General features: G+C 40.5%; 2 protein-coding genes and 1 long non-coding RNA gene across 3 annotated transcripts; 2 read left to right on the forward strand and 1 right to left on the reverse strand.

Annotated features, from left to right (window-relative positions):
- Positions 1-1966: 1966 nt before the first annotated feature.
- On the forward strand, positions 1967-7888 carry LOC112845473 (uncharacterized). The gene is made up of 3 exons (XR_003218297.1): positions 1967-2581; positions 5800-5994; positions 6121-7888. It is a non-coding gene; the product is annotated as an uncharacterized LOC112845473 (long non-coding RNA).
- A 12647-nt stretch (positions 7889-20535) lies between these two features.
- Positions 20536-37703, forward strand: LOC109196984 (uncharacterized). Its single transcript, XM_019351771.2, has 5 exons — positions 20536-20692; positions 36255-36296; positions 36402-36665; positions 36742-36984; positions 37081-37703. Exons 1-5 carry the CDS (start codon positions 20638-20640, stop codon positions 37260-37262), a joined length of 786 nt encoding a protein of 261 aa, XP_019207316.1. The 5' UTR covers positions 20536-20637; the 3' UTR covers positions 37263-37703.
- A 5367-nt stretch (positions 37704-43070) lies between these two features.
- Positions 43071-51976, reverse strand: LOC100711897 (murinoglobulin-1). The gene is made up of 13 exons (XM_019357206.2): positions 51769-51976; positions 51443-51518; positions 50435-50591; positions 49778-49852; positions 45583-45745; positions 45321-45508; positions 44598-44810; positions 43978-44102; positions 43777-43867; positions 43621-43689; positions 43435-43540; positions 43250-43294; positions 43071-43137 (listed from the first exon to the last, which is right to left on the reverse strand). Exons 1-12 carry the CDS (start codon positions 51896-51898, stop codon positions 43257-43259), a joined length of 1431 nt encoding a protein of 476 aa, XP_019212751.1. The 5' UTR covers positions 51899-51976; the 3' UTR covers positions 43071-43137; positions 43250-43256.
- Between the last annotated feature and the right edge of the window lie 17158 nt (positions 51977-69134).

The raw sequence follows: 69134 nt of genomic DNA on the forward strand, positions 1-69134 counted from the left end.
GGCTGTGAACGCAGCACTGAGGCCCATCACTGATTTTACTGACATTTTATCCACAGAAAATGATGTGACTGTTTCTTCCATCGTGCCCATGCTTCACCATCTGAGAGATTCAGCTCTCAAAGTGGAGGCAGGTGATGCAAAAATGACAAGAGTCATAAAAGAAGAGATTTTGGTACAATTGGATATAAAATATGACAATAAAATAGCCTGCGCTTGCTGCAGACTGCAACTTTGCTTGACCCTCGCTACAAAGGAACCATGTGACAGCAGCCCGGCTTGACTTTATCCAAAGTAAACTGCAGGCTGAGATGGTGGATTTCTGGAAAGTGCACATTAAGGTGAAAAATGAAGGAGGAGGAGAAAGTGTAACACAGCCACCAAAGAGGAAGCCTCATTCTTTGGGCAGCCTTTTGGGGAGAGGGAGGCCTCCAACCTGCTGCACACTGGAGGAGAAGGTGCAGATAGAAATGGAGTTAGCTCAGCGAGGGGGTCAATGATGTCACACATGGCACGGAAATATCTGTATACCAGCCACAACCTTCAGAACGCGTCTTCAGTGTTGTTAACAATATTAGCAGCGGTGCGCTGCTAATATTGTTAACAACACTGCTAACTCCTGATCAAGTAAACATGCTCGTTTTCCTGTCAAAGAATTGATAAGTTTTGTTTTACTTTTGTTGGTTTCAGTATTAATACAGCTTACTTTGTGGATTATTCATTTATTTATTTCAGATGCACCAAATCGCACAAAAGATTTAACATTACACAGGAGGGTTTTTATGTTTGCTGAAAGAAACATTTAGATTGTTAACTTTTGTTTAAATGTGTATCTGTTGTTTGGTCGACTGTGTCAGACAGAGAAACGCTGGAACAGCCTGTAAACACGGTTGTAGTGGGAAAAGAAGCCAGTTTCTCTTTGTCTCCCTCCCACCATTGTGGTTTTTATTGAAATCAAATGTTTTTGTTTTTATTTTTCTGAACGAGCTGCTGCCTTTCTTTCTGTTCTGTGTTTGAGTAAATGAATCTTTGCATTTCGGCCGTTAAAACAGCGCTGTTATTGTTTTCTGTTGACTTCTTCTCTCAGCTTCAACCAGCATTATTAGGAAACTTACTCATGGGAAATCAATCAATCAATAAGTCGCTCTTGTAAAAACGATCAGTGAAAGGCTCCGCCCTCACTGCTGTCTGTACTACACACATGTTTAAGCACACACACATGATCGGTGTGTGCGATCGAACCAGCTGAAAGTGCAGGATCCGTGCAGGTCCCGGGGACGAGCTTCGTCACATGAACGAGCTTGAGTACAGAATAATGTGCCTAACGTGAACATGAGCGGCTATAAAAACAGTCTGGAGCCACATCCGTGTGTGTGTCCGTACGTGTGTGAGTTCAGAGCGGGTTCTTACCGTGTAAGAGCAGCACGATCATCAACATCTTGACCATAAAAAGTTACAGCTGATCCTCACCGAACCACCGACAGCTCTCAGACAGATCCGTCACTCTGCAGATGATGGCGCACAAAGAAAACTGAGGCCGTCTCTCAATACTCCGCTAGTCCGGACTTAGTAAGCTCACAGGCGAGACTTGCCGAGCAACGCAGCGATCGTTATACAGTTGAACAGCAGTGTACTTGATGACATCACAGCTCCATCCCCTCTTCATTTAACTGTCATTAATATTTCTAATGGAAATTACACATGGTATGAAAAAAATGGCACATGATGTTGGAGATTTCTTTAAGGAAAAAAAAGATAATTCAAAAATATCTTAACCACTTTGGGAAAATTCACTTTTACATGTGATCTGTTACATAATGTCTAATAAGCTTCATACAGTTAAGCACAGTCACTACATGACAGAAACACAAGCTTCATCTCTCTGTTAATAAACATAATACACATGTATGTGTGAATAGAAACAAACAGGTGAGATGTTAGAAAGCTTTTATTTTAGTAAACACTCAGACCTGCAACAGACAGCTGCTGGGGTTTGGGAGACAACTGAACTAATGTTTCAAATAGAATAGAATAGAATAGAATATGTTATAGCTTTAGAAGCTGAAAAGACAGAATCGAGTGGACGTACTTGTTTACCAGAGAAAGAAAGATAGAAAGATTTGGCTCATGCGAGGGTTTTATTTAATGGATTAAAATTATCTACAAACTTACGGAAGCTTGTGTTATAACTAATGGTGTCCAATCATCAGCCTCCCCACTGTGAAGAGGAACGAGGCAGGGCTGTCCTCTGTCCCCTCTCCTCTTTGCATTAGCACTTGGACCTCTAGCTGAGGCCATTCGCCAAGATGTGCATGATATAAGAGTGTGTCACGCTGACCTAGTAGGTGTGGCTGTTGCTCTTCTCTTCCTCCTCCTGCACTACCTGCTCTGCGCTGCTGCTGATTAGACCTGATGCGTGCTGCTCCGCCAGGTGAGCTGAATTAGTGCAATCAAGGGCGGGCGTGCCTAGTAAGCCTTAAAATGCATGCAGCAGTCATTTGACCGGAGAGCGACATACAGAGGACAGCAAACAAGGCAATCCACTTGCCACTGTGAGGAAGACTTTGGACTAGACGGGCTATCGGTGAGCTCTTGGTCTCATATTTGCTGCTTATACGTTTGGGACCTATGGAAGCTCAATTGTGGAAATGTATTTATTAGTGATGGGTAGACGAGGCCTCGTGAAGCGTTTCAGCACATTCCCCAAACTGTGTCGACACAGTGTTGCTGTTTCGCTCCATACTGACACCTGCTGGACCTTAGATATCATTGCAGGCAACTTACTTGAGACTCACAACAGACACTGATTCAATGACCTAGTCATACGTGTATACACTGTAAGGTATTGTACTTTCCATGGAATCATTTTATATCTTTTACATTTCAAATATTATAGACATATTTAAACTATATTGTGAATGACATTAAGTGAAAATTAAAATGAAAGTATTGTGAATGTAATATTACCCTTTTAAATGTAATTGACTCAGAGTTTATTATAAATTTCTATCCAGAAAAATAAGTTTATCCAATGTTTTTGCATTCAGTCTATTGCGTTTATTTGACACCATTTAACCAGCTTTAGAAAACACATGCTCACAGGGCACAGATGAAGCTGGGGTACACAAAAACTGTTAAGCCAGGTGGGAAAGGTTCTGATAAAATGTCTTCCTATTCCCCCAGTACGTTAAAGGATCCTCTGATCTTGGAATGTTTCTCTACGACACTCTCCACAATACTAAGGGGTTGACAGTCCTTTATAATAAAATTCAGGACTGCCTGGTCCACAACAGTCTTCCTAGATGCTTGATTTCAAAATAATAAAACACTTATTAATAAAAGAAAAAATGATGATAAAGCTGTTCAGTGTCAATATAGGCCTACCAGTGTTCATTCTCGGTGTGTTTGTCTCCTCATTTTCATGTTTGGCTCTGTAATGCCTCTGTAACACTGAGGAGGTGCTTTTGTTTGTGTAAGAAGCTCCGCAGAACAGATGAAACATTTAACCTGCATAAAATGAAATAAACAATTTACACTGCAAGTCACATTGCTGTTTTTCCTATTCTGATAGATTACACCGAAACAAAGACAAACTATTACCTTATTTGCAGTTAAAAGATCAAAATGATCCCACACAGCAGAAACATTTCTTTTTCTTTCGGGCTCAATTTTGTTATGGAGAGATGTGTATTTTTTTTTTTTTTACCTTTGTGAGAGTAATTTTGGCTTTTTTGGTGGCGACTCGTTCCATTGGCAGATGCGGATGCGGTACCTTTTAAACACAGTTTGGCGCGTTGGCAATGAGCGATACAGCAGCTGTATCGATCACGTGACTTTTTCTTAAAGCGACGCACGCACCGATACAGGCATCGCTCTGTGAGTTTGATACATGCGTCGGTGCGTCAGTGTTGCTGGACCCATCACTAGTATTTATGCTTTGGGAAATAGTTACTGCATTTAAGTTTAAAGCATTATATTGATATTAAAAGGAATGTTTAAGTTTGAATAAATTGTTTATGTAGATAGATAGTGTTTCCCACATTTATGTTAATTAATACTAAAAATAGCTACCCCAAATCTGTGGTTAAATCTTAAAACTAGTGTAAATATGTTTGGTTTGATTTAAGGTGAACAATTCTGTGTAAAAGAAAATCCTTGGTTAAAGTCTCTATTAAAATATTTGCAGACTTTAAAATGTATACTTTGAAAATGTAATTGTTTATAAAAAGTATAAAATGCAAGGTAGACGCATTTTGTGTATTTAAGTACCACAGTTTATTTTGTCTTCATTGTTTGAATTTACTTAGCTCTGTGATTAAAAACCAATGAATGTAAAACTAAAACTGGGTTAAATGATAGTTTAGCTAAAGCTAAATACTTTTGTTTATGTTAAATGGCTTCACTGAAGTGTATATATTTTTGTTATGTATTCTGTATAATGCATTTAATTTATCTGAATGATTAACGAAATGTTCTTTATTTTGTTGTGTTTAAAGGTTTTTCACCTATTTACCTACTACCTATCTATCTAGCAAAACAGCTACCTACCTGAATGAAGCTGAAACTTGTCAAAAATAAATGGAGTGAAATCCAAAGTCGGGTCTTTTCAAGTGTAGGCTCCTCACAGACACAGAACACTTGACAGAGTGGGTGGAACAAATCATAACATAGCTGAAGATATTTTGTTGTTCTTAGAAAGCAGAAGCACGAGTATCAGCTGTTATGTCCATTATATGTGAGCTCAGCTCATTCTCTGCTCACACAATTAATTTGGGCCAGTTAGAGGTTTTGCTGCTGGGTGACCAGGTCAGCTCTGCCAGATATTTGTAATCCCTTTCAGTGGTCCTTCATCAGCTTCACGTACTTTGGGCTAAAAATTCCACCAGATCTTAGTAACTTATGCATATTTGTGAACTGAGTTTTGTAACTTTGTAAACCAAAATATGTGAAATGTTATGTTTGTGCATCTACAGATGAGAATTTGTGTGTGTGTAAAAAAAAAAAAAAAAAAAAAAAAAAAAAAATGTACACAAGTCGTAAATATACACATTTTGTATGCTTGTAGATACTAAGCAGAAAACTACGTGTAAAACTCTGCATGTGAGACAAACTAATTTTGAGACAATTTTTCTTCCTTTCAGCTGATTGGTCAATGTCATGTTAATCACAAATGTAACAATCCAATGAGAGAACAGATTGGCTGCCGGACGGGTGCTCAGGGTGCAATTCTGTGTGTGTGTGTGTGTGTGATTGTCTTATAATCTGTATTTTGACCTGGTGTGATGGACACACGAGCAACTCAGGTGTGGAACCATCAACCTTGTTGTTAGCAGACATCCTGCTCAGCCTCCTGAGCATTAATGATAATGTACTTGAATGGGCACTGACAGCACCTGACTCATGTTCTGTTCCCCCTTTGGCTCCTAAAACGTCCTTGATGCCCTCTAAATGGACCTGGTTGTTCCTGTAAGTTGTAAAGTGGCACAGACTGCATCACAGTCACTGTGTGGCAGTTTGAACTAGCGTAGCTCCTCTAAAGGCTCTCAGCCACCACAGCTGGACTCCTGTCTCTCTCAGATGTTACACTGCCCACATTTCCTGCTTCCAAGACCTTCAAACAACACTGTGTTTATTTACTGCCACTGAGATCATAGATGTTTGTCATTTCCATACTTCATCAACAGGCTCCCAGCTGGAGGCATTGAGTGGAGTTCTTTTAGATGCGTGTCTACACCCTCTAGCTGTGGTCTACACCTCCCTGCAGTCCAACAACCTCATTTTCTTCTATTTTCTTCTATTCAGCAGCGTATTGGCTTCAGGAGCAGACTGTGAGCTGCTGTCCAGCGCGTCTTCACACCGCTATCCCCACATGGTCGACTCCATCACTGCCTGTCTGGATGCTTCCCTCTCACTGACTTTGTGTGATTGCTGCTAATATCAAACAACAGTCGGTCTTCTATAAATGATACCAATCATGGCCAAAGTGTCCCTGTACAGGTGAGAGCTGCATTAACAAGCTGTGACCTGAGTGTCCACCTCACTTTAACCTACTTCAAGTTCCTGTGTTTGTGAGGAAAGCTTCTACCTCCGTCTCCTCTCACTGAGCCCTCTCCTCCTGTGTAGGTCTGCAGTTCCTTCACACCTTCATCCAAACAGGATGGAGGCTCTTATCCCTCCTTTCTACCAATCACAGGTCAAGTCAGTCTCTTTCACTGGTTGGACTCCAGTTGGCTTTGTTTGATTTCAATACCTCATAGGTTTATATCCTCTGTGTAAGCACTGATACATGAGGAAAACCTAGCAGTCTGTCGCCCTCTGCTGTTCTCCCAGTGGTGTCATAGGCCACCATATTGCCTCAGCTGATGCAGTCCTGTGTAGCTGCAGTGAAGACCTCCATGCTGGTGGTCCAGGGGTCTCAAGACACAGTGGACGTGGCTCTACAGGTCCAAAAGGACTGCTGCAGGCTGCAGGACACACTGGGCGACCTTTTGGGTTGCTACATGCAACCAGGTGTAGATTTCAGTGGGAGGGGGGAACAGGGAGCAGTTCTAGCTTTGACCACACCCACTGTGGTGTCCATGTGACCCTGCTTCCCCTCCACAATGTGACATGTGTTCCCTGTCATATTATCAGGATTTGTTTGTAACTAATGATCCAGTTGATGAACTAATCAAACCTCGTTTCCAACGATCTGTGAAAGAGTTCAGCTGTGATGCAGCAGCTGAAGCCTTAATAGGAACTTTGTTCTTTCTTTCAGTCACATAAAGAAACAGTAACATGAAGACGTTTGTTATTCTATAACACTCATACATTCACACTGTAATGTTTATCCATATACAAAGGTAAACTTAAGAAGTATAGATTTATTTTTCAGTCAAATCCTTATTTAGCTGCTGTGCTTCCTCGGTGCTTCATGCACTCACAGTCCACTGTGGTGGACTCACTCGAGTCTAAATGCTTCATTGTTTCAATGGTAGATGGACAACACTAACGTGACACTGTCACAGTGGGTACCTCCCACTACAGCTGGTCGCTTGGTGAATCTGTTTGTAAGAAGCTGACCAACAGTGTTTGTTTCTTTTCAATAAATGTGTTTTTGGTTGTTTCAGATATGAAACAACTCTTTAAGTTACACATTTCCATCTAACCTATCAGTTCATTCCACTCTTAAGCTTTCAGATGATCCGTCTTCTCGTACTGTTGAGTGACATAAGGAGGAACTGCATCAAGTATGAAAGTGTCATCATGCTATAGCTATCGTTTAACCTGTGCTCTGACCTTAGCTGTGACCTTCCTACTAGCAGGACAGCTGTGAACATATTTTACATCCAAATATTTTACAGGTGCATTTTTCATTTCAAGCACTAAATTGAATAGAAGCTGGTAACTTTGCACTTGTGCTGTTGCTGCTGTATATTGTTCAAACCTCCCACATGAAACCAGCACCAGTCTGAATTTTCTGGCTGATGTCACAACATCCCAGCTTGACAGACAACAGCTGTTCTGTGAACCTGCTTTGGTTTCCATTATCATGTTTGGTCCATATAGACCTGTGAGTAAAAGCTAATGCTACTACTGTACTGATTGTTGAACAGGAAGGTAAATGTTGGCCCTGCAGGCCTCCAGTGGACAAAACAGGATCTGACGCACTCGCTCATGGCCTCGTTAAGGTTGCATCACTGGGTGCAGATAACATGTTCAACATCTACTTCTTTGCACCACCTTTCTTTCTAGATTTTCACAAACATTAGCCCCAGCTCTCCATGGTTAACCTTATTTGCTCTCAGTAACAACCTTTCCTCATCACAGACAACCAGCACACTTCTTAATGAGGAGCAGCTGTGCAGGACCTGGAACCAAAAGGCTACCTACTGATTTTAAAATACACAATAAATATTCCATAAATAATTCAACTATTCCATGCAAATGTTCTTTATGTGCAAATCTATGCTCAGGGTGCAATGCTCAATAAAGTGCCAGATAAGGTGCTTTTAATAAAGTGCAATATTATTAATATCACTGTGTGCAGATCTGCTAGCCCTGCAATAATAGAGCATCCTGAAGTTGAATATCCACTAGCCTGGGTTCAAGATTTGCTGCACTGGGAACCTGAAGCATATGATTGCAGAGAGACTGAGCACTGCTCGGCAGAGCGCTGATCTTTAGCCTGCTGTCGGTTCATCAGTCGGTGTAGCTGATTCAGGTTGATATTCAACTTTATAATCATCAAAGTAAGCTGGGAGATAGCTCCAATATAACTGAGTGAACAGCAGGCAAGTAGTACAGCAACTGGCATACTCGGTGAGGATATGGGGGGGTGTATGTGTGGTTCTAAATAACAGGAAACAGGAAGAATAACTATTATTACATGACAAATATGACAATCATTACTGTTCAACATCATACACCGTTAATCAATTACACCATAAATAATCAACTGAATGCTCTGGCTGAATGAAATCTCACAGTGCCATTTTAAACAGGCAGAAAGCAGGAATATCTGCATATCCCAAGCAACAGAAAAGGCCTAATATCTCAATATTAATGAAAGTCAACAATTAGGCGGTCATTAGAGCCCTCTAGTGGTCAAATAACCTAACTACTTTACCCAAGTCTGCCCCACGTCAAAGGCTGCGGTGGAAAGTCACATGCTTCTACCAATATCAGTCAAACCTCCCAACATACTCCATATCAGGTACATGTTCTATTATGTGATACTCTAACGCAGTGGTTCCCAAACTTTTTTTGCTGGGCCCCCCTTGTTTTACAAGAAAAATGTTCGCGCCCACCCCCCACCCCCGCGCGTGCACGCACACGCACAAACACATCCTCCAACCACACACACCCATATTTTGCTCCATTTCACACCTCAAACATTTATTAAACAATTAAGCAAATACAAATAATCTGCAATAAATTACAGGTAGTAAGAAAATAAACTACCAACTCTTTTACGCTCCGTCCGCACCTACACAGGTATTTTTGAACACGCAGCTGTTTCGGCCACATGTAAACGGCGTATTGAATCACCGAGAACGGAGATTTTTTAAAACTCCCTTTTTTTGCGTTTATGTGTGGACAAGGAATACAGAGTTTGTCACGCAATGTCAAAGGTATGTGCCGTTTTTCATATCACGCTGTGCGCCACATTATTGTTTACATGGGATAAATTGCAGAATGGCAGATAGAGACGAAATACTGTTAATCTGACTCTGCAGGTTTTACACGCTTATATATACAGGCAGTTACTGTCCCTGCATTTAGAAAGGCAGAGGCATCACGGTGTAATTATTTTACATGTAGTTGTTTTTTTCCTGTGTAATAATGTTCAACATTGCTATCAATACATTTTTCAAAAAATCCCTCTGCAAAATGGGTTCAAAAACATAAACAACTGTGGGATACTGTTTGTCCGTGATTTGGACAGCCCAGCGCTGCTCCAGACACAGGGAAACCAATTCTGCAGGGAGACCTACCTCAGCACTTGTGCAGGTGAAGCCGAAGGGAAGATATGCTTCACCATATTTTCTAGTCTTTGGCTTAGAATGAAGTTGGTTTGGAAACATATTCAGCTATGCTTCATCTCCTGCTTTGCGTTTGTGTGCCGCGCCCCCCCTGCAATAGCTCTGCGCCCCCCCTAGGGGGCGGGCCCCACTCTTTGGGAACGTCTGCTCTAACGTAAAACCCCTGAAGGATGTAAATAATATGTCCAAGTATAGATCTGTCTCCTCCCAGTTAGCCTGAGTGGAGATGTGCACTTTAGCAAAAATACCACAGCTTTCTAACAACTTCCCGAAGTTAACAGTAGACTTATATCCATCCTATTCCATAAATTTGGGAATTGAATCTTAGAGCTAGAGAGGTTCTGACCCATGTTTGCACCGGTGTGCACACAGCTGGCAATCCCTCGCACTCATACAAATTGGGCTAAGTGCTCATCGGACTCGTAGTACGGCTGGACAGTCATAAAAGCATGTGACATCATCACCAGCAAACAGTGAGAACAAGGTGAAAACTTATTGATGTTTAAGGAAATTATCACTATTTCTGTAGCAGGAGGGCTCTGTATGTGTTGTAGATGTTGCAGGTGTAGACTCCACTGTCAGGGTCAGACTGAGGTCTTTACACTGTACAGCATGCACCACATGTACAGTGCAGCGAGGAATGCCCAGACCTCTACATCAGAGAGACCAAGCAGCCACTTCACAAGCGCATGGCACAACATAGAGGAGCCACCTCCACAGGACAAGACTCAGCAGTCCATCTGCATCTAAAGGTCAAAGGTCACTCTTTCGAGGATGTCAATGTTCACATTTTGGACAGAGAGGACAGATGGTTTGAAAGAGGAATGAAAGAAGCCATTTACGTCCACTGTGAGCGACCATCTTTGAACAGAGGCGGTGGTTTACGACACCAACTGTCTGCCATCTATAATCCAGTTTTGAGATCCCTCCCCAGACTCCTTAACGCCCACTCACATCCTGGGCCATCTGACCTCAGGAAATCACATGATAGGGTGGGGCCAGGTTTCACAATGAGCTCACCCGAAACCCTGACTGATTGGGACCCACACCTGCTTTCACACCTTGGCTCATGTGATTAGAGGATCACCAGGGGGTCCTTTGTCCCCCTTTTGGGGGGAAACTCCCACTGGGTTTAAATCTGGGACTCTCCACCATTTGACCCTTAGAACTGAAGAAGCTTCTCGGATGAGAGGTGAAACGTCTTCTAGCAACTTAAAGAAGTCCAGACGCTTTTCTTTGCAAACTCCTTAAATTACGATGACCTGGATGACTGAGAACCTTCACAGACACTGAGGTCTTTAGTTGTCAGTGGATCTTCCGACCTCTGTAATCCTGGTCCTGTTTACCTGGCCGATTGTTTCCACTCTCATACACGTGGACCTTCATGTTATTGGAGTCTCTTCACTCCACTGTGACATTCTGAGGAAGGTCAGCTGTGGTCTTAAAGGGCAGCAGATCAGACCTCTGCCACTTTCATTCATTCGACGTTGTCGCTCTCGCCGTATTAGTTTAGCACTGTGGGTGTGTGTGGATGTGGGTTGGGTTTTTTTAATCATTTACCAGCTGGATTGAACAGCTATGATTTTGCTTGCTTTAAATTAGAATCGTTGAGCTTGCAGTTTTATTTCAGAATTATTCCTTGTCAAAATTGAAATCCGCGATTTCAGAAAAAGAAAAAGCATTGTGCTGATCGTTTTGAAAATAGAGTTTGATCGTTTAAATCTCAGTAATTAGAAAAGTTTAATTTTTTTTCAGTCCTAAACAATAAAAGGAAACTTAATAATAATTAGACCTGGGAGTAAGGGAGTCCTTATTCCTAGAAGAAAACAAAAACAGGTAAAACAAACATTAAGACTTATCTGGAAAAGGGATAGAAATTTTGACATAAATTAAACAATAACAATGAGAATTTTTTTAAAGATGGGATCATTGGAAAAGGAAGGCTATATATCATCTTGTCTTGGGGGGCCACTACCCAGCAGTCCAACCATATTCCAAATAGAAAAACAAGCTAGTGACGAATATGAGCATCCACACTCAGAATGGAAGAAGGAAGGAGGGAAATCAGGAGGCTCCAAAAGGAAGGAGATGGACAAAAACGAGAGAAAACCATAAATATGTGCTACTGGATGCTAAGAGGAAAAGGAAGATGAGTAAGTGTCCAAACTCCAGATTACAAGACCAAAAATTACAAACATCATCACTAAGAGGTGGACTACCACACCTGGAGCTTCTACTGTGTTTAAACTGAACTACCGACTGTTTGAGTTTGCCTGAATCTGACAGCACATTGGGGGACATCGGTCATCCAGGGAACTTGAATTCAATGATGGTGATGATGGACATCACACCTGAGGGAAGACTTGATGCAGAGAGAGAAAAACAACAAGGTGCTGGTGAACAGAGTGTGAAGGAGAAGGTATCGAGAGATTGGTCGAACATGACCACCAGGGAGGATCTAGCCAAGCAAACTCAAACGGCACAGATGTCAGGCAATGAAAGTTACAAGTAACTCGTTACTGCCCATCTCTGGTTATTACACATATTGCAAAATGTGCTTAGAAAAGTTGGCATTCTGTCTGTTAAGAGGTTACAAGCTTTATCTGGTGAGGTGAAAGGTGAGACAGAGCGCAGTCAGGCCGAGGCACGCTCACCTGCATACACAGACATTATATAGACTCATTTCTAGGTAAGAGTTAAGACATATTTTGCTTGTAACTGCATTTTGTGGCTGCATAAGCAACAGTATTTTTATAGAATGTGCTTCTGATGTTCCACAGATAAGCAAGAAGAAGAAGATCAACAGGAAGCACCTGGCGTGGAGACGAAGACGATATCTTTTTGAGTGTGTCAAAGGTTGTAAACAGAAGAGCTGTGGTTACGGTAACCTATGCATGTTATGTATCTGCTTAATGCAGGAAGGGGTGTGATACCCTGACATGTAAAACATTCTAAGTCTGCTTTCTTGTGGAGATTTATGCTGAGGATTGGGACGGTGCACTCTAAAAAATGTTTTGTTGGCTCAACTTTAAAAAATTGAGGTAACAATTTCCACTCAGCGTTTTAAGTTACAAATTTTGCATATTATTAAGTAAATCCAGCAAGTAATTTGTAGGTTTGGCTAACTCAACTGGTTCAACAAACCAACATGATTTACTTTGACTTCTAAAAGCATAATTAAGTTTAAGCAACCTAATATTAATTTAGAATTGCTGGTAATACTGAGTTGACAAATTACATTAGTTGAGTTAATCTAACTTACTTTTTTACATATATCCTACTCACAATTATCCATGCAAACATAGCCATTTAAATTATTCCAACTGATAAAACAGTTTATTGCATAACATTTTTGAAGTAATACACTTCTGTGTCATGCAACATAAATCAAACATTACAGCAGGCCTTTAATTATGAATGAGTGGGAAAAAACAAAAATGTATTTCAGTACAATTCCTCCACAAACAACCTCAGTAACAAAAGAAAATGTAGCATGTTTATTACCTGGACAAGGTGTGTTGAATCAGAAGCTAAAACATACCAATTCACTTCGTTCTTCTTACTCCACAATGGTTTCTACAACTTCTGATTAACTGAACACACCAGCCAATCAACAGTGTTTAGTTATTAATAGAAACAAGCAGAGCATTGGGGCCTGATGACCGATTTTGAGAACCACTATAAAGATTTGTAAAGGTATATTAAATATAGTGGCAAATATTGTGAATAGTGATGGGTCCTGCAAAACTGACGCACCGACACATGTATCAAGCTCACCTAGGGATGCCTGTATCGGTGCGTGCGTCACTTTAAGAAAAGGTCACGTGATCGATACAGCTGCTGTATCGCTCATTGCCAACGCGCCAAACTGTGTTTAAAAGGTACCGCATCCGCATCTGCAAACGGAATGAATCACCACCAACCCCCCCCCCCCCCACACACACACACACACAAATTACTCAGGCAAAGAAAAAAAAAAATACACATAAGAAAATGGAGCCCGAAAGAAAAAGAAACATTTCTGCTGTTTGGGATCATTTTGATCTTTTAACTGCAAATAAGGTAACTGTTTGTTTCAGTGTAATCTATCAGAATAGGAAAAACAGCAATGTGACTTGCAGTGTAAATTATTTATTTCATTTTATGCAGGACAAATGTTGCATCTGTTCTGCGGAGCTTTCTTACAAACAAAAGCACCTCCTCAGTGTTACAGAGGCATTACAGAGCCAAACATGAAAATGAGGAGGCAAACACACTGAGAATGAGCACAGGTCGGCCTATACTGACACTGACAGCTTTATCATCATTTTTTTTTTATTAGTATGTGTTTTATTTTTCAAATCAAGCATCTAGGAAGACTGTTCTGGACCAGGCAGTCCTGAATTTTATTATAAAGGGCTGCCAACCCCTTAGTATTGTGGAGAGTGTCAGAGAGAAAAATACCAAGATCAGAGAATCCTTTAATGTACTGGGGGAATAGCAAGACATCTTATCAGAACCTTTTCCACCTGACTTTACAGCTTTTGTGTACCCCAGCTTCATCTGTGCCTGTGAGTTTTCCAAAGCTGGGGAAAAGGTGTAAAAAAAAAAAAAAAAAAAAAAAAAAAAAAAGCAATAGACTGAATGCAAAAGGATTGGATAAACTTATTTTTCTGAATAGAAATTTATAATAAACTGAGTCAAATGGGTAATATTACATTCACAATACTTTCATTTTAATTTTTACTTAATGTCATTCACACTATATTTTAAAGATGTAAATGGCCTGTATTTGTATAGCACTTTACTAGTCCCTAAGGACCCCAAAGCACATCCAGTCATCCACCCATTCACACACTGGTGATGTCTACAATACTTGCAATATAAAAGATATAAAATGATTCCATAGAAAGTACAATACCGTACAGTGTATAAGTATGACTAGGTCATTGAATTGTTGTGAAATGTTGTGAGTCTCAAGGAAGTTGCCTGCAATGATATTTAAGGTCCAGCAGGTGTCAGTATGGAGCAAAACAGCAAAACTGTGTCGACACAGTGTCGATACAGTTTGGGGAATGTGCTGAAACGCTTCACGAGGCCTCATCTACCCATCACTAATTGTGAAGTAGTCAGACACAAAAGTCAAGGAAGGTGGTGGGGAAGCAGACTAGGCAGGCATTTCACATTTCCAAGGTGAGCAATTTATTTACAGTGAACTTAATATAATATAACTTTACAAAACTTCCCCCCAAATCAATTCCGTTAACAAAACTCAACATAACATGGCTCTGGTGACACAGCTCACCTCTCCTCCCTCTTACATCTGGTAGAGACTGGCTTTAAATAGGGCCATCAATTTCCCTCCAATTGCCCAGCCAGTACCACTCACTCAAATGAGGGATGTAAAACTCTACACAAATGATTTAAAAACACAAAACCTCTACACACTTCTAATATGCACATTTACACAACTAAATGGCAATATTAACAAAAGGAAAAACATTCAACAAATTTCTTTAAACCTTAACACAAACAAAATGAAGCATCTCTGTGGAAAAAGAAACCCCTCCACTTAGTTTGACCTGCTGATGTCATGTGTGACATCATCAGGATTTAAAAATGAGGAAATGCCAGGCGGGCGTTTCCCCACACCTGACCCTCATGAAAACTGAAAAGACAAACAAAGTAAGTATGAACAAATGACTTAATCTGTAACATAATAAAATATAAAGAAACATAACTAAGTATTTGTCTTAATTTGCAGAATGTTTGATTTGCCGGCAACAGAACGCTTACACAAACAAACCCGGGATAGTGAGTGAAGCAATGTTACTTGACAAATAGCAAATCATAGCAAATACATAGAAACAGAATAATGTGTACAATGTGCAAAATAAAGTAAACACATATGGGACAAATGGAGAGCTTTACAACTGCTCCACTTTGTCACAAATATATATATAAAGTCTTCCAAATAACAATAATTTTAAATCACACCCTTCTAAAATACCTCAATACCTGCAAACAAACGTTGCAACGTAAGGCAATTTGTTTTTGCAAATCTGCTTATTATTAAACATTAACTTTAACCTACCAACTTGGTAAATATTACAGAATCAAGAAAATTACAAAACATTTTAATATTTAACAACGCAACAATTCAAAGGTAAGGTGGTACGTATTATGAACTCTCAAAACTACACTTGTCTAAGACTGCATAAAAAACACAAGAAGCAGCACATCTGAATATTGCAGCCTAAATTACATTTGTTGTATGACAGAAGTTTGTACTTAAGAGACATTACCCGTGGGCTGGCTTTAAGCCCATCAAGTTCCAGAAACACCTTATGGAATACCTCTAAAGTGTTCTTTACTTGTTTGGGGTAGCTCAGATTGAGAGCGTATATAAGTCCCATCATTAAGGCACATGCTCTGGGCACATCAAGGTCTTCCAGGACAGCTGTTCCTTCAATCACAATTTTAGCGACGGCTGGAAGAGACACTGCTGCACGTCTGGTGACTACGATCTTTACCACTTCTTCTGGGAACTGTTCTTCATCATCCTGCCAAGTAGGTTAAAAAGAAACATGTCGTTTTTTTATGTGCCATTTAAAAATATAACACAAAACAATGTGAGATTTACCTACCAGCTGTTCTCTGAGGAGATCCTATTCGTTCTCTTTCAGATACACCATCAGGCAACGGATTGCGACCTCTCTTCTTGTTTCCACCGAACTCTGGAGAATAAAAAAAGTTTACTAGGCGAAAAGTCAAACATATTACATTTATAGGACTAGCATTTTGCTAATTATTGATTTAATTTTTGTTTTTAACAAATAAACAATTTAATTTTGATAACTTGAATTTAATCTGTTACATACTGCCCTGCTTTCAGTGCACCCTTTGCTAGCAGTAGGATAAGGTGAGTGAAAGTAAATGTAACCTAGATTTGGAGACTATTTCAAACAGCTTTTGTTGAGTTCTAAGGATTCAACTATAGTAGTTATATGTGAGATATGTGATGCAGAACTGGAAAAAGCCACCTGTGGACAAGTCTTGTAATGATGTGATTAAAACATTAAAAGCTCCTATCTACCCTCTTTAATGTATTTGTGTTACTTGTCTTCCTCATAAACGTTTATTGTGCAGTTGATGAAGATACTTGTAACACTCCAAATTATTACCTCAGGTTTTTCTCTTCACATTATTTGCAATTAGGGCTGCCACAAACGATTATTTTGATAGTCGACTAGTCACCGATTATTTTTGCGATTAGTCGACTAATCAGATCATGCATCGATTGGACGTAAAACTTACAGCTTGAAAATATGTTAAACGTTTATTTTGTGACCCAGAAAGAATAATAATAGTAATATTAAAACTAACTAGCTGCCGCCATTGTTGACAACTGCGCTGGGCCGCACTATGAATTCTGGGACACAGCTTCTTCTTCTTCGGGGTTTAACGGCAGCTGGCATCCTTTACATGCACTGCTGCCATCTTCTGTTTCAGTCCGTTATTACACTTTTAAATCCTACTACTTATTCCTGCATCTTTTGTGATCTTACAAAGCTTCAAACGACGCGTCGACTATTAAATCAGTCGTCGACGATTTTGATAGTCGACGTAATCGTGACTAGTCGACTAATCGTGGCAGCTCTATTTGCAATATGACCCATACTTACCTTAATGTATTGTCAAGTTACGTGTAACATGGAGAGCACCTATTTAAATTTACCCACCTCAGTTTGCAATTATGTGACCAAAAGTTACATTAATGTCTTTTCATCTCACTTATGAGGTGCAAAATACTTATGCATCTGAGTTTTATTTTTTCTCTTCAATCTGAGTTACCAACTTACAAATACATCACTATATTCTTGACTCTTACAACAAAGAAAACAGACAAACCTATTTTGAGTGATGTTTTCTTTAGCAAATTTTTACTCTGTCCACCTCTGATGTTCACTTTTTCACTCTTCAGTAAAAGATAGCCACAATGCTCCTGAGATAATGAATTACATAATTAACTTTTAAGGTGTGTAAGATTATCGGTTATATTCAGTTTCTTTTTTCTTACCTCTTGCAACATGTTCCTGATGCGCTCAATCTTAATTTTTGCAGCACCGCCTTTTGAAGAGACCAGGGACATTATTCTTGTGGAATACTGGTCCAGTTTTGCCATGAATGTTGTTTCCAAGTTAACAGTGGTGATCCTTGTGAATTTTGTGAATACAGGCTACTAACCACTCCTACTACAGTGTATCATGTCATCTCAACAAGAATAAATTAAGTTGCTGGATTTCAGGCAGATCCTACATGATTTAATTACGTTAACCACAGAAACATGAAATTATTTTGTTCACATTAGAAGTTTGAATTTTGTAAATGTAACAACCACCCAATTTCTTTTCTTTTTTTCTTTTTTTTTAGTTTTGGACCAGTGGTCGTTTGTCTCACACCTCAATCACGAATCGGGACTAAAACGTGTACAGACAGACATCAGTGTCCTTGTATTTAAATATGAAACACTGTAATATACAATGACCTCACATGTGTTATTGTACTTGCTGTTGGTGGTGTCTGGTGAAGTCATCACAGTAGCATTACAAAGCTAAGTAGTGTCCATGTTCATAGCTCAGGGTCAGACACTGTGACAGTGATAATAAAGCTTTGTTGCACAGATGTAACCAGCAGCTCTTTATCTATAACCAAAGGTGGAGGTGAGCTGAACGTGAAGCAGTGCTGCTGTACACTGAACACAGCAGCTGTTGGATTTACACACATACAGCTGCTGTCCAGCTCTTCTTACAGCAAGAAGGAATTTCAATTTTTCACACCAGTCTATTAATTCATGAAAGACCGAGACAGACTTTTAATTCATTTGAAAGCCTGATGCTTAGCCTCGTCCACCCCAGCTGTAAAACTCAGAAACCAGTCTTACTTGTTATCATCTATCGTCCACCTGGGCCTTACACAGAGTTTCTCTCTGATTTCTCAGACTTTTTATCTGATTTAGTGCTCAGCTCAGATAAAATAATTATTGTGGGTGATTTTAACATCCATGTAGATGCTAAAAATGACAGCCTCAACATGGCATTTAATCTGTTATTAGACTCAATTGGCTTCTCTCAAAATGTAAAAGAACCCACCCACCACTTTAATCACACTCTAGATCTTGTTTTAACATATGGCATAGAAACTGAACATTTAACAGTGTTTCCTGAAAACCCTCTGCTGTCTGATCATTTCCTGATAACATTTACATTTACAATAATTGATTACACAGCAGTGGAGAGTAGACTTTATCAAAGTAGATGTCTTTCTGAAAGTGCTGTAACTAAGTTTAAGAATATAATCCACCCACTGTTATCATCTTCAATGCCCTGTACCAACATAGAGCAGAGCAGCTATCTGAACGCTACTCCAACAGAGGTCGATTATCTTGTTAATAATTTTACCTCCTCACTACGTACGACTCTGGATACTGTAGCTCCTGTGAAAACTAAGGCCTCAAATCAGAAGCACCTGACTCCGTGGTATAATTCTCAAACACCTAGCCTAAAGCAGATAACCCGTAAGCTGGAGAGGAAATGGCGTGTCACAAATTTAGAGGATCATCATTTAGCCTGGAGAAATAGTTTGCTGCTTTATAAGAAAGCCCTCCGCAAAGCCAGAACATCTTACTATTCGTCACTGATTGAAGAAAATAAGAACAACCCCAGGTTTCTCTTCAGCACTGTAGCCAGGCTGACAAACAGTCAGAGCTCTGTTGAGCCAACCATCCCTTTAACGTTAACTAGTAATGACTTCATGAACTTCTTCACAAATAAAATTTTTATCATTAGAGAAAAAATACCAATAATCATCCCACAGATGTAATATTGTCTACAGCTACTTTTAGTACCATTGATGTTAAGTTAGACTCTTTTTCTCCAATTGATCTTTCTGAGTTAACTTCAATAATTAATTCCTCCAAACCATCAACGTGTCTTTTAGACCCCATTCCTACAAAACTGCTCAAAGAAGTCCTGCCATTAATTAATTCTTCAATCTTAAATATGATCAACCTATCTCTAATAATCGGCTATGTACCACAGGCCTTCAAGGTGGCTGTAGTTAAACCTTTACTTAAAAAGCCATCTCTAGACCCAGCAGTCTTAGCTAATTATAGGCCAATCTCCAACCTTCCTTTCATATCAAACATCCTTGAAAGAGTAGTTGTCAAACAGCTAACAGATCATCTGCAGAGGAATGGCTTATTTGAAGAGTTTCAATCAGGTTTCAGAGCTCATCACAGAAACAGAAATGATATATGAGAATGTAGAAGTGAACAAAATGAGTCACTAACATCATCACTCAACTCTGTGTTGTTTCCTTTCTCAGTAACCTGGGTCTATTTATGTTGTGGTGCTTCCTCCTTTTCTTCTTTACAGAGCAGGGTCACTTATTAGATGTTTCTATGTCTCTTGATATCCAACATTTCAAAACAAAATGACATTAGAATTGGTGAGCTTGCAATGTTACTTTTCCTCAGCACCTCTTTTGTTTTAGCATTTAATGGATGAAGACAAATATGGATGTATTTCATAAATTATGTAAACAAATATTTATCTATATATGAAATGTGAGCAGAACCTGGATGAAGCTCATGCTGCTGATCACAAACAGAAACGAGACAAACTGAGAATTCACTGCTGCTATAATTTTTCACTGTTAGCAAGTTAATAATGTTAAAGTCTTCTTCAACCTGAGCCAATCACATCACTGGAAATGTGGAGGCATATTTCTGCAAAGAAACAGCAAGAGTGAAGCTTGTGAAGGTGACCGCCAACCTCTACAGATCTGCTTGTATAGGCTGCAGCTGCTTGTGCAGCCCTGAATTGGATAAATCGATGGATGTATAGATAGAAATGCTATTAGCACCTGTAGCAGCAGGTGGGACAGATGATAGGGTAGTATGATGAACTCTAGCTTGGCACATGATAACTACAGGCTGCGGCGCAGTAAAGTAAGCCCCGCCCTCACCAACCACACAGTGTGGCGACATGGAGTTCAGCCAGTGAAACACTTCATGTGTTAAACTTGTTAAAGGGGAAGTGATGAAGCTGAAGGCGTCTCGCTGCTGCTCAGACTGATGTTCAGTCGTCATCCAGACACGATGAAGACTCCGTGTGTCTCTCTGCTCCTCGGTGAGTCAAACTCAGAGCTGCTGCTCATTTATTCATCAGCATTAAACTGAATGGAACCTCTGCTACACACAGCCGGGAATGTGGGAAATTGTGATGCAGGACAGACACAGACACTAAATCCACACTGTGAAATCTAATTAGCTCCTAGAACTAAAAAACTGATAAAACTTGTTGCCTCAAAAAACAGAGTAAAGCTTAAGATGATTATATTAGGACAACTTATTCATTAAGTGTACAGTTCTAAGAATAACTTGATGACTGTGTAACACTGATTGTTCACCCACTGACAAACATGTCAAGTTCTGCTACATTAAAGAACAACTTGTAGTAACTTAGATTAATATAACACTGTATGCAAATGTGATTCAAAGAGAATGGGACTACGTCAAGTGAACTAGTACACTACTTTCCAGGGCGCACTGTGGAACACTTTATTATATGTTATATGTTATGTGTAGGTCCTGTCTTGTTATATCCTGTATGTTACCTAAATGTTGTGCATCTGCACTTTATTGTTGTCTATGTCTACGCATGGGACAGTGTGAAACGTAATTTCAATTCCTTTGTATGGCAAGTACATCTGAAGAAATTGACAAATAAAACTGACTTTGACTTTGACTTTGATAATTAACAACACTTCTTGTAATGGTGTTTAAATCAGCCCAACTTTTACTTTGAAATGTAAAACAATATAACATCCTGGACACTGTTCTGCTGAACAACAACAGTTATACTGTCATCATTGTTACGACTGCTGGCTAAGGGTAAATGTAAATACAGTAAGATCATAATTCACGATGGCAGTAATGACACCCGGTTACGCCAATCGGAGATCACTAAAATCAATATTGAATCGGTGTGTAACTTTGCCAAAACAATGTGGGACTCTGTAGTTTTCTCTGGTCCCCTCCCCAATCAGACCAGGAGTGACATGTTTAGCCGCATGTTCTCCTTAAATTTCTGGCTGTCTTCTCTCCTCCTGCTACCCCCCCAAAAACCCATCTCCATTGAGACTGTGTCAGCTCCCAAACAGACAAAAAAACAAACAAAAAACCAGCAACAAACAACTTAAACATAAAAAATAAAGAAAGAACAATACAGTATCCACATCTGAACCAAAGAGTAAAACTATGAAATGTGGATTATTAAATATTAGGTCTCTCTCCTCCAAGTCTCTGTTAGTACATGACTTAATAATTGATCAACAAATCGATTTACTCTGCCTTACAGAAACCTGGTTGCAGCAGGATGAGTATGTTAGTTTAAATGAATCAACACCCCCGAGTCATTCTAACTACCAGAAACCTCGAAGCACAGGCCGAGGGGGCGGTGTGGCAGCAATTTTTCACACCAGCCTATTAATTAACGAAAGACCAAGACAGAGTTTTACTTCATTTGAAAGCCTGATGCTTAGCCTCGTCCACCCCAGCTGTAAAACTCAGAAACCAGTCTTACTTGTTATTATCTATCGTCCACCTGGGCCTTACACAGAGTTTCTCTCTGATTTCTCAGACTTTTTATCTGATTTAGTGCTCAGCTCAGATAAAATAATTATTGTGGGTGATTTTAACATCCATGTAGATGCTAAAAATGACAGTCTCAACATCGCATTTAATCTGTTATTAGACTCCATCTTACTATTCGTCACTGATTGAAGAAAATAAGAACAACCCCAGGTTTCTCTTCAGCACTGTAGCCAGGCTGACAAAAAGTCAGAGCTCTACTGAGCCAACCATCCCTTTAACGTTAACTAGTAATGACTTCATGAACTTCTTCACGAATAAAATTTTTACCATTAGAGAAAAAATTACCAATAATCATCCCACAGATGTAATATTATCTACAGCTACTTTTAGTACCATTGATGTTAAGTTAGACTCTTTTTCTCCAATTGATCTTTCTGAGTTAACTTCAATAATTAATTCCTCCAAACCATCAACGTGTCTTTTAGACCCCATTCCTACAAACTGCTCAAAGAAGTCCTGCCATTAATTAATTCTTCAATCTTAAATATGATCAACCTATCTCTAATACTCGGCTATGTACCACAGGCCTTCAAGCTGGCTGTAGTTAAACCTTTGCTCAAAAAGCCATCTCTAGACCCAGCTGTCTTAGCTAATTATAGACCAATCTCCAACCTTCCTTTCATATCAAACATCCTTGAAAGATTAGTTGTCAAACAGCTAACAGATCATCTGCAGAGGAATGGCTTATTTGAAGAGTTTCAGTCAGGTTTCAGAGCTCATCACAGCAACGAAACAGCTTTAGTGAAGGTTACAAATGATCTTCTTATGGCCTCTGACAGTGGACTCATCTCTGTGCTTGTCCTGCTAGACCTTATATATATACATTTTATATATATACACATCTTCTTCCCTATGTTAATACTGTTCATATGTATATAGCGCTGCAGAACTGTACCCCCCCCCAGCATTTTACACTGAGTAGGAGATGCTCTGTATCTCATTGTACAACTGTATAATGACAATAAAGGCATTCTATTCTATTCTATTCTATTCTTAGTGCAGTGTTCGATACTGTTGACCATAATATCCTATTAGAGTGATTAGAACATGCTGTAGGTATTACAGGTACTGTGCTGCAGTGGTTTGTATCATATCTATCTAATAGACTCCAATTTGTACATGTAAATGGAGAGTCCTCTTCACCCACTAAGGTCAATTATGGTGTTCCACAGGGTTCAGTGCTAGGACCAATTCTATTTACATTATACATGCTTCCCCTAGGCAACATCATTAGAAGACATAGCTTAAATTTTCACTGCTATGCAGATGACACGCAGCTCTATCTATCCATGAAGCCAGGTAACACACACCAATTAGTTAAACTGCAGGAATGTCTTAAAGACATAAAGACCTGGATGGCCGCTAACTTTCTGCTTCTTAATTCAGATAAAACTGAGGTTATTGTACTCAGCCCTGAAAATCTTAGAATCAGAATCAGTCTCAGAATCAGAATACTTTATTGATCCCTGGGGGAAATTATTTCTTTGTTACAGTGCTCCATTATACACCAACATTAACAAAACAGACAACACGCTAACTAAGAATAGTACAATATATATATATCTATATATATATATATATACATAAGTCACAATAATAAATAGCAGGAAAGAAACATAAGTCACACAATAATAAATAGCGGGAAAGAACCGTGTAGTTGTGGCAGTAACCAGTATGTTAAGCAGATGCATTATACAGGGAGATGGCCACAGGCAGTAATGATTTCCTGTGATGTTCAGTGGTGCTTTTCGGTACTCTCAGTCTCTCACTGAACGCGCTCCTGTGACTGACCAACATGTCATGGAGTGGGTGGGAGGTGTTATCCAACATTGTCTTTATTTTGGACAGCATCCGCCTCTCCGACACCACCTTGAGGGAGTCCAGCTCCATCCCAACAACATTACTGGCCTTACGGATCAGTTTATTGAGTCTGTTGGCATCTGCGACCCTCAGCCTGCTCCCCCAGCATGCCACAGCATAGAGGATCGCGCTGGCCACAACAGACTCGTAGAAAATCCTCAGCATTTTGTGGCAGATGTTGAAGGACCTCAGTCGCCTCAAAAAATAGAGACGACACTGGCCCTTCCTGTAGAGTGCTTTGGTGTTTTTAGCCCAGTCCAGTTTATTGTCAATGTGGACTCCAAGGTATTTATAATCCTCCACAATGTCAACACTGACCCCCTGGATTGAAACAGGGGTCAAGTGTTTCCTGGTCTTCCTGAAGTCCACGATCAGTTCTTTGGTCTTTGCCACGTTGAGCTGCAGATGATTCTGCTCACACCACGTGACAAAGGAGTCGACCACAGCCCGGTACTCTGTCTCATCATCCCTGCTGATGCATCCAACCACCGCTGAGTCATCAGAAAACTTCTGAAGATGGCAGGTCTCTGTGCAGTGGCTGAAGTCCGTGGTGTAGAGGGTGAAGAGGAAGGGGGAGAGGACAGTCCCCTGTGGTGCCCCTGTGTTACTGATCACCTTGTCAGACACACACTGTGGGAGACGTACATATTGTGGTCTCTAGAAATATGGTATCTAACCAGATTCTTACTCTGGATGGCATTACCTTGGCCTCCAGTAATGCTGTGAGGAACCTTGGAGTCATTTTTGACTAGGATATGTCCTTCAACGCACATATTAAACAAATATGTAAGACCGCTTTCTTCTATTTGCACAACATCTCTAAAATTAGAAATATCCTGTCTCAGAGTGATGCTGAAAAATTAGTTCATGCATTTATTACTTCCAGGCTGGACTACTGTAATTCATTATTATCAGGATGTCCTAAAAACTTGCTGAAAAGTCTTCAGGTGTTTTGTAGTTACATTACTTCTGTAATCAAAATAAAATGTATTTATTGTTCAGTCTCCAGATCAAACAACACATTTGTTTTACATTCAAACACAGGAGCTGGTGTGTTGTAATATTTTAAGGATGCTTGTTTCCAGTCCAGGCATCACTGCCTGAATGACTGTCATGAATCGAGGTGATCCAAATGTAAGTGCAGCAGAAAGTCTTTAACTTCCCTTCAGTACAGTGGCAGTGGATGTGGGCTGGAGATCCAATGACCTTCGAACTGCAGTTCACTGACCGACCATCTGTGATGGAGGACTCATCTCTGCTGGTGTCCTGCAAGCACACAACCAGATTCTTTAGAACAACAACTTATTTGGGGCAATCGTGGCTCAAAGAGTTGACAATTTGTTTTGTAAACGGTAGTGGTGCAACGGATCACGATTGATCTGATATCCGAACCGATCCCACTCCACGGTTCGGTACGCACGTGATCCGAAGATTCGAAAAAGAAAAAAAAGTATGCGTATGGTGCGCGTGGTCAGTCTGTCAAGCGGTAGTTATTGTCAGCGCTAGCGGTCCAAGTAGCGGAGCAGAGGAGTTTGCAGCATTTAAGCAGCCCTTTGCTGCCCAGTCCGACCGGGCTAAAGCTAAAAGTTAATGGGGTGTTTAGCTGCAGACGGGAGGCCGTCGTCTGTTGTACAAAACAAGGAGTTCAAACGATGATGAACGTGCTTGAGCCACGCTATGATATCTCGTTGCGTGTCCACTTCAGTGACAAGATTAGTGATGGGTCGTTCGCGAACGAAATGGCTCTTAGAGCCGGATCTTTGAAGTGAACGACGCGAGCCGGCTCCTTATCGCGAGCCGTGGGGTGTTTTTTCTTTCTCTCACCCTCTCTCTCTCGCACTTTTTTTTCCGCTTCACTCCGCACGCGAGCCTTGTGCTTTGCGCTGGGCAGAGGGGGGAGGGGCGGTAGTTACAGTCGCAGTAGCACAGGAACAGAGCGGGAGGGAGAGACAGAGAAAGAGAGCCAGGGACAACAACATCACATTAAAAAGGTATAGTATTCATGATAAAGGATTCAGAAAGTTTATTCATGCAGGCCCATACGACAGAGAATATGCATCTTCTTTTTCATATCTTAATTTATATTTAATTGTGTTGTGGTTTGCAGTGTTTTGTGTTGTTTCATTTTAAATTTGTTTAAAAGGAAAAGCTGAAAATTTAAATAGTTAAAAGTTGAACAGTGACTAGTTGGTTTTTGTATTATATGATTTATTTATTACATTTTATGTGGAGTGATTAAATAAAAGTATATTTACGGTGGCCCCTACAGACAAAGCAGCACGTACAAACTTCAAAACACGTACAAACCCTGAAGCACGTACATACTCCAAAACACGTAAAAACTCAGAAGCACGTAAAAACTCCAAAACACATAAAAACTCAGGCTACATCCACACGTACCCGGTATTTTTGAAAACGGACATTTTTTAAAAATGCCTGCCAGGGTGGGTATTTTCGAAAACTCCGTTTTGGCATTTACAAGTGGATGTGGAAAACGGAGAAAACGCAGCGTCAAAATGTCCGCCTTTTTTGACGTCACACTGTGCGCCACGTTTTGTTTCGGTGAATTTCTACAATACTGTTACTGTTAATTGTACTCTCCGCAGTGTTTAAATGCTTACATATACACACACAGTTACTGTCCCTCCACACATACGACTCGGTTCTGCTTCTATGCCCCATCTTTGTTTACTATTTCCCACCGAGGCTTCTAGACTTCTGATTGGCCAACATTTCTACACGTTTAGGAATATATCGGCACCTGTTGTTTTGGCATGCTACTAGCAGTGTTTTCCTTCATTTCTGCATTTACATGTGGACGGGATTATTTTTTAAAATGAAAACGGAAAATCTCTGTTTTCAAAAATACCCGTGTACGTGTGGACGTAGCCTCAGAAGCACGTAAAAACTCCAAAACACGTACAAAAGACAACAGAAGTGCTCCAGAATGCTAGGCGCAGTGTTGAGCTTTTGTTACCTAGAGGCTACACAAGCCAGCAAGTACCAACGACCGGTGTGTGGTAGTAAGAGGTAAATGAACTTTTTTTTTACTTATTTGAATATATATGAGTGCTTGTGTATAAATACACAAACAATATACATATGCTTTCAATTGTGTAATTTAAGTGATCTAGGTAGCTCTGTTTTGGAAGTTCAGTTAACGCTAGAAATGTGTTTTAGAGTTTGCTTTTTGGAGTTTGTACGTGTCTCTAGAGGCCACTGTATATATTTATATATAAACACATATAAATAAAACCACTTTTTTTACATTAGTAATTCCTTTTGTGCATAATTTTATATTATTGTAATAATAAATTAATTAAAGCAACAAAACAACCTGAAGAGCCGGTTCGGAGCCGAAAGAGCCGGCTCTTTTTAGTGAGCCGAGCCGAAAGAGCCGGTTCTCTAAAAAAAGCCGGAAATCCCATCACTAGACAAGATCCAAGCATGTATGAGCAGGAGAAGTTTAAAGTTATGGCTGAACTGTCCCAGGCATCTTCTGTTGCTCAAATGGGTGGAGCTCCAGGGCAACGGAAAGCCACGTGACCGTGACCGCTCATCATATCACAGCGGAGTGGTAGATACAAAGCCCTGTACTGACCTATAGATTACATTAGATTAGATGAAAAATTATTTATCCCTCGGTTGGGTTCAAACTGAAATTCAGTTTCCAGTAGCACAGCACTGACAGAAGCTGCAGAATGTGAGCAGAAATATACCATATATACACATATATAAATACAGAGTATACAAAAGGGATAAATAGAATAAATAGGAATAAGAATACAAGGGAACGGCACACTTCAAGTATTGTGAGTCTATTACACCGTTGGATATTAACAAAAACTATTGCACAGTGAAAAGGCACTACAGCTACTTGTTCCCCCTCCTCTGTCCCCGTTTCCCCTCCAGCGAGGAGTTAAACAGTTTGTTGGACTGTGGGACAAAGGACTTTTTAAGTCTGCTGGTCCTTGACTTTGGGAGAAGCAACCTGTCACTGAACAGACTCCTCTGGTTGTTTATGGCCGTGTGCAGAGGATGCAGAGGCTGCCCAGCATGGTCCATAATGTCCATATTGCACCTTAATTTGTTTTTATATAAGTGCGTGGAATGAGTCTTCAGTTGAATGTTTTTTTAATAGACAAAAAAATACTTAAATAAGTAAACAGCTAGTAGAATTTTTGTCTTTTTTTTCTATTTTAGCTGATCCGATCGGTGACTTTAAAACCGTGATCCGATCCGAACCGTGAGATTTTTGATCCGTTGCACCACTAGTAACCAGAAGGTTGCTAGTTTGAGCCCCGACTTGGACTGTCTCGGTCGTTGTGTCCTTGGGCAAGACACTTCACCTACCGCCTACTGGTGATTGCCAGAGGGGCCGATGGCGCGATATGGCAACCTCGCCTCTGTCAGTCTGCCCCAGGGCAGCTGTGGCTACAACTGTAGCTTGCCTCCACCAGTGTGTGAATGTGAGAGTGAATTGTAAAGGGCTTTGAGGGCCCCGAAAAGCGCTATATAAATGCAATCCATTATTATTTGCTTTATTAAAACATGTTTTTCTGCATTTGCTATGGAACATAACTCAATTTAGACTGAATCTCAGGCTCCACCCCCACCAGAGAGGTGACATTCACTGATAGCTCTGACCACCACCCAACACACAATAATGTCATGAAAGCACATTTTTAAAAAGGGCTCTGCAAACATGGCCAATAACTTATTCTGATGATCTGCAGAATAATTTGGGCACAAAACAAATTTCACTGTTTAAAAACTTGCAGACTTCACTATATACAGTGCAGACAGTGTGGACCCTCTAAACTAAGTCTGTGGGATATGAGCTTTGAATAAATGCAGACCAAACTGTCATTGTTTGTATTTACTTACACAGCATGTCTTGTAGGATTAACTGGAATCATTACCAACAGCACAGAGCAGTCATAGCTCAGGTCTAATAACAGAAGACAGGAAACCAAAGCACAAATAAAACAGCAAGTAAAACAGTTTGATCTAAAGTATGATTAAAGTTCAGCGTGATTAATATAAATGTGACAGCTACTAATATATTGCGGGAAGTAAACTGTGACCAAAATACTTCCCACTCAGCTGATGTCTTTCTGTCCAACAGCTCCTTTTCTAGACTTGTAAGAGTTTAATGTCATGTGTATAAGTTGCCACAAAGAATTAAAATAAATACAGAGGTTAAGAAGATGCAGGTCATATGTTACATTTACATTTATATAAAGCGATAGATCTTTCAGCCCAATTCTACTTTTTCTGCATAATCCATCATACAAAATGTAATCAAATGGAAAAGTCTCTTTTTAAGACTTTAAATCTTTTAACTTTATGCATCAAGCAAAAATTTAATTGTATGCAACATTCTCTGACTGGACGAAATTTGTTTAACATATAAACCTATTTTCTGCACATTCCAGCACATAAAATAATTTTTTTTTTTGTGTTTACACTCACTCTTTCAAATAGATGCAAGTAAAATACAGCAGAAAATAAATCAAATCAAAGACTAGAGGTCCTGTTGCTCTATTTTCACCTATAAAGCTGGACTGGGGTAGGCGGAGGTTTACCCTGGTGCAGGTGTGCCACAGCGGTCAGTTGAAGAATCTGCGAGTTTCTCTGTGAGTTTCCCATTACGTCGTAGCGCACTCGGTGCTTGCTTGGACGTTTAGGGTTTTTTTTTTTGCTGTAAAAAGAAGTTTTCTTCTCACGCACAATGGACACTAATGTTTTTGTCGCTTTTTATGGAATCAAACTCAAAGTAAGGTCAGTACTTCCACGCTTTAAACGCTGCACGCTCATACTCTCTCCCGCACTCGATATATTATCCATTGTTGATCTGCACACAGCTGTTGTCACGAACGTCGCACTCGCTTATGTCAATGTCATGAGACATTCTCGCAAAAAATCACGGTTTTAGTAATGCAGTAATGCAGCGTTCCTACGTGAAAGTAACGGTAATCTAATTACCGTTGTTGCAATAGTAATCCCTTACATTACTCGTTACTTGAAAAATGTAATCAAATTACAGTAACGCATTACCCATCTCTGGTTTTAACCCTTTAAATCCCAGTTTCTTTTCATGAGAGTTTATTTTAGCCCAAAAAAACCCCAAAAAACCCCATAAAACTTAAATATTTTCCATAAAACACATTGGCCAGCGATTTGTCCGCCTCCTGTATGTGTAGGTGCCAACAACCTAACAAAAGAACAACAACAAAAAACGAAAACATAAAACCTTTGTATATTTTACACAAGAATATATAAGCATGAATTAATAAACTGTCCGCAACTGATGCGTAATGACACCCACCTTATTCAGGTTGTCGACACCTCCGTTGCATCGCTTGTAATCTCCAATGATCACGGGCTTTCTTTTGTCTTCATCGGTGACCTCCGGACTGCGACGCTTGGTGCTGAGCAGAAGCACAGTTTTTGCCCTGTCAGGGAATGTAGGAGACGAGTGTGTGCTTTTTTGTAAAGGCAAAGGTGTATGAGTAGATTGCGCTCCCTCTTGCCTGGCGCAAAACAGGTGGAATTTCAGGCTTCTTCTGGCAAATTGTGCCCACAAGTGCCAGTTTCCTCTTCAGCAGTTCCTCTGCCAGTGCATATGATGGGAAAAAATTATCACACGTGATAACGTGTCCCTGTAGCCCCTCGGTCATTTGCAGCACCACCCTCATCCCCTGGTTAACTTCGGGTCGACCGCCAGCTGCTATCCCTGTGTACACCTGCAGCCGCCAGGCGTACGATGTTTTCCGCATCACATGCTGCCCAAATCTTGATGCCATATTTGGCTGTTTTTTTTGGCATGTACTTCCTAAAGCTGCACCTGCCTTTGAACGGGACCAGGTGCTTATCTACAGTAAGGTCTCGGTCGGGGCTGAACAGCATCATCAGGCGTGATCACGTAGCCTAAAGCAGATAACTCGTAAGCTGGAGAGGAAATGGCATGTCACAAATTTAGAGGATCATCATTTAGCCTGGAGAAATAGTTTGCTGCTTTATAAGAAAGCCCTCCGCAAAGCCAGAACATCTTACTATTCGTCACTGATTGAAGAAAATAAGAACAACCCCAGGTTTCTCTTCAGCACTGTAGCCAGGCTGACAAAAAGTCAGAGCTCTACTGAGCCAACCATCCCTTTAACGTTAACTAGTAATGACTTCATGAACTTCTTCACGAATAAAATTTTTATCATTAGAGAAAAAATTACCAATAATCATCCCACAGATGTAATATCGTCTACAGCTACTTTTAGTACCATTGATGTTAAGTTAGACTCTTTTTCTCCAATCGATCTTTCTAAGTTAACTTCAATAATTACTTCCTCCAAACCATCAACGTGTCTTTTAGACCCCATTCCTACAAAACTGCTCAAAGAAGTCCTGCCATTAATTAATTCTTCAATCTTAAATATGATCAATCTATCTCTAATAATCGGCTATGTACCACAGGCCTTCAAGGTGGCTGTAGTTAAACCCTTACTTAAAAAGCAATCTCTAGAACCAGCTATCTTAGCTAATTATAGGCCAATCTCCAACCTTCCTTTCATATCAAAAATCCTTGAAAGATTAGTTGTCAAACAGCTAACAGATCATCTGCAGAGGAATGGCTTATTTGAAGCGTTTCAGTCAGGTTTCAGAGCTCATCACAGCACAGAAACAGCTTTAGTGAAGGTTACAAATGATCTTCTTATGGCCTCTGACAGTGGACTCATCTCTGTGCTTGTCCTGCTAGACCTCAGTGCTGCATTTGATACTGTTGATCATAATATCCTATTAGAGCGATTGGAACATGCTGTAGGTATTACAGGTACTGCGCTGCAGTAGTTTGTATCATATCTATCTAATAGACTCCAATTTGTACATGTAAATGGAGAGTCCTCTTCACCCACTAAGGTCAATTATGGTGTTCCACAGGGTTCAGTGCTAGGACCAATTCTATTTACATTATACATGCTTCCCCTAGGCAGCATCATTAGAAGACATAGCATGAATTTTCACTGCTATGCAGATGATACGCAGCTCTATCTATCCATGAAGCCAGGTAACACACAGCAATTTGTTAAACTGCAGGAATGTCTTAAGATAAGATAAGATGGCCTTTATTAGGTCTTTATGTCTTAAAGACATAAAGACCTGGATGGCCGCTAACTTCCTGCTTCTTAATTCAGATCAAACTGAGGTTATTGTTCTCGGCCCTGAAAATCTTAGAAATATGGTATCTAACCAGATTCTTACTCTGGATGGCATTACCTTGGCCTCCAGTAATGCTGTGAGGAACCTTGGAGTCATTTTTGACCAGGACATGTCCTTCAACGCACATATTAAACAAATATGTAAGACTGCTTTCTTCCATTTGCGCAACATCTCTAAAATTAGAAATATCCTGTCTCAGAGTGATGCTGAAAAACTAGTTCATGCATTTATTACTTCCAGGCTGGACTACTGTAATTCGTTATTATCAGGATGTCCTAAAAACTCGCTGAAAAGTCTTCAGTTAATCCAAAATGCTGCAGCAAGAGTCCTGACAGGGACTAGAAAGAGAGAGCATATTTCTCCTGTTTTGGCTTCCCTTCATTGGCTTCCTGTTAAATCCAGAATTGAATTCAAAATCCTGCTCCTCACATACAAGGTCTTAAATAATCAGGCCCCATCTTATCTTAATGACCTTGTAGTACCATATCACCCTATTAGAGCACTTCGCTCTCACACTGCAGGCCTACTTGTTGTTCCTAGAGTATTTAAAAGTAGAATGGGAGGGAGAGCCTTCAGTTTTCAGGCCCCTCTTCTGTGGAACCAGCTTCCAGTTTGGATTCGGGAGACAGACACTATCTCTACTTTCAAGATTAGGCTTAAAACTTTCCTTTTTGCTAAAGCATATAGTTAGGGCTGGACCAGGTGACCCTGAATCCTCCCTTAGTTATGCTGCAATAGACGTAGGCTGCCGGGGATTCCCATGATGCATTGAGTTTTTCCTTTCCAGTCACCTTCTCACTCACTATGTGTTAATAGACCTCTCTGCATCGAATCATAACTGTTATTAATCTCTGTCTCTCTTCCACAGCATGTCTTTCATCCTGTTTTCCTTCTTTCACCCCAACCGGTCGCAGCAGATGGCCGCCCCTCCCTGAGCCTGGTTCTGCCGGAGGTTTCTTCCTGTTAAAAGGGAGTTTTTCCTTCCCACTGTCGCCAAAGTGCTTGCTCATAGGGGGTCATATGATATGATTGTTGGGTTTTTCTCTGTATTTATTATTGTGCTATCTACTGTACAATATAAAGCGCCTTGAGGCGACTTTTGTTGTGATTTGGCGCTATATAAATAAAATTGAATTGAAAAATTGAATTGAATTGAATTGAATTGATGTCCAGATGTCCCATACCTGGCGGAATGTAGCCAACTTGTCATTGTGGCGTCTAGGTCGGGAGAGCTTGTCATCAAATCGCATTGCCCTGGAGATGTAACAAAACCTTTTGTGGGACATCCTTGCCCGGAAAATGTTCCAGCCCGATTTTTCGCTCCAGAGGCTGATGGTAAATTCATGTTTTGACCGGTAAACGATGAGCCCCACATAAACCTGGATTTCGTCTATGTCCAAAACTCGCCAGGCTTTCATTGTGCGTCTGCCGTGGGGGTTAGTCAAGGCAACAATATGATGCATGATCTCATCTTTGAGGAACAACATGAAGCTGGAGATCGGGTCAATTATCTGGGCGGCGGTGTAGTGGGTAGGTCCTGGAATAAGCCCCATGGCTGCTGGGAGGTAGCGCAGCGTCTCGGTACTTGTGGGAGACCATACTATCTTCCCGTTTTTCGTGGTCTATCCCGCTGCTTTGTCATGCATCTCCCCTTCGCTCTCATCTCCAGAAGACGATTTCGAAGAGGACTCCAGCTGATCAGTGTGCATGGACGAATCCTCTACATCATCACCGGAATCTTCGGCGGGTGACAAAGAGCGATCAGCTGTCAGAGCGCATTAGGATATCCACAACTTCCTCTGTGTTATAGCGTGCCATGGCTAAAATGCCTACTCCCGCGCTACGGCTTATTCTTATAAACTCTGCTGGAGTGCACCTGCATAAACAAACTGAGCTTGAAATAAAAATAGTCTAATTTGTTTTTTTTTTCTTGCTTTTATATTAGATTTGTTTGTATTGCAGTGTGGACTTAAAATAGAAAAGACTTGTGACTTTAGACACAGAAATACTTTTTCTAAAGTTAGAAACAGACACAAACACGTTTGTGTTTTAGGCAAAAAGACCTTTATTTATTTTTTAAAGCACTGCTGCAGTTATCCAGCGTTAAAAGTGACACATAAGCCGTTGCAGAAAGAGCGAAAAAAGTGCTGCACGTTTTAAATGTGATATAATGGCGCCACCTGCTGGTCAAATAAAAACATTACAAATTTAAGCCCCCTACTCCCTAGAAAAATCCTTAAGTCCAGAATTGCATTTGTTTATGTTATTATAAATTTGGGGTGAAAAATAGCACTTATAATGGTTTTCAATGGGACACTTTTTGTACATAGGCATAAAGGTGGATGCATTTCCGTAGCTTAGCCATTTTAGGTTAATTTAATGAACTTACACCGCAATTAGAAAAAAAAAAAAAATTAAATTGTTTGATAAATTTGGGTATATTCCACTTAACACAGTGAAGATGATTTAAACTCAAACAATGCAAAGGACACAAAATGTCCTTAGGACCCTCCAAGGGGACCTAAACTAAAACATTGTAACTTGTGTACATATTTTTACACACACGCATTCTCATCTATGGATGCACAAACAGAGTTTTCAGATATTTTGGTTTACAAGGTTACAAAACTCACTTCACTGCTAGGCAGTCTGATTTACAAGTAGGGATGGGTACCGGTGTCCGGTGCCATGATGGCACCGGTTCTGACATAAACGGTAGTAACCAGACCGAAAAGCAGCGCACATTTCGGTGCTTTATTTCGGTGCTTTTTTTTTCCTGAGCCAATTCTAGCCAATCATTTTACGTTTCCGAGGATAGTAGGCGGGGCCAGGTACGTACGTTCTTTCAGAGCAGAGCTACAGATTAAAAATGCCCAAGGCAAAGCGGTCAAAAGTCTGGCTGTACTTCACAGCAAAAGATGCAAACTCAGCAGCCTGCAACAAGTGCTTTAAGCTGATACTGTGATACTGTCAAAGGAGGTAACACCTCAAATCTGATGAAACACCTGGCGACACATAGCAGGGGTTTTTCAAAGCCGAGAAATTTGCCGTGTTTGATAGCTTGCTGCGAGACCTCACACCGTGCACATCTACTGCGGGTGTGGTGCCTGTTAGCGGACCTGGAGTTAGCAACATCCCCCCAAAAGAGTAGAGTCCTGGCCCCTAGCCCTGTCAGCGTAGCAGAAATGATGACGGATGATGATGGCAGCAGCAGCAGCCGTTCTCCTCTGCGTGAGTAGCTTCATGTTGTTCGTGTGTAATTAACGTTGAGTACGCTAACCACATTATTGCATTAATGCATGTAAGGTGAACTAGCAAACAGCGTCGTAGTTACATGCGGCTGTCTTCTTGTTTGATGGCAGATACTCCCTTCACCCTGGCCAAAAAGGCTAAAATGACCAAAGAAAAAGTGGAAAACAGTTAAACATGAGAGGTTTTTGGACAAAGTTTGTGTTTTTTCCATTGTTTAAGCACTGCTTCCAGCCAAGAGTGAGACCATATATGCCCTATAGCTGCAGAAAAGGCTAACATTGTTATCTTTTTACAAAAAAACAGCTGAACATGAGAGGTTTTTGGACCAATTTTGTGTTCTCCATTCTTTAAGCACCGGTTTGAGCACCGTTTAAGCACCGGCACCGTTTCAAAAGTACCGGTTTGGTACCGGTATCGGATAAAACCTAAACGATATCCATCCCTATTTACAAGTGCAAAATATTTATGAGCACAATTTGAACCAAACCTAAAATGCTGTTCCTAGTGTGGGAACTCTGTCTGATCATTTGATGTAACAACGTGGTTTATATCCTTTCTGACATAAAGCCTGGTGATGTTGGACGTTAGTCACATCAGCTGACTGCAGGTTGGAAAATCTGAATTGGTTGTTGGTTTGGATCTGTGTGTGACAGGGTCTGCTTGTTTGTGACCTCTGACCTCTAGTGACCTCTGTTCTCCTGTTGCAGGTGTGTGTGTGCTGCTGCTGTCTGCACCGACTGTTTCTGCAGGTGAGTTGATGAAGTGAAAACAATCAGTGAGACTCCAACAAGAACACAAATACACTTACTCTGTGTGTGTGTGTGTGTGTGTGTGTGTGTGTGTGTGTCCTCCAGTGTCTCTGTCTGTCAGTCCAAACCTTCAGCAGTTCTTCAGTGGATCTTCAGTGTCTCTGAGTTGTGTTGATGATGGACAGACAGCTGATGGATGGACAGTGAAGAGGACCAGAGGAGGACTCACTGAGGACTGTGGAGCAGCTGGTTCAGAGTTTAGTAGGTTTAACAGTTCCTTCTGTGTTTTCGGTCTCTCCACTGGTGGAAATTTCCTGTGTGTAAGCTCATCTGGACAGCAGAGTGATGAAGTCTCCATCAGTGTCTCAGGTACAGACAGATGTTCCAGCTGTGTCTCTGTTTCTGTCTGTTTCTGTGTCACTCTGTTTGTGTCTCTGCTGGACAGAAGGAGGTGTGATCCTGGAGATTCCTGCACTTCCTGTCATGACAGGAAGTGATGTCACTTTGTACTGTACACCCAAAGAGGGAGAAAGACGAAAATCTTCCTTCATCAGAGATAATGTTCCACTTGGATCTGGACCTGAAGGAAAGTGGATTCTCTCTAAAGTCCAGCGGTCTGATGAAGGTCTCTACTCGTGTTATACTGATATTCATCCACGTTCTCCTCAGAGCAGACTGAGGGTCAGAGGTCAGGGCACTGACATCACTTCCTGTTTATAGATACAAACCAGCCTGGTGACCTGATAATGAACTGACTGAACCATCTTCATCATCTCTCCTGTAGATCCTCCTCCCACCACAACCTCTCCTCTTCTTCTCACTACTTTCCCTCCCTCCTCTTCCTCTCCACACTCTTCCTCCTCCCTTCCTCTTTATCTCCTGGTCCTCCCTGTAGTCCTGGTCCTGGTCCTGGTTGGAGGTGTGGTCCTGTGGAGGAAACAGAGAGGTATGTCTCACCTGGACTAACCAGGTAACCCCTTTAACCTGAGGCTCTCTGAGAGTGACAGTCAGACTTTACTCTTGGTGATTTGATGGCCTACTTCCTGTTGCTAACCGAGATGATGCTCAGATCTGCCAGCTAAGCTCCACCCTCCATTAAGCTTCGCTCATTCTGGAGGTGAAGGTGTTTCTAATGGTCGATGGTGGTGACGTCCAGACACCATGAAGACGGCTGCGCTGCTCGTCTTCGGTGAGTCCCTAAATCATTGGCTCGGAGTGTGAGACACACCATAGCTGACCTCTGAGCAGGTTCTGTTGGAGAGTTTCTGTGGCCACGCTGTGACCATTAGTTACTGCATAGCTGACAGTAAACATCCTGGATGATGCTGGAAACAAATTCTGTGACATGTTTGAATGAAAGCTGAAGATGATGTGAGTCGCTGGCTACGGTGGCCCTGAAGTGCAAACCACAAAAACAAATCACAAAATGCACAACAAATTGAAAAGCGCAAAAAAAAAATTGAAAAGCGCAAAAACAAATCTCTTAACGCAAAAACAAATTGAAAAGCGCAAAAACAAATCACAAAACGCACAACAAATTGAAAAGCACAAAAACAAATTGAAAAGCGCAAAAACAAATTGAAAAGCGCAAAAACAAAAACCAAACCGGAAGAGGTAGGCACCAATGCTGCAACAACAGGCATCACTGATTGGATGATGGATCCGGTAGCCTTTTGAACCGGAGGTTGTTCTCTTCTGAAGTTTGGTGACTGCTCTACCAATTTTTTTCCACAACTTGGACAAAACATGTTGGCTGTATCCCAATTCAGGGTCTGCAGCCTTAAAGGCTGCATTTTAAGGCCGATTACGTCACAGCGGCGCGCCGAAGGCTGTCCCAATTCAAAGGCTGCTCGAAATGCGGCCCCAAATTCGGCCTTCATTGTGGCAAACTGGCGGTGTAGACTTCATGGCCCAACATATCCCACAATTCATAGCGCAGCAGTTTGTACTTTCACCGTTTATTTTGTTTTAAAGCCTTTAAAATATAATAATACAACAGTCGCCCTTAATCTTACAGAGAATGTGATGATTTTATGGATAATTAAAGTCAGTCATATATCCACAAACACAACAAGCTGAAAGTCAGTGATGCTGCTCGGTTTGCAGTCCTGAATATGACGGCACAAGCAGGATTCACTGCACTGTTAATGTTAGCTATGTTATATTGCTGCCTCTGTTCGGTGGTGTCGAGCCAAACGGACTTTAACGTGTGTTTGAACGAGCTGACGGTTCACTCGTTAAGCTGAAAGAAAGATGCTTTAATCACAGCAGTCACACATGTGTCCACTGGACCATCTGGGAACTCTTCTTGTTTAGCACTCGTAATAACACAAACACTAAATCCTCCTTCTCTTGTGCTGTTTTGTAGCAGTGTGTACACCTGAGACTGTCACCTGTCTGTCTGTCCTGCACTCTCTCTCTGTTTCTTTCTCTCTGATTGTGGAATAAAAGTATGAACATGTATTTATAAGTTACACTTGTGTTTGAATCCTGCAGCTTATCACACATTTGATTTCCATGTGTGACAACTGCAAGTGTCCAGAGTGAGGACAGACTGAGGGACCCACTGCTGCACATCATCTGTGAGGCTTTGCACCCCTGATGATCCACCAGGACAAACTCAGCAGTGTGTGAGGAAGAGGAGGAGGAAGAGCCAGCAGCAGCTGACAGATGGAGAGAATAGACAGACTGTTCCCTGTTTGTGAAGGACTGCTAGAAAAGTTTAACGTAACTAATTGTCTGTCCTGAATCAGTCTTATTAGGTAATGTTCAAATAATGTTATCATCCCAGTGTTTTCAGTGTGGGAGAAAGTACTCAGGGCCTTCAAGTTACACACTATGAAAGGCAGCAACAAGTTTAATATTCAGAAACCTAAAGTATGTATCAGCAGCAGAATGGAGCTAAAAATAAATGTTTGTTTCAGTTCTATGAAGCTTTGAGTATTTTGGATTAGTAGCACTGCTGTGTTTGTTGCATCATATTGCTGTAATTGTTTATATGCTTTATATATTCTGAGGTAAGTTGATCTATAGTGTTACATCATATTCTATAAGGATGTTATGTGTTTGTATACTTTCTGCCCAGTTTGACCCATTTAGCAGAAGTCAGCCTGTTTAAGGCTCTGATATCTGTTCTGTGTGACTTAAAGCAGTTATGACATGGTCTGATTTTCTCACCCAATAAAGGAATATTTCATATATCAGTCTACTCTTCATTCTATCAGAAACAGTTATCACAGCTCGTACATTTTCTTTTTACACATACATGTGAGCATTGAGCCAAATTTAGTAATGCCAACATATCAAACGAACAACATTTGTCTCTTATATATAATACATCTATATATACACTGTCAAACATATTTGTCTTTGAGTGAAGATTTAAGGTGATGGGACATATAAATAACTGGAACTTGAATCTTTACTGAAGCTCAGTGTTAGACACAGAGTTCACTCACATGTGCTGTACCTGCACATGTGATGTGACAATAGAAGTGATTTGATTTGAGAGTTCAAACTCACTGCTGTAATAACTTATAATGATTAATATGATAACTATAATATTGGCCATATTATATTTACACTGACTTTAGTCTCATGAACAACATTAGCTAATTGTTATTTACTAGCTAATCCTAAATGACTGTTCAGTACAGATATGAAGGCCAACAATCATGTTTTACAGTCCTGTGGTCTCAGCCTCAGATACTTATTAAATCACACAAAGCTCGTGTAGAAACAAACACACAAACAAAATATGTTCTCCTTCATTTCTGTCAAACAAAGCTGTATGAAACGTTTCCAGCGGTTGGTGTTATGGTTGCTAGGCAACCTGGGCAGCGCGACGGAGGCTAGACCGTCCCATTTCACAAGCCTCGCACTTCCGGCCTTAGCGGGCTTTGAGTACGCGGCCCTTGAGGATCGTTGAGGCTGCGTACTTTAAGGCTGCAGACCAGAGGCGGAGCCAGAAATTTGAAACACCCGGGGCTTAGCCCTAAAGGGTAGTATGCATGTGGGATTTTTTTTTTTTGGGGGGGGGGGTAGAAATGACTGAAAGATTAATTGGCTCTGTTTTGAGTTTTGTTCAAAAAAGAATGACTTCATACAGGGAAAAACACGCGGACTAAACCCCAATTCAACCAGAACTGATCCAGAATTAAAACAGGACTACAACAGTTCAAAATCAGGACTACTTAGGACTTAATCAAGACAGAACCAGAATCAGAACTATATGATAGTAGCACTAAAAATCATCATAGACCTGCACTACACTTATTTTTTTAATTCTACCAAAGTCCACTATTTAGATTGAGAAAAGTTTATATAATTATTTAGCCTTGTTGTTCAAACAAGCCTGCATAACTTAATACATGTAGAATTTGAAAAAATAACAAACCTAAAAAGAAACACTAGGTACGAGATACATGAGTACCTACGGTGATACTTTTGGTAAACAATCATTTGACTAAGATGTGCGTCTCACCTGCTCTTGTTCCATCTCTGTTCTGTCCTCATTCTCTCTCTCCCTCTCTGTTCCTCTCTCTCCCTCTTTGTGCTGACAATCATCGAATATACAGTTGAAACCAGATTGTAACATCAAATCAGTCTAAATGTTTATTTTTTTTAGATTGATAAATATAAAAACATATTTGTTAACTTTAAGAGTAAAGAGAGAAACTATCTGTATTTCTTCATTGCAAATGGCACCAAATTGTATTCAAATTGAGCCACACTTATAGAGCTCCAAAATTCTGTTCCTGGTGTTTTGGTTGACATCTCTCGATTGTCCCATGTCAAAGAAACAGGCTCTGTGTTTTGCCTTATATGCATCCACAGCTGTGCCACCAACTTACTCACATGGACTCTACTAGCCTATCAGAAGCTTCTTAAGCTCAGAATGGAATTGTCTGGAGTTTTCTTATAAATTAACAATAAACTTAGTGTATATGTACTCATAAATTTGATGAAAGTGATAAAAAATAGACAGCTCTGTCTCTCTTTATTCTGACATTTAACTAATTCAAAAGATATTTCAATATTTATTTATCCAAAACAAAACAAGTTTACTCTAAATTGATGTTGTACAGTAAAAAATGTTCTTGTGTTTTCCATAAAGTGTATGTAAATATCTGGTTTAAATTGTGAATATACTGCTGTGTATTGAAATTCCTCTTGTTTTGCATAGAAATATACTGAAAAACATACAAAGCATAATATATAAAATACTACCAGAGTTTTTTCTTTGAAAGAAGCTCCTTATGTCCATTCTTGTATATCAGTACATTACTGAAACCGATTTATTTAGCCGTGGAGGGTAACAACTGAAAATATGAAATAAACACACATGTAAGATAAGACTCTTTAAAGAAACAGCATTGTTGTTGTTCGGCTTTTCATTTCGCCATTTGTTGATTCACTTCAAGAGCAAGTAACGTAATATGGGTCAAGTGATCAGTTTTATATCAATCTTTCATGATACACCGTCATATTTACATTATTTGTACAGTACGAATGATTTGCTTTGGTACCTGGTTGAACTTCAACTCTCCTCTGTCTGCCTGGCTCCATTTCTCTCAGCGCACTTGCAGGCAGCAGCTGCCCCGCCCCCCTCGCTCAGTCGCTTAGTGCCTGAGCTCGGATCATACCAATATTAGGGGGGGATTTACGCACAGTCGTAAATTGCCACAGTGTGCACTATGTGCTTCGAATATTGTGTGTAGTTTTTTGTTTTATACAGTTGTCAGCCAGGCATCTAACTATGAAAAAATTACACTCCAAAAGACCCCGGGCTTCTGAAAAAACAACCCGGGCTTAAGCCCAGTAAGCCACCCCCACGCTCCGCCCCTGGTGCAGACCCTGAATTGGGATACAGCCTTAATCCCTCACCTCTAAACAGCTATCTTCTAGGAGACACACTGCTGACTAACGATGTCATGTGATCAAACAGCGTAATTTAATTGGCTGAGAGCCGCTCGACTCGATCTAGTGCTGTTTGCTCTTGCTTGGGTCATTTAAGGTCATCACTTTTGCAGTGGAATTTTTGCAGGTGAATTTTTGCAGTTGAATTTTTTGCAGGTGAATTTTTGCAGTTGAATTTTTGCAGGTGAATTTTTTGCAGGTGAATATTTTTTGCAGGGAAATTTGGAGGATAAAAATTCAGTGTTATAAATTCAATGTCTAAAAATAGTTGGATTCTGACGACACTATATTTCTTCCATACACACAGTTTAATAAAACTGTAAAATGATTGAAATGTTTTACAGACAGAGACTAATTTGTTAACACAGCCTGTTAGGAACAGACATTTACTTGTGTATAAATGTACATGTACCATTAGATGTTATTTGAATGACATCATTGTGTACTTTTACAGTTTCATGTACAGTTAGCATTTATGGCTGGCTGTTGTATCCTGTACACTGTTAAAGGTGTCCAGTCTTTGGGGAGGAAACAGCTGTGATGTTCTTCCACTGTCACAAACACACAAGTACATGAAGTACATGAAGTACACAAGCCAAAGAGTCGCTGCTTTGTTGGATTCCACAGACACTGAACGTCTCCCAAGAGCACGTTTTGCTTTTTTAATGTTTTGCCCACTTGCACCATTTTGTTTTTGCCTAAACCTGCACAAAGACAGAAATGTGGCATAAGGCCAGTCTCAGGGGTGCATTCACAGCACTATATTTTCCATTCTGCCTGTTATTAATAATGAAGCATGTTATTAAAGAAGCATTAATAATACTGGAGCTGTTAACACACACGCACACACACATGTGAACAGAAAAAGTATCTTTATTCTAATGCAGGTTTAAACCTCAGGACCAGCCACACCTTCTTCAAACTGTGAGACGAAGAATAAAAGTTAGTAAAAGTTCAAAGTTGGTCCTTTTCATTGATGCTGTGAACATGAATGTGTGTGAAAGGTGTACTTGTGTGTTATTACAGCTTCTTACCTGCAGCTCACGACACAAACATGTATTGGGTCTCAGCCTGGTCACCTGACAGAAACATGGTAGAAAAACATGAAAGTGTCATTTCTCTGTGTCCCACTGATGGAAACATCAGCTTGTATGAACTGTTCAGTCTGATGAATCCTCTGAAGTGAAGCTGTTGGAGTAAAGCTTAGCTAGACTTGGACCTGGTTGGTAGTAGTCATAGATCTTGACCACGGCTGGCTTCAGGTTGTCCACTGGGAGCTCCTGGATGATGTCTAAGCTGTGGTTGATGGGCGTGTCCTTTGGTAACTGGACGAGACAGAAACAATCGCAGACACAGTTTGTACCAAAGATCATCATCTGGTGTCCCCACAGTGACTTTCACTTACCTCCTCTAAGTACACCAGAACATGATCCTCCTTTTGTTCAACACGACTCACCAGGAGGCCATGTTTGAGCTGTGAGGAGATGACATCATCTTTATTATTATCATCACAATTATCACATGAGATACACTCGTTGGTAGAATCTGTCTAATTACTCACACTCTTCAAAGACTCGGGGTCTGGGGAAAATCCAGAGAGCATTTTGATGTCCAGGATCACCATGTTTGTAGTTTTCTCCTTTCCACTGTACCTGTGTTTGAACAGTGTGATTATACTGACCTGTTTGCACACTTGCTTTTCATCTACCAGCAGTTCCTCCACACGGGTAAAGAGCACTCCTCTAACCTGTCACATACTTACAGCGATTGTATTTGCACAGTGAATTTGGGTCTAGCAGATTCACTGGTGGTGTTGACCTCTAGTTGGACTTTCACACTCAGAGTGGTGACATCAGCAGGTGTTGGGATGTTGTAGGTGGCAGAAATCTGGGAAACACACTTGGGTCACGTGTGGAACAGAACTAATCACACCTCAGTGCACCCTGCTGTCACTGTTCTACACCATGACACATATTTGCACACATACTTTTATATTCATGCCTATATGTCTATATTCATCTTAATATGAGTATCTCTGTTATATCTACACTCATTTTATACGAGTGCTTCATGTTTGGTGTATATTTGCTGCTTTGACAACTCAGTTTCCCTCTGGTATAAATAGTTTCCCTGATTCTGATACAGACAGAAAGTTCATTTATTTTTGCTCAGTTCTCTAATTTAGTTGAAAATAACATTGTACTCTCTACAGTTATTACTGCCAGGTCTAATGTCTTTATTGTGTATGAAAATAATGTGCAAGATGAGCTTTATTACATGTGGAAATGCTAATGCTCTCTAAAGTTTTATGAGTAAAAAGAAAAAGAAGAAAGCCTTTCTCTGACATCAACCAGGAGCTTGTCACATGATGCTGTCACTGACCTGCACTGAAGCACATGCAGTGCCCTTCACCTCCAGGCTGTATTTTCCTGACACGTCCTGCAGCGCCTCCTCCTGGTAGAGCAGTTTGTTGCTCTGATTTACATCAAATGTCAGCTGACTGCTGGGAGCCTGAACTGTCACTGTGTTCCAACCTTCAGGACTGAACACCAGAGTGGAGTAGAGAGCCAGAGCCTGAAGAGCCACCACCGTGTCCTACAGGATGGATGCATTGTGGTTAACACACACAGCATATGTCTCCATATTACATGGACTTAAGTGGAATAGACATCAAGTTAAAACTGCCCGTGTCACTTTGAAACCCTCTCACAAAAGAGATCCTTGATCTCAAGTTTTCTAAATTTCATTTCCTGGTTAAATAAACGTTAAACAGGTTAAAATATCTTTAACTGAGAATCATCAAAGTATAGAAACTACAGGTATAAACTTGCAGGTGATCTGTTATTTACAGGCTGTTACGTGTAGTTAGTGTGCAGAAGTGTGAGGCAACATTGCTATTCTGTTAAAACAATGAATTTTTAGACAAAACTTAAATGTCATATTCTAACTAAAGAATAAAAACATCCCTGCCTGGCTAAAACAAATCTGTTTTACATATTTGATAGAAAAATGAAAGCTTCAGTGTTATTTCTTCTGTCTCTGATTCTGTCTAAGACTGTATATGAACTCAAAGATGAGCTTCATGCTGTTCGGGTGGTGTAGTACCTGAGTGGAGGAGAAGCCTCCGTAATAGTTCTGCTGCCCAGTCAGCCACCTGATAATACCAGAGGCATATCCCAGATCCTCAGCAGTCGGGGAGGCGCTGAGTTTGGCCAACAGCACATAAGAACTGATCTCCACTGACAGGGAGGCTGATGTTTCTGCTGCTGTCTGAGACCAGTAGAGGAAACCTCCTACAAACACACACAATAACAGTCACAGTTATGCTAATAAAGCCTGAATGATGTCCTGCTAAAGGATGACTCACCTTCCCTCACTGCAACTGTGTCTAAGTGCTGCAGAAGGTGAGCTCGGGTCTCCACGTCTCCTGCCAGAGTGAACACATAGGCCAGCAGAGCTGTAGTGTAGGTGTTGCTCAGGTCACTGAGAGACTCCTTGAGACAAGCCAGGCTCTTGTTCATCACAGGATCCTTTAAAAGATCAAAACAAAGAACTGCAATGGAAAAACAGAAATCTTCTTTCATTAAACCCAGTATGAGAAGAATAGGAGGCAGTATTCCTGATTTAGTCACTCAAAACATCAGCATGATAATAGAAAGTGGCAGATGTGGGAAAACACAGCAATTAGAGGAAAGTACAGATCAAGCAAAGAGTGGAGCAATCCTCTAGTAGTATTTACAATATAAAGAACATATTGAAAAAACACAGTACAGGTTGGGTGGTGATACAAGTTCTTGCTGGTGAGAGTTCAGGTATGTGGATGACACCTGGGTGAAAATCAATTCTCAGGACGTTCCACAATTCACAGATCACATTAACTCGGTGGACCGACACATCAAATTCACCAGGGAGGATATGAAAAGTGTCAGGTTAGCCGCCTTAGACTGTGAGATTTCCATCAGTAATGGGGGACATTTAAAAGCTGATGTGTACCGTAAACCTAAGCTCCAGCCGATCCAGGAGAGAAGGACAACTGCTGCCTAAGTGAAAACCTGTAGTGATCCCGTACGTGTCAGAAGTATCAGAACAGCTGAGGTGCATTTTTTTCTAAACACTGTGTCTCTGTGGCTTTTAAACCCCAAAACAAGCTGCGCTAAAAATTGGTCCACCCTGACACAAACAGAGTAACATAGTGTATGCTGTTAAGTTCCAGGAGGATTGCCAGGATCTATACATCGGGGAAATCGAACAACCTCTGGCTAAGAGGATAGTACAACACAGAAGAGCTACCTCGTCAGGCCAGGACTCTGCAGTCTATTCACACCTACAGGCCAGTGGACACTATTTCAAGGATGAGGATGTACACATCCTGGACAGGGAGGAACGCTGGTTTGAGCGTGGGGTCAAGGAGGCCATTTACGTGAAAAAGGAAAGACCATCTCTGAATCGAGGAGGGGGCCAAAGCTGTTATTGCAGCCATTCCCAAACTCTCTGTGAATGTTACTCATGGCCATTGATCAGTGGTCTTTGATCAGTGGGTTTTGGTCATTGGTTGTTGATCAATGGTCATGAGATTTTGCATAATTATGATTAAAGAACTGACCTCCCAGCCCATTGTTCCTTCAGTGGGCTGGTTTTAGTCATTATGCAAATGTACTGTTTATAAGATTGGGGAAACCTGCAGTCAGCTGAGACTGAAGAACTCACTTGGATGAGTGACGAAACGTTTCTCCCACTGAAAACGTGCAGATGAACAGAATCAACTTTTTGGGGTATATGTAATATATATATTAGATTGTATATTATATTGTTGGTTTATACACTTTTGTGTATGTATGTATATATGCATACCGGCTCGGACATCGCCCAGATCAACTATTGGAACAAGAAGGCATTGGTGGGCAAGAGATGAAAATAGGGCGTTGTTGGAATGCTACTATACAACTAACCCTGGCGGAAAGGGTTACATGAATAGGATGAGGGACCTATGGAATCTTCGATACCCAGCATCCACATTGACGGTGAAACAACTAATAGCTCAGTGTTCCAACATTTGAAAAAAGGGTATTGCTCTCACAGCTAGAGATTGATGAGGTACAACACAAATGCTACGGCAAGGGAGAGCCAGGACAACAGGGAGATGTCATCGCCTCCATCCGAGATTTGTACCAAGCCCCAAGTGCTATAGTGCGAGAAGAACTGACCTGAAAGATAAGATCATGGCAAAACTTGAAACCTGGATCCCCCGTTGCTGGACTGCATGTACTGTACCAGTGTACCTGCACATGTGACGTGACAATAAAAGTGATTTGATTTGATTTGATTTGGTTACCAAGATGGTAACCAAATGGTGAAGATCTCCTAGATGATGTAAATGCGATACATACAGCCACAATTATCGAGACTAACAAGCTGATCTACACAACAGCAGCAGTGATCAGAGAGATGCTTGGCTACAGGTTGAACAGCCACAAGGAGAAGGAGACTAGAGGCTAAGATCAAGGAGGGAGGTTAGCCAACTATCGGAGCTGCAGAAAGGTGTGACAAAGATGGTGCCCAAGAAGAAGTATAGCAAGCTGTCCATGGAAACTGCCAAGCAACGACTAACAGCCTTTGCCAGCACCTTGCCATACACTAGTATGGCTCACACCTACTGGCGGAAAAAGCTGACTGCACTCCATGAGCGTCTGGCAGCACAAATGAACCAGCTGTTAGTTGACGAGAGACACCCGGAATGGCTAACTGTAGGCCAGACAATCTTGAAGGGATCGGTCCCATTGGTCCCATCCAACTACTGACCAATAACCTGCCTCAGTACCACATGGAAGCTCCTGTCAGGCATCATAGCGGCTAAGATGAACAGACACATGTTTCTGTGCCCCACTCATTGGCAAGAATAGAAGAGGTGCAAAACACCAGCTACTTGTAACAATCAGCCGAGACTGCCTGGATTGATTACAAGAAGGCCTATGACTCAATGCCCCACAGATGGATCCTGGAATGCCTAGACCTGTACAAGATCAACAGGACTCTAAGAGCCTTCATCAAAAACTCAATGGGGATGTGGCATACAACACTAGAGGCCAACTTTAAGCCCATAGCACAATCACCATCTACCAAGGAGATGCTCTGTCCCTACGGATACTGACTACAGAATGGAGCAGTTGTCAGCCATCTCCTGTACATGGATGACATCAAGCTGTATGTCAAGAGTGAACGAGACATCGATTCACTGATCCACACCACCAGGATATACAGCAATGACATTGGAATGTCATTTGGACTGGAGAAATGTAGTCAGATGATAACAAAGAGTCAGAACTGAGGGAATTGAACTATCAGAAGGCAACATTGCAGACATAGAGGACAGCTACAAGTACTTGGGGATCCAACAGACAAATGGGAACCACAAAGAGGCTGCTGGGAAAGCTGCAACCACCAAGTACCTGCAGAGGGTCAGACAAATCCTGAGGAGTCACAGGATCCGGCCTATCAAAACCTACGGCCTGCCCGTCATCAGGTACCCCGCTGGGATAATAAGCTGGCAAAAGCCACTGACATCAAGACAGGGAGGTTCCTGACAATGCATGGAGGATTTCACCCCAAGTCCCACATGCTAAATGGAAGGAAGGACGCCGGGGACTGGTGAGTGTCAGCACCACATTCCATGATGAAATAACGAATATCCACGAGGAAGATGGCCCCAACTGGCCGAGTGCTCAGTGAATACCTCAGGCAGCAGAAACTCAAGAAAGAGGAGGAAGGCAAGGAACCATCATGGAAGGACAGGCCCCTGCACAGTATGTACCACCGGCAGATAGAGGAAGTAGATGATATCCAGAAACCCTACCAGTGGCTGGACGAAGCTGGACTGAAAGACAGCACAGAGGCACTAATCATAACAGCACAGGAACAAGCTCTGAGCACAAGATCCATAGAGGCTGGGGTCTATCGCACCAGGCAAGACCCCAGGTGCAGGCTGTGTAAAGATGCCCCTGAGACATAACTTACCAGCCGGGTGCAAGATGCTAGCAGGCAAGGCATACATGGAAAGCCATAACCAAGTGGCCAACATAGTATACAGAAAAATCTGTACAGAGTATGGACCCAAGGTCCAAATGGGAGACGCTCCCTAGAGTGGTGGAGAATGACCGAGCTAAGATCCTGTGGGACTACCAGATACAGACAGACAAAATGGTGGTGGTTAACCAACCGGACTTAGTAGTGGTAGACAAACAGAAGAAGACAGCCACCGTGATTGATGTAGCAGTTCCGAACGACAACAACATCAGGAAGTAGGGACAGGAGAAGCTCGAGAAATGCTAAGGGCTCAGAGAAGAGCTCAGGAAGATGTGGAGGGTGACGGTAACAGTAACTTGATGCATGTTCCATATAAGAGTGCCAATAGAAATAGCAAAAGTGAGCTGTGTCATCTGGTGATGTTGGATGGTAGTGAGACCTGCTTATGTGTAGGGACTGCTTGAACCTAACTCCATGGCTCAGCAGGACAAACTCTACTGCTTTTTTTGTTAAATACCTTGATATTCTTTGAGTCTACTCACATGTTGGGATGTATTCATTTCCAAGAAGGCAGCTGTAACGTACGCACTGAGAGTCACTTCATCAGATACACCACCCTGTCAGCAGAAGACATCATAGACACTTATCATCACTGCACCAACATTCAGGGAAATGAAGTCATGAAAATGATTTTTAGCTGCATGTGGTTTTAGTATCATGAATGTCTTGATGCATGTTCAAACATCCAGCTAAAGAGTTGAACAAGAAATTGATATTGTTCATCTGGACATTGTATTTCCAGTGGGATGGATGTTTCTTCACCTCGGGTTTCCCCAAACTTATAAACAGTTTGTGTAGTCATCTACTAATCGGAAGGCTGATGGTTTGATTCCCAGCTGCTCCAGCCTGCATGCCAAACATTTGTGGGCAAGATACTAATCCCAAGTTGGTCTCTGGTGCATACTTTGTATTTTGTATAAATATGTGTGAATACTACATAGAAGGCAGTGCTGGTGTGAATGGAGCAAGATGTATGGAAATTATTTCTTAAATAAAATAATAGAATGTACTGGTGTGAGCTATTACAGTATTTAATACAGTGTTTTCCATGTATGCATGACATTATTAACAAAGTTTGTTAAAGTGCGTCCACACTGGAGGCTGTTTCCACAGTCTAACAGCAAAAAACTGCAGGTTACCTTCATTCTGTTGTTGAAGAGTTTCCCAGACTTTTCAAAACAGCCATTTTCTTGTTGTTTATGTTGCAGCCAGGACTTAGACTCTTCGATCTTTCTGGGATCAATATAGACGAAAGACTGAGCTTTGGCAAAACTTCTTACCACAAACGCAGTCAGCCTGACAAAAAGAAAACAACACTTACACGTCTTACAACGATGGAAATGTTTGACTGTGAGGTCACATTAAGAGAAAGAAATACTGATCATTTTGAAAATAAAGTTGAAATTTCAAGATTAAATTTGAAAATGTATTTTGAGAAAAAAGCCAAAATGTGGGCGAGTTATTTCAGGACAAACTGCCACGGTTGCTTTACCCTCTGAATTAGTGAAATCGTACTTCAGACTCAGTTTTAGTAACAAGGAAGGAACTGATGTCACTTGTAGCAATAAAAACCGTGTGGCAGTAAGTATAAGTACACTGAAAAGCAGAAAGTGGTGCAGAAATCTGCATGTGGTTAGATTTGTATAAAAGGAAATGGCTGCTAATGTGCAGATGCAAGGATACCGATGGTTACACGCTCGTGGAATAAAGAGGATCTATGCTGTATCACAAGACGACTGATTTATTTCACTACATCTACTCAAGGCATTTTATACAGGGTATAGCAGTCATTTGAAACAAAACTGTAATCATTTTAACTGTTTTCTTAGATTTGAATTTGACTTTTTTCACAAAACAGTATTAAGACTTTAATATTGAAATAGTATTTAGATTTTTTTTTAAGTAGAATTACAACTTTAATCTTTAAAATTTGACTTTATTCTAATAATGATCAATAACATTTATTGATTATGTGGCTCTAATACTCCTTCCTACCTACTAAATTACACAGTATTAACCAAAAGTTATTGGTAATGTTATCTTAGTCAAAGGATTAAATGGAGAATTATTTAAAGTATTAGAGGCAGACATGTTTATGTTATTAATGCTCTCTGGTTTATGACATGTTTGATCAGTGATGTTCTCACCAAGTGTTTCCTGGTCCTGTTCCAAATGTGGTGTAAGCACCGTCAGCACTTTTGTAGTTGAGCTGTCTTTGGTATCCTGTAACAACAGGGACACAATGATCGAGACATTGTTGCTATGGTGATGATTGGACTCCATTTGTTTATGGATCTGCATGTGTACATCAAGATTTGGGAAATTCTACGACTCTTGCTGACAGATGAGGAAAATGACACATTTGACCAAAAACTGTGGCTAATGTTCTGCCTCATGTCGGCTTGTTTCTTGAACCGTGTGTGTTGAAGTGATTCAAATGATTTCCTTCTTAGAGGAAACAATAAAAACTTGCCACTGGTGAGGAAGTTAGTAGCTTTTTCCATGATGGCTGTGGTGAGCTGCTGTGTGCCTTTCAGGTAGTGGAGGATGTAGATGTTGGGGGCCAGGAGAGCCATGTTCTGCTCCCCACATCCATACGGCATCTGCAGCAATCCATCCAGGTTCTTCAGAGCCCGGCCGAGGATGTCACCTGATCAAAAACACTGATTCACTAAAACTAACAAAACTAGCGTAAAACAACTTTGTATTATTGGGCAAAGATAACCTGAATAATTTCAATATGCAATTTTAAATGATGATTTCATTTGCTGAGCGAAAAAACATCCAAACTGAAAATCGTAGATTGACTGTGATTAACCAAATATTTCTGAGAAGACTGAGTTTCATTTCACCAACCAGACCCAGACCTGATTAAGGCCAGACCTGCTGGATCAAGAAATCACTCAAGTACGATCTGTTTGACAAAGGGAAGCAGGCTAAAAGAAACACGTCGTTGCCATGATTGAAAGAAATTCAAAAATAGGCGAGAAGTCTTGAGATCTATCAGTTTGGACAGGGTTAAAATCAGTTTCTACAGTATTGGAGCGCCAGTGCACCATGTTGGAACCCATTATCCACAAACTGAGAAAACTAGAAAAGATGTGGCTGAAATTACTCCATTAGCACATCGACGACTCACTGAAAAAGTCAAACGAATCCCAACAACACCCAGAACTGAAGGCCTTGCCTTCCTCTGTAAAGGTCAGAGTTTACGATTCAACAATACAAAGGAGACGGGGCAAAAACAGCATTCATGGACAAAACCACTGCTGACCAAAAAGAACACAAAAGCTCATCTCACATTTGCCAAAAAACATCTCCATGCTCCACAAGATATTTGGGAATGGGTGGTTAGCGACGGAGGAGTCTGGTTAAGGCAGCTGGTGCCAAGTGTTAAATCATACCTTTGCTGTTTCAGTAGCACGCCACAACGTGGAGGGAAGAACTCTCTACCAGGAGAATGTCCAGCTATCAGTTTGTGCCTTAAATCTAAAACTTGGGCAATTAACCCTCTGGGGTGAGGGTGTAATTGGCCGTTTTTGACTACTCTTGATTTTACCTCTATATCTCACCTTTAAAAACTCTTTATCTTGCCTTGTTTGGTATCGTTACTTACAGCACAACTTCAAATATTTGAAATTTGAGTTATTTTTTTTACTATACCATACTATACTATATTGGCACAATTGATTTAAGTTCAGACAAAAATGTCAAAATCAGACTAGAAAAAAGTTATATTTTTTACTGTAAAACCCACAAACATGTTTAACAAATTATTTTCATAACTTGAAATGCAAATAGAAATTGTACATTTCTAAAAATTATGCACAAGTTTTGCAAAGTTATATGATACTATTTGCCTAAAAATGCAGCCAAGGCCACAGGCGTTTTTTTATATAACTATTTAAATCTATTTAAAGAACAATCAGGTGTTCAATTCAATTCAATTCAATTCAATTTTATTTATATAGCGCCAAATCACAACAAAAGTCGCCTCAAGGCGCTTTATATTGTACAATAGATCGCACAATAATAAATACAGAGAAAACCCCAACAATCATATCATATGACCCCCTATGAGCAAGCACTTTGGCGACAGTGGGAAGGAAAAACTCCCTTTTAACAGGAAGAAACCTCCGGCAGAACCAGGCTCAGGGAGGGGCGGGGCCATCTGCTGCGACCGGTTGGGGTGAGAGAAGGAAGACAGGATGAAAGACATGCTGTGGAAGAGAGACAGAAATTAATAACAGATATGATTCGATGCAGAGAGGTCTATTAACACATAGTGAGTGGCTGGAAAGGAAAAACTGAATGCATCATGGGAATCCCCGGCAGCCTACGTCTATTGCAGCATAACTAAGGGAGGATTCAGGGTCACCTGGTCCAGCCCTAACTATATGCTTTAGCAAAAAGGAAAGTTTTAAGCCTAATCTTGAAAGTAGAGATAGTGTCTGTCTCCCGAATCCAAACTGGAAGCTGGTTCCACAGAAGAGGGGCCTGAAAACTGAAGGCTCTCCCTCCCATTCTACTTTTAAATACTCTAGGAACAACAAGTAGGCCTGCAGAGCGAGAGCGAAGTGCTCTAATATGGTGATATGGTACCACAAGGTCATTAAGATAAGATGGGGCCTGATTATTTAAGACCTTGTATGTGAGGAGCAGGATTTTGAATTCAATTCTGGATTTAACAGGAAGCCAATGAAGGGAAGCCAATACAGGAGAAATATGTTCTCTCTTCCTAGTCCCTGTCAGGACTCTTGCTGCAGCATTTTGGATTAGCTGAAGACTTTTCAGGGAGTTTTTAGGACATCCTGATAATAAAGAATTACAGTAGTCCAGCCTGGAAGTAATGAAGGCATGAACTAGTTTTTCAGCATCACTCTGAGACAGGATATTTCTAATTTTAGAGATGTTGCGCAAATGGAAGAAAGCAGTCTTACATATTTGTTTAATATGTGCGTTAAAGGACATGTCCTGGTCAAAAATGACTCCAAGGTTCCTCACAGTGTTACTGGAGGCCAAGGTAATGCCATCCAGAGTAAGAATCTGGTTAGATACCATATTTCTAAGATTTTCAGGGCCGAGTACAATAACCTCAGTTTTATCTGAATTAAGAAGCAGAAAGTTAGCGGCCATCCAGGTCTTTATGTCTTTAAGACATTCCTGCAGTTTAACTAATTGGTGTGTGTTATCTGGCTTCATGGATAGATAGAGGTGCGTGTCATCTGCATAGCAGTGAAAATTTATGCTATGTCTTCTAATGATGCTGCCTAAGGGAAGCATGTATAATGTAAATAGAATTGGTCCTAGCACTGAACCCTGTGGAACACCATAATTGACCTTAGTGTGTGAAGAGGACTCTCCATTTACTTGAACAAATTGGAGTCTATTAGATAGATATGATACAAACCACTGCAGCGCAGTACCTGTAATACCTACAGCATGTTCTAATCGCTCTAATAGGATATTATGATCAACAGTATCGAACGCAGCACTGAGGTCTAGCAGGACAAGCACAGAGATGAGTCCACTGTCAGAGGCCATAAGAAGATCATTTGTAACCTTCACTAAAGCTGTTTCTGTGCTGTGATGAGCTCTGAAACCTGACTGAAACTCTTCAAATAAGCCATTCCTCTGCAGATGATCTGTTAGCTGTTTGACAACTACTCTTTCAAGGATTTTTGATATAAAAGGAAGGTTGGAGATTGGCCTATAATTAGCTAAGACAGCTGGGTCTAGAGATGGCTTTTTAAGTAAAGGTTTAACTACAGCCACCTTGAAGGCCTGTGGTACATAGCCGATTATTAGAGATAGGTTGATCATATTTAAGATCGAAGAATTAATTAATGGCAGGACTTCTTTGAGCAGTTTTGTAGGAATGGGGTCTAAAAGACACGTTGATGGTTTGGAGGAATTAATTATTGAAGTTAACTCAGAAAGATCAATTGGAGAAAAAGAGTCTAACTTGACATTGATGGTACTAAAAGTAGCTGTAGATACTATTACATCTGTGGGATGATTATTGGTAATTTTTTCTCTAATGATAAAAATTTTATTTGTGAAGAAGTTCATGAAGTCATTACTAGTTAGCGTTAAAGGGATTGTTGGCTCAGTAGAGCTCTGACTTTTTGTCAGCCTGGCTACAGTGCTGAAGAGAAACCTGGGGTTGTTCTTATTTTCTTCAATCAGTGACGAATAGTAAGATGTTCTGGCTTTGCGGAGGGCTTTCTTATAAAGCAGCAAACTATTTCTCCAGGCTAAATGATGATCCTCTAAATTTGTGACACGCCATTTCCTCTCCAGCTTACGGGTTATCTGCTTTAGGCTACGTGTTTGAGAATTATACCACGGAGTCAGGTACTTCGGATTTGAGGCCTTAGTTTTCACAGGAGCTACAGTATCCAGAGTCGTACGTAGTGAGAAGGTAAAATTATTAACAAGATAATCAACCTCTGTTGGAGTAGCGTTCAGATAGCTGCTCTGCTCTATGTTGGTACAGGGCATTGAAGATGATAACAGTGGGTGGATTATATTCTTAAACTTAGTTACAGCACTTTCAGAAAGACATCTACTTTGATAAAGTCTACTCTCCATTGCTGTGTAATCAATTATTGTAAATGTAAATGTTATCAGGAAATGATCAGACAGCAGAGGGTTTCAGGAAACACTGTTAAATGTTCAGTTTCTATGCCATATGTTAAAACAAGATCTAGAGTGTGATTAAAGTGGTGGGTGGGTTCTTTTACATTTGAGAGAAGCCAATTGAGTCTAATAACAGATTAAATGCGATGTTGAGGCTGTCATTTTTAGCATCTACATGGATGTTAAAATCACCCACAATAATTATTTTATCTGAGCTGAGCACTAAATCAGATAAAAAGTCTGAGAAATCAGAGAGAAACTCTGTGTAAGGCCCAGGTGGACGATAGATGATAACAAGTAAGACTGGTTTCTGAGTTTTACAGCTGGGTGGACAAGGCTAAGCATCAGGCTTTCAAATGAATTAAAAGTCTGTCTTGGTCTTTCGTTAATTAATAGGCTGGTGTGAAAAATTGCTGCCACACCGCCACCTCGGCCTGTGCTTCGAGATTTCTGGTAGTTAGAATGACTCGGGGTGTTGATTCATTTAAACTAACATACTCATCCTGCTGCAACCAGGTTTCTGTAAGGCAGAGTAAATCGATTTGTTGATCAATTATTAAGTCATGTACTAACAGAGACTTGGAGGAGAGAGACCTAATATTTAATAATCCACATTTCACTGTTTTACTCTTTGGTTCAGATGTGGATACTGTATTGTTCTTTCTTTGTGATTTTCTATGTTTAAGTTGTTTATTGCTGGTTTTTGGTTTGTTTTTTGTCTTTTTGGGAGCTGACACAGTCTCAGTGGAGATGGGTTTTTGGGGGGGTAGCAGGAGGAGAGAAGCTGCAGAGAGGCGTGTAAGACTGCAACTCTGCTTCCTGGTCCCAACTCTGGATAGTCATATTTTGGGGGGTTTAATGAATTTGTCCATATTTCTAGAAATGAGAGCTGCTCCATCCAAAGTGGGATGGATGCCGTCTCTCCTAACAAGACCAGGTTTCCTCCAGAAGGTTTGCCAATTATCTATGAAGCCCACATCGTTTCTGGGACACCACTCAGACAGCCAGCAATTTAAGGAGAACATGCGGCTAAACATGTCACTCCTGGTCTGATTGGGGAGGGGACCAGAGAAAACTACAGAGTCCCACATTGTTTTGCCAAAGTTACACACCGATTCAATACTGATTTTAGTGACCTCCGATTGGCGTAACCGGGTGTCATTACTGCCGACGTGAATTATGATCTTACTGTATTTACATTTACCCTTAGCCAGCAGTTTTAAATTTCCTTCAATGTCGCCTGCTCTGGCCCCTGGAAGGCAATTGACTATGGTTGCCGGTGTCTCTAGCTTCACATGTCTGAGAACAGAATCGCCAATTACCAGAGTTTGACCCCCGGCGGGTGTGTCGCCGAGTGGGGAAAAACGGTTAGACACATGAACAGGTTGGTGGTGTACCTGGGGCTTCAGTTTAAGACTATGCTTCCTCCTCACCGTCACCCAGCCGCCCTCTTTCCCCAGCTGCTTGGGTCTGCCGGGGAACAGCTAGCGGGGCCTATGCTATCTTCGGCTGCACCAGCTACAGGGGCCTGGCTAGCTACGGGTGAATGAAGGGTGCGAAGCCGAGTCTCCAATTCAGTAATCCTGGCCTCCAGAGCTGCAAATATGCTACATTTGTTACAGGTATCATTACTGCTAAAGGAGGCCGAGGAGTAACTAAACATCTGACACAATGAGCAGGAAAGTGCAGGAGGGACAGGTAAAGTAGCCATGGTGCTAACGAGTCGGCTACGAGCTAAGCTAAGCTAGCGAAACAGTACAGAGACAGTGAGTGAATACTTTGGCTATAAATTAGGCAGTGAGCACACAGAAAGGGTGATTCAGATGAAGCACGTTAAGATTATACTATGAAAAAGGGATGTATCAAAAGATTTAAATTAAATTGCTAAGCAGAAAAGCTACTCAGAAACACACTGTGTTTGAGCAGACAGGTGATACTCTACTGTTTGAGCAGGAACAGGAAGTGATACTATACCACAGAGCGAGCGAACACCAAGTGACAGCGCCACCAAGAGTCAGGAGTGCAGTCGGAATTTTATAACACAAAGGATTAAAGTTTGCATTATATAACTTAGAGAGATCTTTAGTAATATTTACTCCAAGATACTTCATCCACTCCGACTCCCAGTTCAAATTGACCTTAGACTTAATTTCCTGATTTGGCTTATAATTAAAAGTTAATATCTGAGTCTTCAGTATATTTAATTTATAACCTGATAGTGAGCCAAAGGTCTCCAGAAGTGATAGCAGCTTGGGGAAAGTAATGTTCGGATTTGTCAAGTAAATCAAAATATCATCAGCAAACAAGGATATCTTATGCTCTCGACCCATGATCTTGACACCAGTAATATTATTTCTTTGTATAACACTTTGACTCAGGGCCTCTATAAAAAGAGCAAAGAGTGAGGGACTTAAGGGACAACCCTGACGTGTCCCTCTCTGTAAATTAAAAACATTAGAGAGTGCCCCGTTAACTTTAATTCTTGCCCTTGGTGATTTATATAGTGCTTGAATAATCCTGATAAACGATTGATGAAATCCAAACTTGCCCATGACTTTATATAAAAATTCCCAATTAACCCGATCGAAAGCCTTTTCAGCATCTAAGCTCATAAGAACCATCGGAATTTTATTTTTTCCAACATAATCAATAACATGTAATGTTCGGCGAACATTATCCTGCGTTTGTCTCTGCTTAATAAAACCAGTCTGATCCAAGCTAATTATCTGAGCAAGAATATTTTCAATTCTTTTGGCAAGGATATATGTGAATATCTTATAGTCCTGGTTAAGAACACTAATAGGGCGGTAATTTCCACAATCAAGCCTGTCCTTTCCTTCTTTAGCTATTAAGGAAATAGAAGCCTCATTCCAAGATGGGGGAATTACTCCCGTCTTTAAAATATAATTGAATGATGTTCTCATCAAGGGAATCAATAACTCTTTCATTTCCTTATACCAATCTGATGGGAATCCATCCGGGCCTGGGGATTTATTAGGTTTTAATTTTGAAATGGCTTTTTTAATTTCAATTTCAGATATGTCCTTAATTAAGGTTATATTCTGGTTTTCATTCAGCTTTGGTAAGCAAAGTGAATCCAAGAAAGATATCATTCCTGTAACATCCACTCTAGGTTGTGTGTATAGTTCTTTATAAAATTTTAGAAAAGCTAACTGAATGTCTTCCAATTTATACACAATGTTATTTGTTTGAGGGTCCTTTATTTTATATATTGTATTTTCTGATTGTTGTTTTTTTAATTTATAGGCCAGTAATTTTGCGGATTTACCTCCTACCTCATAATATCTTTGTTGTAAAAAAGCCATGTTTTTTTGTATTTCACTTGAGAAGATTTCATCAATTTCATTTTTCTTCTTTTGTATTTCTAATTTCAGATTTATATCTGCTCTTATTTTATGGGCATCTTCAAGATATTGTAGTTGTGTCTGGAGTTTTCTTATATGCTCATTTCTCTTCTTTTTTAAATTAGTACTGTAGCCTATAAGTTTTCCTCGTATAACCGCTTTTAGGGCATCCCATAAAATACTCGGAGAGACTTCTTCATTGTCATTTTCCGCTACATAATCTATTATATCTTGGCTAATTTGCTCTTTCAACGGACATAGAGTACTTGTATTTAATTTCCAAGATGTAGCTCTTCTTTCATGTCCAAGCACTACTTCCAGATACAGTGGGGCATGATCCGATAAATCCATCACTCCTATCCTGCAATTGACCACACTGTTAAAGTCTTTTTGAAACATAAAGAAATAATCCAATCTAGAATAAAATGAATGTGGGTGAGAAAAAAAGGTATAGTCCTTCTTGATGGGGTTTAATTCTCTCCATACATCTATAAGCCCTAAATCCTTTAAAATTAATTTAATATTTTTGGTTATTTTATTTAATCCCGGGGCATGTGGGTTTGATGAGTCCAAAGACGGATTAAGTCGAACATTCCAATCCCCTCCCAAAATTAGAGTACCTTGTGCTTCTACCACTATCATTTCAAAAACCTGTTTAAAAAATTTTAACTCAGATCCTGGGGGAGCATATACATTTATAAGAGTAGTCAGTGTACCCTCTAGATACCCCTTAACTAACACAAACCTCCCCTCCTTATCACCGATTTCTTGAACGCATTCAAAATTTAACCTTCTCGAAATTAAAATTACCACACCTCTTTTTGAACTCTGAAGGCAGGAAGAAGAATACTGGTTAAATTTCCATTTCTTTAGTTTTTCATGCTCAAACTTCGATAGGTGAGATTCCTGTAGAAAAGCAACTTCTATTCCTTCTCTTTTTATTTTTGACATAATTTTACTTCTTTTAATATGATCCCCAAGCCATTTACATTAAATGACACTATTTTAGTTACCTTACAAGGCATTATTGTACGACCTTATATGATTTTTATCTCTGCACATAGCCAAAAATCGAAAAGTACACCCCGATGAAAAGAAAAAAAAAAAACACACACAACACATTATCGAAAAAAATATTATACAACAAAACATACAATCATGTTGACTTCCAAAAACATAAACACTATATTAGCTGTAATTGGTGAGGGAAAAGCTCTTCTGTCCACTTGTGGAAGAGTGCCCTCTTCGGCACACAGGCCGGAAGCCCAGTGGTCTGCAGGGTCCAGCTTACTATGCATATAAATGACCCGGCCTTAATGTACTTTCATATGCCCTCTTTATAGAGTTATCTAATTATATAACAAAAACATCTTTATCAAAGTAATGTTCGTATTCTCAGTTCATCTTAAGTCTCAATACTCTTGAGTTTACCTCTAGTATGATGCTCCGTCACATACATGTTGGTTATCCACTGTCATCTTGGTGCCTAAATACCTGGAGGCGCTCCTTGAAACCCTGCTTTAGGATCGTGTTTCCGCGTTTCTTCTTCGTACTTGTTTGCCAAGTCTGCTGTTTTATTTGATCCAAAAGTGTGTCCCTGTCTTTCACAACGTCTACCGATAATCCTCTCTTCACCATGTCGATAGTCGCTTCATGCGCCGTGTTGTACGTCGCAGTACCTTCTCTGTAGTACACTCTTAGCTTGGCCGGGAAAGGCGTCTGGAAGCGAATGTTATTCTCTTTAAGCACCTTCTTCGCTGCCGCATATTCTTTTCTTCTTCGTTGTATCTCCGGGGCATAATCATTGTCCACATATATCCTAGAATCCTTAAAGTCAAAACCCCTAGCCTGCCAGGCCTTCTTGATAATGTCTTCTTTGATACGATAGCTTGCGAGTTTAACAACAATTGAGCGTGGAGGGGCTCCTTCCGGGGGTTTCTTAGCACCGGCTCGGTGTGCTCTTTCGATTCCCAACGTGGTGGGAGGAGAGAGACACATTGTCTTTTCAAACAAAACCTCTACAAAGTTGGCAAAGGATGGGAATCTATCCTCTTCCCCTTCCTTCACGCCGTATATTCTAAGATTCTTGCGACGTGACCGTCCCTCTAAATCCAGAAGTTTTGTTTCGCATCGCAGCTGAAGATTTGCCATTTCAATTAACAGCTCCTCCGAAGCCTGAATTCGAGTCTCCACTACATCTAAGCGTCCCTCTGCTTCATCGAGTCTTTTACCAATGCCGTCGACATTCTCCCTTATGGCATTAAACTGATCGTTGGTGTTTTCTGAAAGCACGCAATTCTTTTAGTATCATGTCCATCGTAGCTGGGTGATCTTTCGCAGTAGCGTTAGTATCAGATTGCTGGTCTTCTTCCATATTACTGCTGCTAGCGACGAAGCATCTTCTTCCACTTCACTCCGTCTCTTTCATCCTTTTTCTAAAATTTTCTGGGCATTTTTGTTCCAAACATAAAAACCCCACAGATATAAATCCAAGCTTTTTAAGTTTCGAGTTAGATAAATTGGGGTAAAAGGTAATAAGGTCGGGAGCAGCTATCCTACACAGCCATCACTCGACCCGCCAGACCGGAAGTCTTTGCTCCACTTCTAAACAAAGACAGTGTAAGTTTTTAATCTGAACGTCGCCTGAAATAAAGAGCATCTCTGCCAACGTCTGTTTACATTACAACACTCAGCTTACTGAGAGAAAATGATTCTTCATTTTTCCAAACAGTTCATTCAGTATAACTCCATAAGTTTACTGATCAGACTTCTTCCAAACAATCAGGTTAAAATTACAAGATAAAAATCAATACATCCTCACAGTAACTGCACTTGTAGAGTTACTTTCTGGTGTGGATCTGTTGGTGTTTTTCAGCTGATGCGGATATTGAAAAGACTTTCCACACAGGCCACAGCTGTAAGGTTTAACTCCACTGTGGATGACTTGGTGTGTTTTTAAGCTTCCAGCCTGGGTAAAAGACTTTCCACACAAGTCACAGTTGTACGCTTTAACTCCACTGTGGATGACTTGGTGTGTTTTTAAGCTTCCAGCCAGGGTAAAAGACTTTCCACACAAGTCACAGGTGTAAGCTTTAAATCCACTGTGGATGAGTTGGTGTGTTTTTAGGCTTTGAGACTGGGTAAAAGACTTTCCACACAGGTCACAGTTGTACGCTTTAACTCCACTGTGGATGACTTGGTGAGTTTTTAAGTTTCCAGCCTGGGTAAAAGACTTTCCACACAACTCACAGCTGTAAGGTTTAACTCCACTGTGGATGACTTGGTGAGTTTTTAAGTGTCCAGTCTGGGTAAAAGACTTTCCACACAACTCACAGCTGTAAGGTTTAACTCCACTGTGGATGACTTGGTGTATTTTTAAGCTCCCAGTCTGGATAAAAGACTTTCCACACAGGTCACAACTGTACGGTTTAACTCCACTGTGGATGACTTGGTGTGTTTTCAGGCTTTGAGCCAGAGTAAAAGACTTTCCACACAAGTCACAACTGTACGCTTTAACTCCACTGTGGATGACTTGGTGTTTTTTTAGGCTTTGAGCCAGAGTAAAAGACCTTCCACACAAGTCACAACTGTACGCTTTAACTCCACTGTGGATGAGTTGGTGTGTTTTCAGGCTTTGAGCCAGAGTAAAAGACTTTCCACACAAGTCACAACTGTAAGCTTTAACTCCACTGTGGATGACTTGGTGTGTTTTCAGGCTTTGAGTCAGAGTAAAAGACTTTCCACACAAGTCACAACTGTAAGCTTTAACTCCACTGTGGATGACTTGGTGTGTTTTCAGGCTTTGAGCCAGAGTAAAAGACTTTCCACACAAGTCACAGCTGTAAGGTTTAACTCCACTGTGGATGAGTTGGTGTGTTTTCAGGCTTTTAGCCAGAGTAAAAGACTTTCCACACAAGTCACAGCTGTAAGGTTTAACTCCACTGTGGATGACTTGGTGTGTTTTCAGGCTTTGAGCCAGAGTAAAAGACTTTCCACACAAGTCACAGCTGTACGCTTTAACTCCACTGTGGATGACTTGGTGTTTTTAGGCTTTGAGCCAGAGTAAAAGACTTTCCACACAAGTCACAACTGTACGCTTTAACTCCACTGTGGATGAGTTGGTGTTTTCAGGCTTTGAGCCAGAGTAAAAGACTTTCCACACAAGTCACAGCTATAAGGTTTAACTCCACTGTGGATGACTTGGTGTTTTTTTAGGCTTTGAGCCAGAGTAAAAGACTTTCCACACAAGTCACAACTGTACGCTTTAACTCCACTGTGCATTACTTGGTGTCTTTTTAAGGTTTCAGCCCGGTTAAAAGAGTTTCCACACAAGTCACAGCTGTACGCTTTAACTCCACTGTGGATGAGTTGGTGTGTTTTAGGCTGTCAGTCCGGGTAAAACCCTTCCCACACTCGTCACAGGTGTATGTTTTCTCTCCCTTTCTTCTGTGAGGTTTGTCGGCCTCCTGAGAGCGCTGACTTCTCGCTCCATGTTGGTCCTGCAGTGACAGAGATACAAACAGAGGCAGTGAGTGAAATGCAGTCGTGGAACAAACTGAAACTCCCTCCATCAGTGGAATCAAACATGTCAACAAACGCATTGTTGATGTGTTACCACCACGTTCTGGTGATATTATCACATTACAATGATGTGCTACAATGAGAGTTGTAATGAAAATGACATTATTGAAGAAATATTGATCTCAGTAGAAAACTCTTTTACTTCAGAAAAAATTTGAATTCAACTGATGATATTGTTGTTTCAATGTGTGTAGAGAAAATATGATCTTTGTATTTTCTTGCAACTTCTGTGGTTTTTGGTTGTGAATGTAGATTCTGTATATATGGAGCAGCCCAGGATAGAAAAGATAAAGCTGCTGTTAATGGGTTTTTAAAAAACCAACCAGCTGTACACACAGTTTCAATAACAGTGTAACTGTGATGTTTTTCTCACCTTTTGTGTTGAAGTCATTGTTTCCTCTGTAGTGGCTGAGCTGAGTCCAAATGGCTGAAATTGTTCCTCTGCTGCACCACCACTCTTCTCCTCCTGTTACTCAGCTGGGACACAAAAGTATATATGTGTATTTTATCCCTGACAAAAAGAAGCAGATCAAATAAACATGACTAAACTCCTCAGTGACAACAATACCTATGAAGCTTCAAGGTGAAACGACAGAAGCAAATACAAAAACAAAGTCATCAGTTGCCTACAAGAACTTGAAAGTGAAAAATCACTGACCCCCCTGCATTTCACCGCCTTTACCCAGGGGATGCTACACCCTGTATATATGGACTTCCATAGATCCACAAAGACGGAGTCCCAATCAGTTTCAATGGTAGCAGTATAAACTCAGCCACCTACAACATTTCAAGCACCTCATTACCATCTTAGCTCCCCTAGGATGGTAATGAGGTTTTTAAAAAACATTTCGAAACTCACTTTGTTAATGTGGAATTCTAAAATTATTTTACAAATGGAGAATTTATTCTACAATTCATTATCTAAGCATCTAAGAATTCTGTATTTCGATGTGTGTGGCTATTGCGGTTCTCCATATGGTGGTACAAATAGAGGACATAGAGGAAGTGGCACACATCACCAGGGGGTACATGTTGAAGGTGTTAACAACACACAGTGTGGTTAGCTAGGTTAACTCACTAGCAGAATTTAGCTGTGCCTGACTACAATAGAGACTTTCTTCTTTAGATGTTTCTGAAACAAGAAGGTGTAGTAAACAGAGTTTTGTTTCAGAAAAAGGGGTAATGTAATTAAAACGACATACATAAGCACAGAATGTTTTAATCCTACTAACACATACACACACATGCAATGAAGCTCATGAATACCAGATGGTATTTTAAGCCTGTGTTTCTGATTTTATCATCTTGTTCGGCTCACTTAGTAAGATGAGAAACGATATATGAACTAGTGGACTAATATTATATTAGGAAAGATGATTGAATGATAGCAGGGGTGAACAGAATGCAGCAGAGGGTTTAAATGAGTGAGACTAACAGATTCTTAGGTTGTTCCTGATGATCAGATAAATGATGAGTTTAAAATCCAGTGAAGGAACGAAGAAATAAAAGAGGTCAAAGATTTTAAGTTTTTAGGAATAATTGTTGATTTACGTCTTAAATTGGACAAGCATGTAAAAAAAATTGCTAAGACGGTCAAGGCTAATCTATAATAATAATAATAATGGATTGCATTTATATAGTGCTTTTCGTTACCCTCAAAGCGCTTTACAATACCACTCTCACATTCATACACTGGTGGAGGCAAGCTACAGTTGTAGCCACAGTTGCCCTGGGGCAGACTGACAGAAGCGAGGCTGCCATATCGTGCCATCGGCCCCTCTGGCCATCACCAGTAGGTAGGCAGTAGGTGAAGTGTCTTGCCCAAGGACACAACGACCGAGACTGTCCGAGCCGGGGGCTCGAACCGGCAACCTTCCAATTACAAGACGAACACTCAACTCTTGAGCCACGATCGCCCGATCTGAGTTGTTTTAAGTTAATTCGGCACTATATACCTGCTTCAGCGGCTCAGTTATTTATGCATTTGTCACGTTCCTGGGTCTTTGGACCCAGGGTTTTGAGTTCTAGTTCATTTTTGATGTTTATGGTATATGTTTAAGTTCTTTAGGTCAGCGAAGTTCATTTGGTTATTAGATTTCCCTTTTATTTTCCCCTGTATTTAAGTTTCCCTCACCCTTTGTGTTTCATGCTGCGAGTCTTATGTTACCAAGTTTGTATTGTCATGTCTGCGTCTCATGTTTCCTGTTTTATTTTGAAGGTCTGTGTCCTATGTCAAATCTGTTCGATGGCATCATTTAGGGCTGCACAATTAAATGCTAGAAAATCGCGATCTCAATTCATACTTATGTGCGATCTCATTTCCAAATGACAACGATGTAAGAAAAGAAAAAAAAAGGAAAAAAAAGATGACGATTGTACCGCATTTTGATCCGGGACATAATCTGCATGAAAACAAGCGCTCACTCCTCCTGCTCAACAAATGACAAGGGCGGAGCCTTATACCACGTGATACAGAAGCCAGCTGGCAGGGAAAAAACAACGGAGAGCACGTGAGAGAAACTGCCGGAGGGGAGAAAACACAATGAGTGCAGAGGAAAAGCTCGCTGATGGCGGTGAGAATGACAACCCCACTGTAACATTAATTCCAAGAAAAGGTTTTCGTTCCTCCATGTGGAAGTGTTTTGGTTTCAAAGAAAACGATGAGAGTCAAAAATATATCATTTGCAAGCTGTGTTTTGCCATAGTAGCAGCACCGCAAGCTAACACTACGAATTTGTATAACCACCTTAAACGTCACCATAAAGTGCAATATGACGAAGCTGTAAAGGCCAAGAAAGTGACAGGAGAAAATCACTCCCGGTCAACCACCCAAACATCAATAACGGGAACCTTATACAGCACTTCCCCATACCCGTCAAACTCCCCAGGCACAAAGAAAATATAGAGGCTATCACATATCACCTGGCTAAAGATATGGCTCCCATCAACACTGTGCAAAACGAAGGATTTAGGAAAATGATCAACACCCTAAACAAACACTACACAGTGCCGTCCTGCAACTATTTTTCAAATGTTGCACTACCTGCTCTATACACGCAGTGTCGGGCAAGGGTGGAGACGGAATTACAAGCAGTACAACATTTCACGGCAACGACAGACTTATGGTCCAGCCGAACTAAGAATTATTTTGTTAATATTTGTGGTTTACATTTTAAGAAACATAGCTATTACCTACCTCTCTCATCACCTTACACACGGAAAGAATACTGTTCAAAATGTTATTCTTAGAAGTATTTTAAGGTTTTGTACGTAAGAGTAGACAAGTGAGATATTTAATGTTTTTATGTTCAGTCTCAACTGTTACAAAGTTGATGTGAAGTTAATAAGTGCAATAAATATTTATATTAGAAAAGAAAATCGTGAGAGAATTGTGATCTCAATTCTAAGCAAAAAAAAATCGTGATTCTCATTTTATGCAAAATCGTGCAGCCCTGGCATCATTGTCACATTTTAAAGATATATAATCTACTTAGTTTTAGGAGTTTTAATCATGTGTTTTCTTAAATTAGTCTTTAAATGTATAAATAGGATGGCCCCAGAGTGTCTTAATAGATACATCCAGAGACAAGATAGTAATCGTATTACTAGAAGCATTGTGAACGGAAACTGCAAGATATCATATCGCAGATCTAAATTTGGTCAATCGTCATTTTCCATTAAGGCTTGCAATCTGTGGAACACACTTCCGACCAAAATTAAATTGATTACAGACATCAGATCCTTTCCATTGAAGGTTAAAGTTTGATTAAAGGGAAATCAGAGATGTAGTCATTTTAACTAATAATTTTATTTTTATTTATTGTCTATTAATTGTAGTTGTATTTACAATGTATTTTGGCTTTATGAAAATGTATGTTTTATGGTAAAATGTATTTATTTTGATTGTAAGCCCAACAAGCGACAATTGTTGAAAATTAGCAATAGCTCTAAACTTATGTGCGTTACATCAGTTTCATGTTTTGTATGTGGACTATGTCAAACTGTACTGTCCCTTTTAAATAAATACATTCAAATTCAAATGTGTGGGAGAGGCTTTACCATGACATACACCTGGTTACATGGGAAGAAACTTATTATCTAATAGGACATTAGGGTTGTGTGAAATGTGTGTGGCTGGTGGATGAATGTTTTGGGGATTTATTTGGTGGCTAGATTTTTTTTTTTTTACCAAGTGGAACCTGTCAATAAGTTTTGGTTTGATTTATCAGTTTAAGGAGACGAGTATGCTTTGGCAAGTCCTAAAACTAGACTTTCGTTTTTATATTTTGTAGTATTTTCTTTTCTTTTTTCTTTTCACGTTTGAGGAGTGCACTGAGAGTTTTGTTTGAGAATCTGCTGTCCGTTAAGCAGACCTGCATGATTGGAACTAAAAGTGCTATACAACAGTGTTGCTGGAAAATGATCGTAAAGTGAGCTTCTTCACATTACAATGGGGACTGACTGGACTGATAATGGGGACAAATGGTTCACTGACTTGACAGTGATACGCAGATTTCACCTACTCCAAGCAGACATGGAAAGGGTGGATGTATGTATGTTTTTTCAGGAGCAGGAAGATGACAGCGACATCCTAGGTCGCAGTAGCTTGTGAGCCATGCAGACTTAATCTTGCAGTTGTTAATTTCTGTGTGTATTTACCAGCGCTGTGTTATTCATGTTGTAGTGCCACATTTCTTTTCTTATAAATCATATCACATTAGTAATAGTAATATTATTCCCTCACTTTGGTGTTCACCAGTTGTATACATGCATGTAGAATGTTATCACAAGTGGGCCCCATGTTATTGCACCTTCACAGTGGACCCATCGTAAACTGGAAGATCTCCAGACATCCTGCTTTAAGGGAGGTGACGGGTGGTCATAACGTTTCTTAGCGTGGGAGAAGGTCAAGGATGAGCTGGACTGAAGCTTTAGGTATGCATGATGTGCTGTGGAATGTTCTTTGTTTGAGAGTGTCTGTGATGGTGTATATAAGATATAAGGGTGGCGGCCGAATTTCCGAGATGATCCTTGTGTTGGCTGGCATGTTTCCATTCAAATTGTAATGTGTTTATTAAAGCCACTTCAAATCCAGCTCACAGGGTTTGTTGCAGCTAATTTTGAAAATTTCCATAAAAATGTGACGTTGTCAAGCAGGATTCCTCAGGTGAGTTGTGCTAAATCACCGGCACGCGATGTCTGGCCATCCTGAGGGAAAATTGCCTCAGTCCCATCATTCTTTTGTTTTCAA

Source organism: Oreochromis niloticus, unplaced genomic scaffold (genome assembly GCF_001858045.2).
Source record: "Oreochromis niloticus isolate F11D_XX unplaced genomic scaffold, O_niloticus_UMD_NMBU tig00007510_pilon, whole genome shotgun sequence".
NCBI lineage: Eukaryota > Metazoa > Chordata > Actinopteri > Cichliformes > Cichlidae > Oreochromis > Oreochromis niloticus.

Bases quoted from the DNA above. Each gene is read 5' to 3' on its own strand.
- LOC109196984 (XM_019351771.2), top strand. From the start codon at position 20,638: ATGTTCAGTCGTCATCCAGACACGATGAAGACTCCGTGTGTCTCTCTG. The intron at 36,297-36,401 runs GTGAGTTGATGA...TGTGTCCTCCAG, and splicing joins TGCACCGACTGTTTCTGCAG to TGTCTCTGTCTGTCAGTCCA. The intron at 36,985-37,080 runs GTCAGGGCACTG...TCTCTCCTGTAG, and splicing joins GAGCAGACTGAGGGTCAGAG to ATCCTCCTCCCACCACAACC.
- LOC100711897 (XM_019357206.2), bottom strand. From the start codon at position 51,898: ATGCCGTATGGATGTGGGGAGCAGAACATGGCTCTCCTGGCCCCCAAC. The intron at 51,519-51,768 runs GCAAGTTTTTAT...CTGTTGTTACAG, and splicing joins TACTAACTTCCTCACCAGTG to GATACCAAAGACAGCTCAAC. The intron at 45,509-45,582 runs GTGAGTCATCCT...GTGTGTTTGTAG, and splicing joins CACAGTTGCAGTGAGGGAAG to GAGGTTTCCTCTACTGGTCT.